Source organism: Anabrus simplex, chromosome 7 (assembly GCF_040414725.1).
Source record: "Anabrus simplex isolate iqAnaSimp1 chromosome 7, ASM4041472v1, whole genome shotgun sequence".
In the NCBI taxonomy this organism is placed as follows: domain Eukaryota; kingdom Metazoa; phylum Arthropoda; class Insecta; order Orthoptera; family Tettigoniidae; genus Anabrus; species Anabrus simplex.
In genome coordinates, this window is record NC_090271.1 from 152,409,806 (window position 1) to 152,481,894 (window position 72,089).

Sequence of the window (72,089 nt, forward strand, 5' to 3'; positions counted from 1 at the left end):
ACTATTTTCAGTTCTGTGTGTTTTTATGTTTTGGTGAATTATTATATTTTATTTTTATTTTAAAGTGTTTCATTTTATCAGATAGTTTACCAACAGAATTTTGAAATCCTCTGCTTTTTTTTTTCGGGCTTCAATATATCTTAATAAATACAGTAATTCACAAGATTGGGCACGTAAATTGAGCATGTAAATCAGTCTTTCCACTGGCATGCGAAAATGAAAACCTACAACCTGTTTTCCAGTCAGTGACCGGGTCAGGGATGGAATGAATGAAGCCCCTATCTTGCGGCGAGGATAGGAATTGTGCCGGCTGGTGAAGCCTGTCGCACTCCTCTGGGGCAATGATTAATCTAATGACTGACAGATGAAATTAAATGATAGTGGAGAGTGTTGCTGGAATTAAAGATGACAGAGAAAACCGGAGTATCTGGAGAAAACCTGTTCCGCCTCCGCTTTGTCCAGCACATGGAGTGACCGGGATTGGAACCACGGAATCCAGCGGTGAGAGGCCGACGCGCTGCCGCCTGAGCTACGGAGGCTCCCACTGGCATGTATTGAACATTATTTCAGGAATAATTGCTTACATATTTAATACAATACGGTTCTATCCCAAACATTAAAAAAACAAGAGAGATAAGAGTTGAAAATTTTCAACAGGATAACGAAGCTTCTGTTGTGTAAATAATAATAATAATAATAATAATAATAATAATAATAATAATAATAATAATAATAATAATAATAATAATAATAATAATAATAATAATAAACAACTACCGCATCCTGGAAATTGTAAACATATCTTTGTATATTTCTTAAAAAAGCATAGTGTTTCGTCCCAAAGTCAACTAAAGAGATTTCCTTCTGCACTCTGCATTTCCCTTTTTTTATTTTTTATTTTTTAACGTCTGCCAATTTTAATATTCAAAACGTGTTCTTTCTTGTATACTTTTTAGAGATATCTGCAAATCTTTTGAAATTTCTCGGCTCCATACCTCTTAAACAATTCATATTTGGATAGCTACTGGATGAATGTAGTAAAGTACAATCTAAGAAACTATAAATAATGTTATTTCCTTTACGTCCCACTAACTACATTTGTATAGTTTTCGAAGAATATAAATAATTGATTCTTGAAATATTGATTCTTCTTCCTGAAACACTTGGTCAAATACTTCTACCCTTGAGACGCTCTGCGTAAGTGGTTTTCATACGCAGCTTTCGATTCTATAATTAACTTTTTTTCGCAGTTGTGTTACTAATCTCTACTCGTGAGCAGGATAGAAAGAACTAGTGAAGCAAGTTGGATCACTTTAGTCACGGATGTGTTCAAATTGAACATTAGTACCGGTTTTGTTTTTATCATTTTTACCGCCGGACGTTAGTTGATAATTACACTTAACAACCTGTCAAAGTAGTAATTTCCATCACATGTATAGAATAATGCTTGCTACGCATTTCTTATGAGTAATTGATGTTAGTAAGCCCAAGTTTCAATAATAGAGTATCAGCTAACTTGAAAGGGTTAATCGATGTTTTACTCGCGCACTATGTAACGGCACATCAAGAGGTCCAGGCCCGCGTCACCTACCGAGTTCCGAAGAATGCATCGTTACGACTCCTTACACACTCGTGTGATCATGCGGTTGTTAACCAGAAGTCGACATGGAAGACAATTAATTCCGGTTTTTATTTGTCCAAGGCAACGCGCTCGCTTCTAGCGCTTTCCTGTCCCATCGTCGCCATAAGACCTATCTGTGTCGCTACGACGTAAGGGAATTTGTAAAAAAAAAAAATTGTAATTAATCCATCCCTGCACATTCTGTGCAAATTGTACTAAGAATGTAAAAATGGGAGGGAAAATTCTATGCAACACAGAATCATTGCTTGGCCCAGGACTCAGACCAGGACCTACGAATAAGCTGAAGTACACCCATCAAATTTCCTTGATTACGTTAGCTTGTGTTCTGCGGATATGGGACTGAGTTGAGGAGCACAGATTTCTTCTTCGTTAGTACTGTCGCCTTTTCTTTTCCTGGCCTTTTTCCATTTTCCTGGGGTCGGTACTCTGTGTGGATTTAGCCCTGTTTTATGGCCTGATGCCTTTCTTAACACCATTCCTTCGTGAAGGGAAGATTCACTATTGCTTGTCTGTGTGGTAGATTTTAAGTGTGATGTATTGTTATTAAATGAAGACGTATATTAAGATAAACACAAACACTCAGATCCCGAGCTAGAAGAATTGGCTATTGTAAATAAAAAATCTGTGTTAAAAAAATTAATTCCATCCTCTGGTCCATGGAGTTTGGACAGCCAAAGTAGGGGACTGCCTGTAGGGTTGAAGTACAGTGGGGACTTCCGAGGGCCCTGGGACCGCTACGGTAGCTGTGAAGGCCCTTCAGGAACTCTGAAAAGTGGTGGCAAAATGGGGCTCTGGTTAAGACGCAGCAGGTCGTTATGCTACTTAGGTTCCAAAATGGGTTAAAAAAAAAGTAAATAAATTCAATGTAAATTTTAATCTTCTACAGTTGCAGAGTATTATTTGAAGTAATTCCACATACTGTTTATGAGTTGACTATGTTTGTAAGTATAGGAGATATTATAAATAGAATTTTGTAAACAATATAAATTTATTAAGGATGATCTGTTTGTTTAATAGAAAAGAAATTGTTAGCATAAATTGTATATTATTGTATTCTAGAAAAAAAATATCTTCTCTTGTTAATTTAAAATTTAGTGCTTGACAATAATGTATTTTAGTGTACCATTTGCCACCGAGGTAGACACCTCATTTGCAAATAAAGAGATTTTGATTTGATTTGATTTGATTTGATTTAATTTGATTTGATTTGATTTGATTTTTTGATTTGATTTGATTTGAATTCACTTGTCAAAGTTAAAATCCCCGACCGCAGCCGGGAATCAAACCCGAAGCTTTTGAACCGGATGCCAGTACGCTGACTACTCATCCAAAGTGCAGGCTAGTATCGTCACCTATATTGACAATGAACGAATCTCTCATTAGAATCCCGAACAATATATTCATGTTCTATTGCGGCCAATGCACTTTCTCCATAAATTGCAATCTATATGCTCATCACATTCTCACAACAATGTGCATACACTCTCACTTCGTGAAGAGGCACATTTCTTTTCCTTACATCAGATTTTAAACGCACCCAGACCAGCTCGATAGGGTTCATATTACAGTGATCGCAATACTTCGTGGCCAAATTATTGCAACGCTGAGCTACTGCTGCTGAATCACTACTATTTAAGAATGAGACAAATGAACGCTGCTTACCGGTGCTACTGCGCTAATACAGTATTGCCACTTGCTGTTACCAAGGGCCTGCTGATCGTTAACGTGCGTATAGTAAGTGAAGCTCGTTATTACAGGATGTAACAAAAATGTACGGCACAAATTGCAGTACACATTCCTCACACGTAGACGAATAAATTATGTTATATGAACATGGGTCCGGAAACGCTTTGTTTCCATGTTACACCCAATTTTCTTCAACTCATTAATCATGGTAAACATCCACACTTGGTCACGTCTGGTAACGGCGCCATTATCGTAGGTGCACTGCCAGTGTTTTGTTTTACATGTCCCTGTTGCCATGCGACTTTCGTCATTGCTTGTTTACAAGTAACATCAACTGTTCCAGTGATCAGTACGACCTTGACAAGAATGTATCAAAGCTCATGGAGGGCATATTGAACATCTCCAGTGAGAAAGAGTTGCATGTGGTATGCTGATACGTTCTGTTCTTGTGTATTTCCCATGATTAATGAGTTGGAGACAAGGTGGTGTAACATGGAAACAAAGCGTTTCTGGACCCATGTTCATATAATAAATTTCTTCATCTATGCATAAGGAATGTGTCCTGCAATTTGTGCCGTACATTTTTGTTACATCCTGTATATAGTCTTGTTTGTTGCTTGTTGTTTAAAGTGTTTAAAGGGGCCTGACATCTAGGTCATCGGGCATTTCTTTTTTTTTTTTTTTTTTTTTACGTCGCACCGAAAATATTTCTTACTGTGGTGGCTAGTTCTATACACAAAGAACCTTTGGGGACTTCGATATCTCAAAACCTCTTTTTCTGACTCCCACCTGCCTCCCCAAATGAAAGTCCGTGTTCAGTATCAGCTTGAAATCATGAAACTCTGTTAGCCACAGACCACGACCACTTAACAGAGAACGACGTAGACAGCAAGTGAGTGAATGGGAGAAAGACAAGTAAGTCGTTCATTCGCAAGGCAGAATGTTTCTTGACTGCCTCACAATGTCGTCCGTAACCATTCTGGATGCTTTAATACTTCGACATTCACTGTTATAATTCCTTTCTCGGACGTAAGCATGAGACAAACTTACAGTAGCACAGATATTGAAGTTGTTTCTCAATAATGGTGTGAAGAACTTCCACAACATAGATATTTGAAGTGTTGTTCCAATTCCTGAATATTATGGTTAATAGTAATAATAATGATAATAATAATAATAATAATAATAATAATAATAATAATAATAATAATAATAATAATAATTTTTCGCGATCGGCGTTACTACTTCCTCAACCAAGTTATTTTATTGTTAAAGAGCAGTTTAGGTAGGTATATTTTGCATGGAACTCCTTCTCATAAAGCAGATTGTGATCTCCTTTCAATCTTCAGGCCATAATTTAAATACATGCATTAGACACAATTAAAACTCGGAACCCTGAATGAGGGGCAGGAGGGGCTACACTATGAGCCTATAAATTATTTAATATTACTGGTGGTGATTGTTGTTTTAATGGTAGGTCTGTTTACATATTCATTATGAGCTGTTATGTCTTTCAGCGTTCAGTATATAACTTACCACTCGGCTACGGCTGTATTCGGCTGTCCTAGCCGCTCACACTCACTCACTCTGCCGAGTGTGGGGCGGTTACGGCCAGGCGAGCTCCATTAAATTCTTCACCTGGCTGAACGTCCCTCAGCATAGCGGAGAGTCGCGAGAAGTTGAACTCCAGCTTTACAGGAATGCGTGCTTGCTTAAGGGGCAGCGTATGAATTGGAGGGAACGAAGAGAGTACCTGTAGGTCAATTTAAATGCACATGCAGTACAGAATGTCAAATTAAATGTAGGCCAATAGAGCATCAAAATATTAAATTAAGGGAAATATCACTTTTAGCTGAAAGAGCATAACCGCCAAACATTACTTGTACGTTTTACAGGGGTCCGGAATAAAATGCGGTTGCTATTATTTTCCCCACAGTTTCTCATTTATTTATATAATGTATTTATTTCATGTACTCATTCATACATGTATCTAATATAATTGTCGCTGATACAGATAAAAACTGCATTTATGTTCCAAAACCTACTTAGTTTCTGGGCATATCTCGTTCATGATATTTACATCAGACCTTGTTTTGGGTGATGTTCTGTTGACAACATTTTTTTTCCTAGTGGCTTAACGTCGCACCGACACAGATATGTCTTACGGCTACGATGGGATAGGACAGGCCTAGGAGTTGGAAGCGGCCGTGGCCTTAATTAAGGTACAGCCCCAGCATTTGCCTGGTGTAAAAATGGGAAACCACGGAAAACCATCTTCAGAGCTGCCGACAGTGGGATTCGAACTCACTATCTCCCGGATGCAAGCTCACAGCCGCACGCTCCTAACCGCACGGCCAACTCACTCGGTGTCTGTTGACAACTGTTCTTGAAAATAATGTTATTAAATCGCACCTTTGTTATAACATTGATACTTCACCTAAGTCTGCAAGTGGCCATGCAGCGAGGAACTTTCGAGACTGTTTGTTACCGTAAACCGGGGTTCCTTACACCTTAGGGGTGGCATTTGAGAGAATCGAATCGGTTTATTCTGCGCTTTGGCATACATATACATTATTTTAGTCCCTTGAGTGCCACAAAAATGTTTTCCAAAGATCGTGCCAAGTAACTCCGGTTTACGGTACTAGACCTATGATTTGCCGTACTCCTTCACGCGGCCATTTGGGCGTGCAATCGTCATCCAAGTTACATCGTCTACCTTCGGAAACGTTCGCTCCAAGTCTTTGCTGTCGCTTTCCAACATCTTGTGTTGCCACAGCGAACTGCAACGCACGCGATTGTGCATTTGGGCTCTGGTGAACGCCCTTGGAAATCGTAACGCCGATATCGACATATATGTTGCCTATCTCAACGAAGGACTTAATCAACTGCCCAGGCCCTACGATGATGATATTATCGTCATCCTCATCGCCGAATGATTAATTTTTTCAAAAGTAAGTTATTTTATAACAACCGACAAGCATAGTTCTGTTATAGGGTGACCAGATTCTCACAAGTAAAATGTAGAACACAAAAGATGACAGTATTATAATCAACCCGAACCAACATTCCCTCACCGGGCGAGTTGGCTGTGCGGTTAGAGGCGCGCGGCTGTAGGCTTGCATCCGGGAGATAGTGGGTCCGAATCCCACTGTCGGCAGCCCTGAAGATGGTTTTCCGTGGTTTCCCATTTTCACACCAGGGAAATGCTGGCTGGGGCTGTACCTTAATTCAGGTCACGGCTGCTTCCTTCCAACTCCTAGGCCTTTCCTATCATATCATCACCATAAGACCTATCTGTGTCGGTGCGATGTAAAGCCACTAGCAAATTATTATTATTATTATTATTATTATTATTATTATTATTATTATTATTATTATTTCGTATGGCTTTTGTTAGCCAGGTGAAGCCCTTGTAAGGCAGACAATTTGCCGAGGTGGTGGCCTCGAAGACCGAAGATAAAGACGCTGACCACTCAGCTACGGAGCCGGAAGGAATGACACTGATCATGCTGCAGTGGCATGAAATGCAAAACACTCTTTCGCTGCTGTCGGTTTGAGTTCTTTAGGTCCGTAATCCTTATTTCTGGAAAATACAGAATTGTGGCACAAGATGCAGCAGAAGTGTCAGATGATTTGTGTTTCAGACATTCCAACGTTGTCTGTCGAGAACTCAGCTGTACATTTTTGACAGTGAACGTCACTGTCCCTTTTCCGTCTCATATGAAGTGGATGGAGAGACTGCAATTCTAGATTATAGGCACATTTTCTCCGAGGTTGCATTTCTTTAGTGAAAGAAAGCCGCACGGAACAGTATAAGTACAGTACTCGCATTATATAAAATAATATACTGGTTTCCTTTTTGCAATTAATTTCCACTTCACATTGTACAGTTAACCAACCTTGCTTATGCAACTGTCGACTATCAGTTTTCAGTTATGCATTGCCTGCCTAACGCATATTTATTCTCCGTAACAATCGAAAAATATACATCACAAAATTAGAATAATATTTACAATTTTAAACACAAGAGAAATCAAGCTTAAACTGAAATCATGTTTTACGTTTAATGTAAGGAAAAGAGTAAAGAAACAAGAAGAAAATACATATTTGAACTTTAAGGTAGATAGTACATTTTGGAGGTCATATATTAAAGGCGTCCGCCTCTGTGGTGTAGTGGTTAGTGTGATTAGCTGCCACCCCCGGAGGTCCGGGTTCGATTCCCGGCTCTGCCACGAAATTTAAAAAGTGGTACGAGGGCGGGAACGGGGTCAACTCAGCCTCGGGAGGTCAACTGAGTAGAGGTGGGTTCGATTCCAACCTCAGCCATTCTGGAAGTGGTTTTCCGTGGTTTCCCACTTCTCCTCCAGGGAAATGCCGGGATGGCACCTAACTTAAGGCCACGGCCGCTTCCTTCCCTCTTGTCTATCCCTTCCAATCTTCCCATCCCCCCGCAAGGCTTCTGTTCAGCATAGCAGGTGAGGCCGCCTGGGCGAGTTACTGGTCATCCTCCCCAGTTGTATCCCGACCCAGAGTCTGAAGCTCCAGGACACTGCCCTTGAGACGATAGAGGTGGGATCCCTCGCTGAGTCCGAGGGAAAAACTGACCCTGGAGGGTAAGCAGATTAAGAATGAAGAAAGATATATTAAAGGCGAAAACAACTTTTTTTCGTCTTCGCATTCTGCAGGAGAGTTCATTAAAAATAAATATTGTATTACGGAAATCAGAAAGCATGGTCCCCCTATCCTATCATTCTGTTAGTCCCATTATAGTTCACGAAAACTTAGCGTTGCTTTTCGTGATGTAAACCAGTTGTCAACTGTCAGGCTGGTTTTTATTTTTTTTATTTTTATTTTTTTATTTCAGTTGTCATGATTAGACAGCGTTGAGTGTCATTAAATTGAATTCCACTTGATCCTTCTTAACGCTGTGAAAGTGGCATTTGTGACCCAGTTTGTCCACTTAAGAGCCCTCTTATGGCGTCAATAGGAAGCTCAACCACCCTATTGTCTCCAGATGACCCAACCAATTAGTGTCGTCAGCCAATGCAGTAGCTCCAAGCCGTCTGGGGAATGATTTATCGCTGACAGACGATAAGAAACGGGTCTCTCTGAATTTTATGTTGAGGCACGCTACTAGGCCACGCGAGATAACAGCCGCCCTGTCAAACCGTCCAATTATGATCACGGTCATATTTACAACTCTCATATCGAGAGTGATTTAAAGTTTCTGTCAGTTGTTGCATTTCCTATCACGAAGTAAAAAATAGAGTATCACGAAGACCACAGCATCGTTCTTTTACTCCCTCCAACAGACGTTCAGGGTTTGTCAACTAACATGTTCACCCCAAACGATTTTTGAAACTTTAAGAGTACATTTACGGTACTGTTAGAAATTACAAAAAGGGCCCCGCTGAATAACACGTAGTAGTTTTCCAGGGAACCAATAGCTGCCGAAGTAACGGTACCAACATTCCTTTTATATCGATGCATAAACGAAACGATGACGGAACGTTTATTTGATTTTATTACAGACTGCCTGTAGCTATTTCTTGATGGATACAGTATTTTCTTATCTGTCTCTTGGCTCAGGCCAAAACAAAATATATCTTCCCCTGTAGTTCCAGTTACAGTATGGCTGTGAGAGTAGGAAGTTGCTGAAGTATCCATGGCGCTGAGTAGTGACATGTGGAGCATGCTAGTGTGTCTAGATATTATGCAGGGTCAGTCGTGTTGTAATAGCACTTTCTACCCCAGTAAAAATGAAAAAAACAATGGCAAACTACGGTATCATACTCTTCGTCATACCTTGCACACCTCGTTTCCGCACCATCATCGGTTTTTGTGGTTTTCCAAAAATCAGATAACCTTTGGTGGTGCTTTTTGAGAATCCAACCAGCCTCTGGGCTGAAGACTTAACAGACACGATCACGAAGAAAAATTCCTTTCATATTATGATAGTTTAAAAATAGTACCCCTTAGAATCCTACTTACGGAGGTATTGGAGATTTTAAATCATTAATGACATTATACTCTGTTTTCGGAGACAGTGGGACGAACACACGGCTTTCACAGCGACGAGGAAGAACTTTGTATGTCAACGGATCATGTTTCATATCTAGCGTGTGCGGTCTTGGCCATTTTAACACGGCAGTTCACATCTAATAAATTAAATACGGTCAAATACCCTCAATTCTCTAGAAAAGTAGTATGACGTAAAACAGTAGCATTATTATAAATAAAAAATAAATAAATACCGAGTTTATTATGATTTCAACAATCAATCCTGTGGCACATACACACCATTCAGTGTCTTGTCCTACTAAGACGATCGCTGCCTATCCAAATGGCCTACACCGAGCTCGATAGTTGTAGTCGCTTAAGTGCGGCCAGTATCCAGTATTCAGGAGATAGTGGGTTCGAGCCCCACTGTCGGCAGCCCTGAAGATGGTTTTCCGTGGTTTCTCATTTTCACACCAGGCAAATGCTGGGGCTGTACCTTAAATAAGGCCACAGCAGCTTCCTTTCCATTTCTATCCCTTTCCTGTCCCATCGTCACCATAAGACCTAACTGTGTTAGTGCGAAGACCTAACTGAGTTAGTGCGACGTAAAGCAACTTGCAAAAAAAAAAAATGGCCTACACGTATTTCAGCGTTGCATAATCATCGCGATGGCTGCCTTAGCCGCATACCTTGGGTATCCAAAACGTTGCTAACCGTATCTGACAAGTCGCAGCTGCCTTCGCGAGGCTGAGTAAGACGCGTTCCAGCGGTCCACCCAGGATGAAAATCTTTCCCAATCTTTCTCAAATAATCCACTAGTTTCATAATTTGCCTATTGCCTCTCCTACGGAATGGTCTGTTGCTTTAAGACTACAGAAACTAAACCTTTGGTGTCGTGTATACTTCGTTTTCTTTCATCCAGTATTTACAGTAAAATAGCAGTCTAAATCTCGCGATTATATATCAGGGTCCTCCATGCCATGTACCTGAATTCGAACGTTGTATTCTCGAATAGGCCGAACCTTTACAGTTTGACTCTAAACAGGCTAAACTACAGTACTAGAACTGTACAAAGAGGGAACTAGTCCGTGGCAGGGGAAAAACTCGAAAAGAAAAGTGAGATAGAATGAGAAACAAAACAATACAGAATTCCCTGCATAAATCTATAATTAAACTCTGAACTATCAAACTCCGGCCAAACATGTTTGTAACTTTCTGGTGCTACTGTGCAGTTGCTCTTGTTATCTTAATACGCTACAGCAAGCTTCTCCCCACTTCCACTAGGCAGGCCAGAATATAAAAATCCCTCACAGTTCACAGGGACGAAGAGAGGGATAGAAAATTGAAAATACTTCCCACCCCCCTTTCTCATCCCCCTCCCCCTCCTCTCTCCATTTACGAAGCTGGACCTGCTCGAATATTGATGCTTGGGCGTACAGGGTGCGCTACTAACTACTACTCGTGTCTGGCCGGACTCTTTCAAAGCGTTGGCCCATTATGTTATGATTATAGGAACCACAAAGAAGAGAAAACGTCGACAGTGGAAACCTACTTTGTTTGTCACTATCTGTGGTACAGTATGTAGGCTCTAATATACGAGTCAAATTATTTCAAAGCGTTTTTTTTAATCTGGCTGTACGTCGCACTGACACATATAGGTCTTATGGCGACGATGGGATATGAAAGGGCTAGGAGTTGGAAGGAAGCGACCGTGGCCTTAATTGAGGTACAGCACCGGAATTTCCTTAGTGCGAAAATGGGAAACCACGGAAAAACATCCTCAGGGCTGCCGCTAGTGGGGTTCGAACCCACTATCTCCCGAATGCAAGCTGAGTGACTCAAACCGCGTAGCCACTTGCTCGGTTCAAAGTGGTTAAACTTTGCACTAACTCAGATATGCTTTCGACGACGATAGGACGGGAAAGCGTGGTAGAAGCGACCGTGACCTCAATGGTGTGTAAATTGGAAACCATGGAAAACAATCTTCCAGGCTGCCGATGGTGGGGGGTTCGAATCACCATCTCCGAAATGCAGTTTGACTCAAACAGGCTAAGCTACAGTAGTGAAACTGAACAGAAAGAAAACTAGTCCGTGGCAGAAAGAAAAACAACTCGAAAAGGAAAGCTGCAGTTAGAGAGAGATCAATGTTGCTTCAATTATGAGCTTAAAATAACATGGTCAACAGTTTCGTGTACTTGAAGTCCATTTGATAACGTTGTCTGGTCGTAATGGCAGCTATAATGGGTACATTTTCAATCAGTTGGGGCTGGGAGTCAGAAGGTAGTGGTTCCGGTCTACAAGATTGGTATCATAATAATAATGTTATTTGTTTTACGTCCCACTAACTACATTTTTTAAGGTCTTCGGAGACGCCAAGGTGCCGGAATTTAGTCCCGCAGGAGTTCTTTTACGTGCCAGTAAATCTACCGACACGGGGCTGTCGTATTTGAGCACCTTCAAATACCACCGGACTGAGCCAGGATCGAACCTGCCAAGTTGGGGTTAGAAAGCCAGCGCCCTAACCGTCTGAGCTACTCAGCCCGGCTCAAGATTGGTATCATCCAGGCATTCGCCCGGAGTTGGAAGTAAAAAATCATCGGCCACTTCTAGGGTGGTTGAGAGTCGGCTTGCAACCCTTTTAAAAAAACAAGAAAAAATAGTCCTTTAATCGATAACCTTTGTATGTTCACACAAAAAGTAGGATGCTCTGTACATGAAGAACTGAATAATAATGATGATGATCATCATCGTCGTAACAGTTCGGCTTCAGCTACCTTGTGGCTGACATTTTAATTCGAATGAAACCCTAAACAAGCGACAAAGTAACATGCTACGTATGAATCATTAGCTCTTGACTTAAAGTAGTCATTCTGATAGTTTGGTATTCGCTCAACCTTACCCGTAAGTACACTGTGACAACGTTGTAAAATGTAAAACCTTTAATATCGAATACGTGACTGCTCCTTAGAGGACCGAGCTCGAAAGCTGCTGTCGCTTAAGTAATCGGGAGGTAGTGGGTTCGAATCCCACTCTCGGTAGCCCTGAACATGGTTTTTCGTGGTTTCCCATTTTCACACCAGGCAAATGCTGGGGCTGTACCTTAATTAAGGCCACGTCCGCTTCCTTCCCATTCCTAGGCCTTTCCTATCCCATCGTCGCCATAAGACCTATCTGGGTCGGTGCGACGTAAAGCAAATAGCTTCTTAGAGGCAACATCCATTCGAATAGGTTGGCCCACGGCTGGTGAACGAAGAACGTTTGAAGACGTTTCATTTTGTCGAGAACACAGCAGATTTCGAAAATAACCACACTCCTGAATTTTCACTGTAATATTTGGTATACAAAACAGTTTATTTCCATTTAAAAATCAAAGTAGCGGTATCTCAGCAGATACTGACACGTTGGTAAAGTGCTGTAAATTCGTTTATGAGCCCTTTGGTGAGCAGTAATGGAAGTGAAAACAGATTTTCGATCATCTTAACGGTTTACGAGCTATTTGAGTTACAGTGTTTGAGGTGAACAGATTCTCCCAGTTCAGCACATCGAAAATAACACACACAAAAATGAAAAGGCTTTTAGTGCCGAGAGTGTCCGAGGACAAATTCAGCTCGCCAGGTGCAGGTCTTTTGATTTGACTCCCGTAGGCGACCTGTGCGTCGTGATGAGGATGAAATGATGATGAAGACGACACATACACCCAGCCCCCGTGTCAGCAAAATTAACCAATTACGGTTAAAATTTCCGACCCTGCCTGGAATCGAACCCGGGCCCCAGTGACCAAAGACCAGTACTCTAACCGTTTAGCCATGGAGCCGGACGGAAATAACACAGTAACAACTCAAAGAAACTTAATTTTACATGACAGAGTTCTGAAAGTTTTGTACTGATCCCGTACCCGTCGCTAACAGCTTATGTTGGTGAGGAAGGCGTTATTTCTTCAGCTGGTACTATTTCTCCTCTCCTCTCCTCTCCTCTCCTCTCCGGAATTCAATTGTTATCGCTAATCATTCTCTGACGAGAAGAATGCCCATAAAGGCCACTTTAAATGATCCGAGTGAGTACAATAATTATTCAAGGAATTTAATAATCCAATCACAAAAGCTAAATCAAAACCTCTTCGAATTCAACGACCTGTATCCAAACTTCATTGTACCACGTTTCAATCCAGTCCGAGGCTCAGGAAGTAGGTCTACAATATGTGGCGCTGCGAATGCAAAGAGCGAACTCAACAAATGCACGATTCGAGGATTTATTTTTTATTTTTTTCTTAAATTCGCTTAACGTCGCACCGGCACAGTCAGGTCTTATAGCGACGATGGGACAGGAAAGGGCTAAGAGTCTCAAGGAAGCGATCGTGGCGTTGATTAAGGCACAGTCCCAACATTTGCCTGGTGTGAAAATGGTAAACCACGGAAAGGAAACTCTTTTGAAATTATGTACCTTTCCTCAGGTAAAAATATTTGTTCAGAGAACATGCATTTTGATATTTTTTTAACACAGGATATCTAAAACCAAACCAAACCCCATGGCAAAACAGCCCCGAAAAGCCATGGCCCACCAAGCGACTGCCGCTCAGCCCGAAGGCCTACAGATTACGAGGTATCGACGGATCCTCTCGGCCGTTATTCTTGGCTTTCTAGACCGGGGCCGCTATCTCACCGTCAGTTAGCTCCTCAGTTGTAATCACGTAGGCTGAGTAGACCGCGAACCAGCCCTCAGATGCAAGTAAAAATCCCTGGCCTGCCCCGGAATCGAACCCAGGGCCTCCGGATATTATGAAGAGCAAATTAGGAAGCTACAACATAGATTTTCCCTGATCATTTCCTATTACAAAAAATCAAATGATGTTACTTTGTTTGTGTCGTCGTCACTGTTGTCATTCTCTTTTTTTTAATTTTTATTTTTTACGTTACCTGATAGGCGTTGATAATAACAGCAAAATACTTTCTCCACGGTTAAGGGACATAGAGCAGTAACTCTCGTATATCTTTTAGTTTTGCATGAGGTATGGCGATTTGACAGTTGTAAAAACTTTTGATGGTCATTTTCATTTGCAAGATATAATTTTTCAGGGTCGCAATTTTTTACCTTTCCTTTTTGAAGTGATTTTATTCCAAAATCATTAGCGCACATTGGCTTGAAGTGGATGCACTCGGAAGTACATAGACGCTTACTTGAATAAAATGGAAACCTGTTGAATTCGCCGTTCGGAATCGCAGCCCCATCGCTAAAAATCTTTGCTCGGCTTTCCTCCAGTACTTATTGTCAAAAAATAAAAAAAATGTGAATTCAGTTAAGTTGACTCAAATTTCTGTTCTCCGTGTTTTATAATTTAAAAACTGAATTAGAAAAATACTAGTCACATTTTAAGTTCACTCCTTAAATTCGCAGCACCTTTTATCATCTACTCTCACCTCTGTGCGCCCCGTCCTTCACCACGTTATTTTTAAAAATCCCTATGTTTATATCAAATGCCTAGGGAATTATTATTATTATTATTATTATTATTATTATTATTATTATTATTATTATTATTATTGTTATTCCGTTTTTTTCACACCTGTGGGGGTCACGGGTGCGAACTGTGTGACAAGTGGATATGGCTAAGTTTTGCGGCCGGGTGCCCTTCCTGACACCAACTCTATGTGGAGGGATGTAATCAATATTGCGTGTTTTCGTGGTGGCTGGTAGTGTGGTGTGTTGTCTGAATATGAAGAGGAGAGTGTTGGGACAAACACAAACACCCAATCGCTGAGCCAGAAGAATTAATCTGACGCGATTAAAATCGCCAAGCCGGCCAGAAATCGAACTCGGGACCATCTGAACCGAAGGCCTGAACACTGGTCATTCAGCGAAGGATTCATAACCTAGAGAATACAAAAAATAATAGTTCACGTAGCTAAAATCGAACAAAACACGCTCGTGTGAAATATGTCGCCTTTTTCTTCAGTTTTGGACTTGGCCATTCATCCTTCCTATTAATGAAAATTCCACACGAAGTCGTCGGAATTCGGAACTGGCACATTCCGGTTAAATATCCACTGGCTATACCACTGCCCTAGCGCCCTCCACCACTATTTGTGAAAAATTACATTACGGCGCTTCAGCGTCTCCGAAAACCGAAAAGGTAGTTAGTGGGTCATAAAGCCAATTATTATTATTATTATTATTATTATTATTATTATTATTATTATTATTATTATTATTATTATGGGAGGAGTTTTTCAATAATGATAAGCGCGTGGCGTCAATAAGTACATCTGACATTATACAATTTGCCAAAACTAAAATTGAGTCGATCCCACATAAACGTGGGAAGTTGCCAGTGGGAAAAGAATGGTTTATATCCCACTACAGGTATGTTGTGAAGTAGCTTTAGTAGATAAATAATATTATCATTGACTTTACAGTGTATACATTTTCTCATTTAAGGTTTTTGAGATCGTATTCGTCAGTTTCGGGAACTAACTCCTTGAATAAATCCTGACTGATAACCTCTGCTTTTACTGTCAATTCTTGTGTGTTTGTGTTAAGAGTTGTGTAGGAAACTAATGTGTCCTTAACCCGTAGCTTGCATGGTGAAAAAATATTACGTTGCTTACACCCATGGGTCCAAGGGACCCAAGTGTAAGTAATTTTTTCTACCACATATTGTATCAGGTTTGGAAACTTTTCTGAAATTGCACGAGATTTAACTGCTCATTTTGAATGAAAATATATATTTAACTCACAGTTCCTCTTGTACAATATTCTTCATATGGATTTATTTAAAAGAATTAAAATTCCAAAAACACTTATTTTTAATATCCTATAACCATACTCAAATTTTGCTTTTATATTATTAATAGTTATATGGTGCTGTCATAAAGAATAGATGTACATATTTATAGAAGTATTTTCTCAAAATAGTCACATTTGCACAGATTTGCAATGGGGAAAAATGTCTGTATCAGTCTGTTCTAATAAAGTTCAAGCAAAGAGTTATAGGATCAAACCTTCAAAGAAGGAAAAAAATTACTCTTTTAATCACCATAAGAAAGCTTTAAGCCTTTATAATTCAGCACACTTCAAACAAATGACAATTCCACAAGACCCGCACAGTGGAAATCGACACTTAAGACATGCACGACAAGCCTTCCTCCTCCTCACTTTCACTAGTAACTTACTTGAATTTTATTATGTTCGCTAATTTCAAACTCACTTTCTGCGTCCGATATATCACTTAAATCTTTTTCTAACAAAGTAAAGGAGAGTACATGGAGGGTAAGCGCAGTGCGGCCAACATGTGAAAAATTACTTACAAAAGAAAACACTCATGGGTCCCAGGGATCCAACCGTGTAAGTTACGGGATAAGACTGAAACAAACCGAGAAACATGTCAAGAGTGGCCAGCAGAGAGATTCAAACACATTTGTTTGTATCGAATCCCTGAGTACTAGCCACATTAGCTGCCATACTAGTGGATAATTGGCAGATTTCGCTAGACGGAAATCTCCAAGCGGTACTTCTTACAGGAAACTCAATTTCACATAATACCGCTAGATGGTGGCAGTGTGCTTTGGTAAGGTTACACAGCGAAAAAAGAAATGGGTTAATCAGTTGAATATGATTTCAAATAAAAAATTTACATAAGTTTATCTCACTCCTTTTTCATTACATCACGCTTTAATTATCCGAACATGTTAACTTCTGACCCCTGGTATAATGATTCGTATGTAAGCGATCTGTCTCGTTCTATTCATTTTGATTTATGTCTCTAAATAAATGAAAACACAAATCTTCAAGGTCAACAAGGTCCGTAATCATGATCTAAGGATAGTTTATTATTTTATTCCATGACATATGTTGTATGTAATGTCTATCTTCAGTAATTCTTTCGCATATTTCACGCATACCGCTATTTCTAGTGACCTTTCACTAACATGTGCACCTAGGTTCAGGGCCGCCGCACCCTTCCCTGAGTATTCTGACCTACAGTCATCTCTCCAAGAAATAGCTGTTTATTGCACATGAAGAATCCACTCCAACCATTCACCTTATTCAAGCACGCTAAGAAATGTTTCATTGAAATACCCTGAAATACAAAAGTGAGCTCATGCGTTTGTGATAGATAAGCACGAAATGAGGAGATGTGCATCATCCAGAGGTCAAAATTTCCGCGCCGGCCGAGTTTAGTTTTCCACTGGGCGTACAGGGAGAGCATGATATTTTCTTTCTTCCTTTCTTTCTTTCTTTCTTTCTTTCTTTCTTAATCCATTTACCCTCCAGGGTTGGTTTTCCCTCGGATGAAACGAGGGATCCCACCTCTACCGCCTCAAGGGTAGTGTCCTGGAGCGTGAGACTTTGGATCGGGGAATACAACTGGGGAGGATGACTAGTTCCTCGACCAGGCGGCCTCACCTGCTGTACTGAACAGGGGCCTTGTGGGGGGATGGGAAGATTAGGAGGGATAGACAAGGAGGAAGGAAGGAAGCAGCCGTGGCCTTACGTTAGGTACCATCCCGGCATTTACCTGGAGGTGAAGTGAGAAACGACGGAAAACTACTTCGAGGATGGCTGAGGAGGGAATCGAACCCCCTCTACCTCCTGAGGCTGAGTGGATCCCGTTCCAGCCCTCGTACCACTTTTCAAATTTCGTGGCAGAGTCGGGAATCGAACTCGGGCCTCCGGAGGTCGCAGCTAATCACACTAACCACTACACTACAGAGGCGGACTCAAAATATTTTAAAAACACATTTTATGGTCATGCCGTCACAATCAAAAACGAAAAAAAATTCTTGTTGTTACACATTCCTACTCATGCAAGTACTCTATGTTCATTTAAAAAAATATTCTCAGCCCCAACAACATTATTAATCTACTTTGAATTATTAAAGCCCAGGTAACTAAGAATTTCACGGCTGTTTGGAATGTGCCATCTTGCAGTTCTTCACTCTCACTCCCCACAAATATTAGGATTATTATTATTATCGTATGGAATTTACAAGCACAATGTGCAAAAATATACAATGAACATACTATAAGTTAAAATAGAGAAATAATTAAACTAGAATGTCCAGCTTCGACAACCAGTCCAATGCACTTGGTGGCAATTCCTGGAGAGGCTGTAAACCGTCCTTAAACGCTGACAGTGAACAGCTCTCAACAACATGAAGCATGTCTGCTGCTGAGTACCACACTCACGCGCAGCACTTGCACTTTTTCATAATATATTGGCACCTGCCGTGGCCTGTTCTGAAACGGTTAAGTTTTGACCACTCATGTCGAGGAAGATAGAAACCTGGCATTTTCTTCGAAAGGTCTTTAATCAGAAAGGCATTGGTGGGTGGACATTGTTCCCATCGCTGTCTCCATTCTGCTGTTACACTGAATTTTTCATGGGAATGTAGATCAGTCCAGAGTGGATTCCGGGATATTACTCATCACAGGTGGATGTCGTTAGGCATTGAGCAAGAGTGAGTTCCTGTGGGCTAAGGTATTTTTGAGCAATTGTACTTTCGCTGCTTTTCTCTTCAGGTCTGGAGGAGCAATGTTTGCTAAAATAGGCAGCCACTGATTTGGAGTGGACCTCACTGTACCAGTAACAACTCTCATGGTTTCATTGAGCTGTAAGTCAATCTTGCTCGAATGTACGCTGTTTTCCCACACACGAGCGCGTGTTTGCACCTGCTCCCCAGTTGCTGCCCGCTAGTTTATGCAACAGATTTACTCTTTTACTTAGCTTCTCTGACAGATTCAGGCAGTGCTGTTTCAACGACAAGGATCGATCCAGTGTGACACCCAGATATTTTGAGAAGAAGTTGTGGGAGACTTCTGCTCCGTTAAAAATCACATTTAGCTTCCGATTAGCTTCCGATTAGCTTCCATGTTATGAAAGTGGAATGCTGTTACTTCCGTTTTACTAGGATTTGGCTGGAGTCTCCGTTTGTGGAAATAGTCTCTCATGATAGTTAGTTCCTCTGTAAGTACATCCTCACAGTGTGCCAAAACCGTACTTTTGAATAATTAAAGCTAGATCGTCTGCAAAATGTATCTTCTTTGAAGTTGTTCTTGGCAGGCCATGGATGTAAAGGTTGAATAGAATGGGAGATAATACTGACCCTTGAGGTAAACCATTATTTAGAGATCTCCACCTACTTATGCGCTACCCGTATAGTGCTGACTCGTTATAACGCTGCTTTATTTATTTTTAATGCTACGAGTAACGTTTATGTTATCACTAAGGCCCGGGTATTTATGTACTATCAAAGTATGACATATATACATAAAATATAGCAAATATCAGAGATATGTAATTAAATATGTAATATTCATAAAATATGTAGTAGTACTAACGCAATAAATTTAAAAAATGTTCGTAAATTCCTTTTATGACATGGTTATGATATGAGAGGGAGCTTTCGTGGCTCAGGAGGCAGCGCGCCGGCCTCTCACTGCTGGGTTCGGTGGTTCAAATCCCCGTCACTCCACGTGAGATTTGTGCTGGACAAAGTGGAGAAGATACAGGATTTTCTCTGGCTACTCCTGTTTTTCTTGTCATCCTTCATTCCAACAACATTCTCAAATATCATTCCATTTCATTTGTCAGTCATTAATCATTGCCCCGGAGTATCTTCGCCGCTAGCTGGGGTTTCAGTCATTCCATTCCTGACCCGTCAATATAGTATTATCAGCGATTCAAAAAATATCATAAAATGCAATGTAGTTTTTAACTTCTGTTAGAGGCTGTAAGTTTCTTTTTTACTTTGTGCTACCTAATAACGTTTCTGTATACTTTTTAATTCTTATAAATACAATTGTAATGATTTAAAATACAGCACGTGAAAAGTGTAATACACTTAAAAGCGAGAATCAGAGAAAGAAGACACATTGTAAATTACTCCCAACCACAGCAATGTTGAACGATGATTGTAACCTAACTGCAGCACAACTGCCCTCATTAATATCAGAACCGGCACACCCCTTCTTAGCACCAAACTTGACAAGTAATTCATATTACTGTATTGTTGTAGTTCAGGTCTCTTTTTAATTATAATCAACTGAAGGTCCAATGATTTTTTTCTTCCAAGACGTGTCATTGGTTCAGATACATTGAGACTCGTGTAGAAGGTTAATTCCGTGATCTATTAATGAGAACCATTCTAATGAAAAAGGTACACATTCAGCTTTATGGCACATCTAAATAGCTTATAAATACTAATTATGTGATGATATGTACAAAAAAAAATTCAAAACATGAAAACGTGTGTTTATGATATTTTGCGTAGTCGAGATCTGGAACAATGGCATATACTTCAAAATTCGAAAGACGAACGAAATAAAATTCGCATAGGGTTTGCGATGTTGCGTTCACAAGTGAAACAATGACAGCAAATTTTTAAAAAAAATGTTAATTAGTAGGAGCTGTATAAAAGTTCTTACTTTAAAACGAATAGTAGGGTCTTACATTTCAGTTCTGATTAAATGTAGATCGCAGCCATAAGCTAAACCAGCTACAGAAAATGTATATTCATGATGCAGCACCAACAAAAATGCGAAACCAGTGGATTTCATCTTCTGTTAGAAACTGTAGTATCAAAGCCTGGTTTACATACACGTTGCAACAGAAACAAATGTTGCAGTAAGTAAAACATGTTATTAGTGAACGACGTATTAGCCTGTAGTTTAGTCATAATGCTACTGGCCCAAGAAGCATGTGCCGTCGGCTAACACATTACCTGCATTGTTCTCCTTCCTTGAAGTTGTTTACCTTTGATAAGTTTGTCAGGCATTGTATTTTGTTTTCGTACGCAGGCTTAGTCCTCATGAAGTCTCGCAGTACTCGGAAGGAGAATAGACTCCTCGATATTTCATAAGGTTATAAATATTTCTTCAAAGAAACTGTCTCTTCTGCTCCCTTCCTCTCTGAGTGACCTCTTCTTCTCTTCTATATAACTTTCCGCAAATCTTTGAATTCCATAATCCTTCTCATACTCTCGTAGACTCTCCAGTGTTCGACCACTCATATCCTATAAGACTTTTACGAGTAAAGGTACAGCACGTCTCTATTAGACATAGCGAGAGTTCATGCTGAAAATTACATCTAGCCATTCGTGTTATCTCACAGTTATTCTTTATTTGTCACAAGTATGACTCTTCTATCCGTCAGCCTGGATTCTGAGCTTGTCCATATTTAAAAATTGATACTGCAGGAGAAAAGCTTATGAATCCTACAAAAAATTGGAATAAAAATATTGTTAGGTTTCATCCCGAAGGCTGGTGGGATCCTCAACAGTTCTACCATCAGCTGTCATAGATGGCCTAGGCATCACTGAAGAGGCGTACTAGGGAAATGAGGAGTGAGGTGGTTTCCCGTTGCTTTCCTCACTGAGCTAGAAGTTATTACAGTACAATCAGTTTGCCAAGCCCACTGAAATGCATGCACCAACCGACGCTATGAGCAACATTTTCACACCATTCATAACAGGGACTGGCTGCATAAGGAACGGTATTACTAGCATCGCTCATACCTCAGTCACTTTCATATTGTCTTACCCAAGGGTAACACTGAGACAGATCAATGAAAGTAACAAAATTGCTCTAGCCCATACCAGAAGACATAGCGCACTGTAATCACTAGGACTCGCCAGCAAAGGCATTAAAAATATTATCAGAGAAAATCCTATAACATAAATCGTACAGTCTGCAGTAACAAAAATCTAAGCAAACAAATATTTTATGGACATTTTGTACATAAAATACAATAAAATGAATAACTAAAAGGACAACCGCGTAATATATTAGTCAGGTATTGACGCAACGGCGCTTTATTTTATATACATCGTTTTCGTGAATCTCTAAGTTAATAATTCAGTCCAAAAGAGAATTCTGGGGGAGGCACAGCAGTGAGCTTGCATTCAGAAGATAGTGGGTTCGAACTCCGCTCTCGACAGCCCTGAGGAGAGGGAGTTTCCCGTGGTTTCCTATTTTCAAACCAGACAAATGCTGTACCTTAATTAAGGCCACGGCTGCTTCCTTCCCACTCCTAGCCCTTTTCTATCCCATCGTCGCCATAAGACCTATCTGTGTCCGTCACCTCACGAAACTGGGAAGATTTTGTATGTTTCTAGACTTCTCTTTGTGTCATGGAGTATTTCGATAGTTCAAGAAATGTTATGCAATTAAAATAAAAGAGTTTGTATTTGTCCATTTGCTCTCGCGTCAGACAACGTCTTGTGTGTAAGCTGGCCAAAGTTGTAGGAAATAATTGGTCCATTCTGCACAGTGTGTTAAAGTGTGTACTTCTAGAGCTTCCTTGGAGATCAACCTAAGTGATTTCGTCATTAGTTAGTTTTTTAGAGGATCGAGTGAGGTGTATTCAGTGAAAGCTATATGAGAAGCTGATTGTTCTTCACTCAGTGTTGTTATAATCAATGAAGGAGGTGAGATATGTCTTTCTGATAGTTGTCTGTTATTCGGATCGACTGTTACAACTTGCGTTCAATATCCATGACGCACAGTAGATTTCCGGGTGCAAATATTCAATAGCCGATTCACTATTTTCATTACCGATAGAGCACTATCCAATTCTATGGCTATCTTTGACACAAGAATCTACTTGAAGTTAAGTGCAAGCCAATGGTCGCTAACGCGTTGTTCCTTACTGGGCAGAGGATCGTCCACTTTAACATTAATGTAAATATTTATTTATTTATTTATTTATTTATTTATTTATTTATTTATTTATTTATTTATTTATTTATTTATTTATTTATTTATTTATTTATTTATTTATTTATTTATTTATTTATTTATTTATTTATTTATTTATTTGCGTCCATAACAGGGAGACTTTCCGAATTACAACAGTTGGTGACAGAATAATCTCTTCTACATAATATTCGAAAAATAAAACTATAATAATTATTGGCGTGTGGTCCCCGAACAGGCCTGGTGCAGGTCTTCCGAGTTGATGCTGTATGGATGGGGTCCTACCTATGTTGAATTCTAATGATAAAGATGGCACAAACACGCAGCCGGCGAACCATCGGAATTAACCAATGAAGGTTAAAGTCCCCTACCCGGTGTGGAATCGAACCCGGGACCTCGTAAATCAAAGGCCTGCACGCCAACCTATCCATACAGCCGGAAATAATAATAATAATAATAATAATAATAATAATAATAATAATAATAATAATAATAATAATAATAATAATAATAATAATATATTTAGGAAATGGAACTACAAAGTCATGCTCAATAAGTTATATTGTTATTGTAAATTCATGTCGCATTCTTATTTGAATTTTTATGAAGTGTTTTCATGGCAGCAATAATGTTAAGAATGGTGAGTGCAAGCACAAGTTTATCTTTCTGCCATTAAAGTAAATGTTGTCAAGACTGTGGATTATATATTACCCCGTTAACAGATTTGTATACGAATACCTGTTGGGCTATAGCTCTACGATCTGCTGTCCGACTCGTTGGCTGAACGGTCAGCGTACTGGCCTTCGGTTCAGAGGGTCCTGGGTTCGATTCCCGGCCTGGTCGGGTATTTTAACCTTAATTGGTTAATTCCAATGGCACGGGGGCTGGGTGTATGTGTTGTCTTAATCATCATTTCATCCTCATCATGACGCGCGGGTCGCCTACGGGCGTCAACTAGAAAGACCTACACCTGGCGAGCCGAACCCGTCCTGGGATATCTCGGCACTAAAAGCCATGCGACATTTCATTTCTACGATCTGCTGATGATGTGTGGTAAAATTTAAATTAACTGACATTTTAAAGAAATTCTTTGCATACATGACAGGACGCTTGTATTTTTCATTATGGAAATACCTTCGAAATTTATTTTGTATCTTTTTATTAATCGAATGCAAAACATGAGGGTTCGTGACTACGGATGCATATTTCAGTTTGCTCCTGGTTAAGGAATTGGGGAAATATTTATAAGAATGCATATAATGAAGTTCCCGTGTAGGCTATTCCTAATTTGTGTGATTCATTATTTGTTAATTGTTTATGTGTTTGACACTCAGCGTGATATGTATGTACGGTACGTATATTCATTACATTTAAAGAGCCAAAAATGATCTATAATGTGTTTTCAGGTAACGCTTACTTTTAGAATAGGGTTCTCAAATAATCGGGTATATCTTTAAGTTGATAATTTCAATGACGACATCCGATTTGTGCCAGCAGATGTATTTCCATTTGAAAAACTTTTTTCCTTATTGGAGATTTTTTCCTTCCTCCTGACCAAGGAATATTATTTCAAGGATTCTACATTCACCTTGAATAACTTGAACTGTTTTCTAAATTATGTATTCTTTACGTCGTACCGACACATAGATCTAATGGTGACGATGGGATAGGAGTGGGGAAGGAAGCGGCCGTGGGCTTAATTAAGGTAAGCCCCAGCATTTGCCGAGTGAGAAAATGGGAACCCACGGAAAACCATCTTCAGGGCTGCCGACATTGGGGTACGAACCCACTGTCTCCCAAATGCAAGCTGATACCTACGTGACCCAAACCACGCAGCCACTCGCTCGGTCAACTCGAACTGGTCATCGGCCATGCTCAGGTCAAATTTTATATATTTGTATTATCGTCTATTGTCGCATCGTAAAGCCGTCCATAATAAATTCCATGTTTTTGTACGTATGTGAAGTCTGCCATACAATGTGTGTTATGATGGCCGCAGGGCATTTCTTCTTATGGTTATTCTTTTCCCAATTAACTGGAGCCGGCCCTTTGTTTGAATTTAGCCCAGTTTTACGAGCGGGTAATTTTCCAGACTCCAACCATATAACCCCTCCATGGCACAACAGCCGTTGAAGGGCCTTGGTCTACCAAGCGACCGCTGCTCAGTCTGAAGGCCTGCAGATTACCAGCTGTCGTGTGGTCAGCACAACGATTCCTCTCGGCCGTTACTCTTGGCTTTCTAGACCGGGCCGCTGTCTCACCGTCAGATAGCTCCTCAATTCGAGTGGACCTCGAACCACCCCTCAGGTCCAGGTAAAAATCCCTGACCTGGCCGGGAATCGAACTCGGGGCCGCCGGGTAAGAGGCAGGCACGCTACCCTTACACCACGGGGCCGACTTTCCAACCATATAAGGAGGGATATATTTTTTTTGCTAGGGGCTTTACGTCGCACCGACACAGATAGGTCTTATGGCGACGATGGGATAGGAAAGGCCTAGGAGTTGGAAGGAAGCAGCCGTGGCCTTAATTAAGGTACAACCCCAGCATTTGCCTGGTGTGAAAATGGGAAACCACGGGGATATATTTACTATTACGTGTTTCTTTGGTGGTTTGTAGTGTGGTGTGTTGTATGTAAATGAAGGTATGCATCAAGATAAGCACAAATACCCAGCCCCGAGCTAAAGGAATAAGCCACACGCTGTTAAAATCCGCAGCCCGGTCGGGAATCGAACCTGGGGTCTTTTTAACCGAAGCCTACTACATTGTCCATTCAACCAAAGATCGGACAGTGCCATGGCGGTTTGCGTACCTATAATAATTTATGATTTGAATCTGAGCTTCAGAAAATAAAATAAACCACCAGTTATCACCAAATACAAAGTATAGCATTAAATGAGGGTGTAGTGCTAATTGCAAATAGTGTATTTTGGAGACATACGGTATAATTCGTTCCGAAGAGGCTTGCTGGCTGAAGGACGAAAATTGTGTACTTAATTTTGCATTTTGTGTAGACTAATACAAACTCTCGAAATTCACCGACATCTAGACGCAAAATATGCGTGCATCTTTTGTCAACTCCTGTCGTAAAGGTTACCGCTAGCACACGCCATAAAGCATTCCACTCATTCGTTAAGGAAATAAAACTTGTACATATTGCTGCCAACAAACGAGCTTTGTGTTGTTGTTCAACGATCTATCTTCATTTGAAATTCAAATTGTAGCTTTCAAGGTCTTGTGGAAAGAAATTGCCAGGTACGTAAGGGGTTAATGGACCATTTGGACGATGGCACGATGTAATGATTACACAAATGAGATCGCAGCGTGCATGATGCATGTCCACAAATGGCTGTCTCCTTCCTTTGTTGTTTAGCTATTCTGGAGCTCTTCACTTGAGAGCAATAAAATCTCCAAGAGGATAAAGTTTGAATAGAGTCTTGTTTCTTGCTTGCTTATTGTAAAATGGTTAGTCCGTTGCGTAGCAGAGAAAAACATGTTTTCTCATATTCTCGTAAAAATAGTATACTTGACCTGATTCCGGCAAAGTTCGGGGCCGGGTGAAGAAGTTCCAACCTGTGTCAGCGTGTATTAATGTGTCGGATGGCGAGGTATATCGTAATCCTCCGGTCGATGACAAATGAATCATTATTTTTTTCTCATTCTCTTCCTCCTCCGTTCATCCCTAGTCCTGGTTAAGTGGGGCGGCTCTTTTAGTCCTTCGCTTCCAGTAGATCCTCATTTGAACCCTAGCAGAACCAGCTCTGGAATGTTCCAAGTCCTTCATAATTATAGCTCTCCATCTTATTTTTGGTTCTCCCTGTAGTGCTAGTCACCCTGTAATGCCACCCTATCAACTCGGTGAGCTATACTCCTCTGGCCCTCTTTCAATATCACCAAACCATGTGAGTCGGTGTTCTTTCAATTTTCCTGACATCGGTGTTACTCCCAGAGATTGGCAGCCGGAATGAGTGGCTCAGAGGCGTGGCCTTCTGACTCCAACTTGGCAGGTTCGAACCTGGCTCACTCCGGTGGTATTTGAAGGTGCTTAAATAAGTCAGCCTCGTGTCGGTAGATTTACTGGCACGTAAAAGAACTTGTGCGGGACTAAAGTCTGGCACGTCGACGTCTCCGAAAACCGTAAAAGTGAGACGTATATCCAATAACATTATTATTTATTATAAAATGGACTTTAAAAAATCTGTGTAGCCTATGCTTCGCTTCTACTTTGCCCCATACAAATTTTGTACGAAGTAGATCATATTTGAACCCTAGGAGCAACGATGAAGAACTGATGTCATAGTTCTCATACCGTCAGAGACAAGGAAGGGTTCCGGTATGGACGTATAGTATTAATGATCAAAAGCTGGTCAATTGAGAGCGAAATGCCTTCGGAGCCAGTTTGCTCCCCGCTCTTGAGGAAGGAGAGCAGCTTAGCGAGCAAGTAGGGGAAGAAGTAGGGGAAGTGTATGACGTAGAATGTACTGAAGGCCAGTGACGCAAATACAATACGGCCACGGTATGCAACCCGCCTGACTGCTGCTCTCTTGTCACGTGACAAACACCCGTCCCGAGCGGAGCAAGTAACACCGGCTCCCTAGAGCAACTACGTGATGACGTATGATTTTTAAATTTTTTTTTGCTAGGGGCTTTACGTCGCACCGACACAGATAGGTCTTATGGCGACGATGGGATAGGAAAGGCCTATGAGTTGGAAGGAAGCGGCCGTGGGGGTGTGAAAATGGGAAACCACGGAAAGCCATCCTCAGGGCTGCTGACAGTGGGATTCGAACTCACTATCTCCCGGGTGCAACCTCACAGCCGCGTGATATTACTATTAGTCTTATTCTTCTTTCTTCGTTATGCCCATTCATAGAGCGCGTTTGAACTTGTTAGTTGGTTTGATGGTTTGTGCCTTCTTATCCTCCCAAAATCTCTTCATGAATGCACTGTGTTGCATCTTGCGTTCTGTCGACCACTTCCTACCAGTTGTCTTTTTTGGTTTCTCCATAAATTTATGATTGGCTTTTATTCTAAAAGCTCCACGATTTTCCATGATGTCGTCTGTGATATTTATTTCTTGGAGGTCCGCCTTAGTTTCTTCTAGCCATTTGATTTTGACCTTCTTTGAGTTGATTACTTTGAATAATCTTTTAGTTAGTCTGTCGCTGTTCATTCTGTAGATATGGCCATAGAAATTAAGGCGCCTTTTCCGTACGGCATCAGTAAACCTGTCGGTGAAGGAGTAGAGGTCCGCTGTTCTCCTCTTAATCCACATTCCATTTTCTCTCGTAGGACCATAAATTTTCCTCAGAATTTTCCGCTCCTGCTTTTCAATTTCTGTAATTTTAGAGTGACCACCTAAGCATATGGTTTCTGAGGCATATAAAGCTTCGGGCAATACAACTGTCTTGTAGTGTCGTAATTTTGCATTACGCGATATGAGACTCTTGTTGTAGTAATTCCACGTCAGTCTGTATGCCTTATGTAGTTTGGTGTTTCTTTCTACATTGGCACTACTATCTAATCCTGATGGTAGTATAATTTCTCCAAGGTATTTGAAGGAGGGCACCTGTGAAATTGTGCCGTTTTCCATCTCTAGCGGAGTTCTTTTGCTATTTTGACGTAGATTTTCCATGTACTTGGTTTTCTCGTAGGATATCTGGAGGCCTGCCTTTGATGCTATATTGTGTAGTCTCTGTATGGCATACCTTGTTTCATCCTTGGTCTTAGTAATGATTACGAGATCATCAGCAAATGCTAAACATTTCACATTGACCTTGCTTCCCAAATTTCCGATGTTCACACCCTTGATATCCTTTTCCCACTCTCTAATAACTTTGTATAGAACTAAGTTAAACAGAATAGGGGAGATGCTGTCACCTTAACGAACGCCCGTACATATTTCAAAAGGCTCAGAGATTTCTCCAAGGAATTTCACTTTAGAGGTCGTATTTGTGAGGGTCTGCTGGATAAGTGCTCTGGTCTTCTTGTCCACTCTGAGTTCTTCTAGTATCAAATACTGTCTGTCTGTCTGTCTGTCCACAGAGTCATACGCCTTCTTAAAATCCACAAAGGTGACGATCGTGCTGGTACTTCGGCGAATCCTTAATATCGTCTTCAAGTTCCATATTTGTTCTGCACATGATCGACCTTTCCTGAAACCCGCTTGGTACTCGCCAATCAGGTGATCTGTCTGTTTTTCTAACCGGTTCAAGAGAGCTTTGGAAAGAATTTTGTATGCGATTGGCAGTAGAGATATGCCTCTATAGTTGTTTGGATCTGCCTTGTCACCTTTCTTGTGCAATGGGTGTATTAATGCATACTTCCAATTCTGTGGAATCATTTCCGTTTCCCATATTTCTACTAGGATTGCATGAATTTTGCTTACAAGATCATCTCCAAGTTTACACATCTCCGCAGTGATGCCGTCCTCTCCAGGAGCTTTATTATTTTTAAGCGATCGTATGATCTCTGCTGTTTCCTGTATTGTCGGTGGCTGTGAATCGGGGTTGGGCATGGGCTTTTCAAAGTTCAGTCTTTCCTCTGGAGGATCACAGTTGAGGAGGTCTCGGAAGTAGTCAGCTAGAATGGTGCAGTTCTCTTTGGTGTTCGTTTCTAATGTTCCATTTGTTCGACGGAAACATAAAGATGGTGGTTGATAACTAAATAAATTCTCACGGAAGGTCTTGTAGAAATTCCTGGAGTTGTTTCTAAGGAAATCTTGTTCGATTTCTATGAGTCTATTTTGGTCATAGGCTCGTTTCTCCCTGCGGATTATTTTTGAGGAGATTTTCTGAACTTTTAGGAATGTCTCCCATCTCTTAGTTGTTTGATGTCCATTCCACTGATTCCATGCTTTCATCCGTTCATCAATGGCTTTATCACAGGTCGTGTTCCACCAGCTATGTTTGCGTTTCCTTGGAGGCTGTCCTAATTTCATGGCTGATGTCTGAAGTGTTTTACGAAGGCCTGGCCAGTCCTTGGGGTCCTGCTCTCGTATGCCTTGTAGAAAGGTCGTGGCGTTCTGTCGAAGACATTCTGGATCAACTCAGAGATCATTTGTGTTTAGGTCTGCATCTGTTGGGTTGGAATCTCACTTTGATTTGTGTTAGGTAGTGGTCCGAGTCGACAACTCCCTTCCGTACTCTAACATTTTGGATCTCACACATATTCTTTCTGGAGATTGCGACGTGATCGATCTGAAATCGCCCAATAACGGGTTTGGTGATCTCCACGTTTTCTTCTTATGTGGGGGTCTCGCAAAATGCGTAGACAAAGACAAAGGTTTTACAGAAGTCTATAAGACGTTCTCCGTTCTTATTCGTTCTCCAATGTGCCGAGTGATGACCAACAATCCATTTGTGTTTCCTCTCTCTGCCAACCTGTGCGTTAAAATCACCTACTAAGATTTTCACGTGATGCTTTGGAATCTTGCTAGTGGTTTCTTCTAAGAGTTCCCAGAAGGCTTCCACTTTCTCTGGGTTTTTCTTATTGTCAGTGTTTGTGGGAGCGTGGGCATTGACCAAGGAGTAAGCTTTATTGCCAGATTTCACAGTAAGTACTGAGATTCTTTCAGATGGGGATGTAAAGTCAAGTACAGAACTGATGATAGTTTTTCGTACCGCAAAAGCAGTTCCAAGTTGTGTTAAGTTCCCATGGATTCTTATGGCAGGTCTACCCTTAAATATCCTGTACTCTTCAGAGTCAAAATGGTTTTCATCCTGGTAGCGCGTTTCCTGGAGTGCTATGATTTGAATATCGAACTTATCCAGGGTGTCTGTTAGCTGTTTAAGCTTGCCTGTTTTCAGTAGGGTGTTGACATTAATTGTACCTTAAAAGGTCTTTTTCTTGGGACGAAGAGATTTTGAGAAGCTCCGACTCTTCTCTGCATGATGCTCCCGATCCCCCAGAATCCGATGATCGGGAGAAACCGGACTAGGTGTGTCCAGAGCCTGGGGTAGTTGCTGTGATAACGTGTTATCCATCATGCCAATGTTGCAAGTTGAAGATACATGCAGGGGGTGATCATATTGGTATGATCACAAGGTTACAACTCGATGCTTAAGATCGAGAGGTGCCTCTTGATGTCTTCCGGCTAAATTATCATTTACGATTAATTAGGAGTCCGTGCTTAGAACTTCGATTGTAAGCCGAAGAGCCAGTTCTTCCGCTCTCTCAGCCGTTGGGAAATATCCTCTTCCGCCGTCGAGACCGTTGACTGCAGTCCTTTTTGCCTCAGTTGATCCGCGGGTGCTTATTTGGCTTGGCCTTATTCACACCTGTCCTGCATATCTACAGGAACATCCCCTATCAGCCATATGGGACGCGCCGTGTCGGGGTTGAGGCCCCCCACCCCAGTGTCTTCCGAGGAGTTATGTCTAGCGCTTACTCAACCCCCACGAATTATTATTATTATTATTATTATTATTATTATTATTATTATTATTATTATTATTATTATTATTATTATTATTATTATTATTATTATTAAGCTCATGGCATTGTGCACAAAAAATTGACACACTATTCACATATAAATACTGGATATGAAGCGAACCATTAAAACGATCAACTTAACCCAAGGGATTTCATAGGCATATGTCCAGTTTGTCAAGCCACTGTATGACTTGTGGAAATGTTCTTGTGAATTCCTGCAGTGATCCAGAGTAAGCTCGCGTCAGACGTTGCGTTTCGATGTGGTACATAACTTGATTCGCTGTACCGCAGTCACAGTTGAGAAAGTTATCATATCCCACTTACAAAGCAACGAACCTCATCGTTTGTGGTTCAGATTCTGTTCAGGGCAATGTTAAATGTCTGCCACTCCTTCAGAGCTGTGCTACTCAGATTTCCGATAATGACACTTTTTGCTGCCTAAAGGAAGCCAGTTCGGGGTCAATAAATCTGGCTCCTAAGGTAGCTAAAAAAAGTTATATTTTGGGGGATGAACATATTTAATATAATGGCTTGAAAGCTTCATTAAAATTTTAATTTATTTTTCTAATCAGAATAATAGCTGTATTTAAAAGTTCCAGGTGAATAATTAGTAAAAGGAAAGAGCCTTATATGACCTTGGATTATATCAACCCCAGTGTATGATTTACCTGGACGCAAGGCAGCTGTAAAAAGAATAATGATACTCGTAGGTAGCCACGTTTACATTCCTGACTTAAGACAGAGCCTGCATCACACAGGTTGTATGGCAGGGTCGATTTTGAGAGGATCTTTGCCCACCCCATCCGAAGCTATTAACCAATCAACGGCTCGAGGTAGAACTAGAGCAAGAACAAACAACTGGGGCCCGAGTTGTACTCCCTGGGGCGCCCTCTCACCAACTTCATTACGGTATTAGTGTGACTCGGCTCCCTGCCCTATCATCTGTATCTTCACGCCCAAAAAAACACTTGTTCATTACTCACAGCTCAACACGGCCGTTACTAGACAAAAACCTGTCCATTGTCCGACCACACAAACAGCTGACAAGTTTGCTCATCAGGAAGGAAACGCGCTTTGTAAGAGGGAGGCGTATGAAGGATTTTAATATCTTGTCGTGTATGATACAAGAAACTTTTGCAATGAAAATATCCTCGTGCGGACATGAGTGATAAAAATCACCGAATCCAAGACATATGGCGTTGATTATTATGTAAATATGAGCTTTCTCTTCAGTAGCTATTTTCAGTGCGTAGCATCAGTATATTTGGACCTCCGAGGAAGTTTGACCTAAGATGGAACTTTTTAAATACTCGGTTTCCTTGCTATCTAATTGGTCAAACGAGCAAGACAGTTGGTTTATGACCAGGTATTAAGAAGATTGTTCCTTGTGTGGTTAGTACCCGTAAAAAATCATGTTTAAAAGTGAAGTATGTTTCTGGACGGAAACGAAACATTAAACGAAAAATCTAATGCAGTTATTTCCCATCCCTGAGTAAGTGATTCAAGATAAATTAAATAATAGCCAGCGAGTTCTAACAGACTGCCTTGTTTGTCAACTGATAGCATAAACTGACTTAAGAAATCTCAATTCATAGTGTAATTATAATCTTATCTTCAGCTTGGCCATAGAAACGGAGGATAAAGGAATGGTTTGTTCCCTACAGGAATTATGCTCTGCTGAGAGCACAATTATACTGTCCCTTAATAAATGGAATAGATAATATAATGAGGGAAGTCACTCCACATTGCTACTTACAAAATAATCGGCCTGTCTGTCTGTTCACTCAGAATTGGTTTCTAACAGACTGCATTAAATTATCTCCGGACACATCTTTCATCCTGTGTCTAGATTTAGAACCACAAAGTTATTCCGGATTTAATCATTGATGAACGTCTTTCTTGGAGGGAGTATGTGCCAGAGCTATGTAGAAAAATCGCACCAATTATTAGACGCTCCACAGACTTCAATAAAAATTGGTCAAAGACTATTAGAATCAATCTTCCATGCCTTGATTCAAATCATGAAACGTATATGATACATATCTGGGCATGTTGTAACAAAGACTTATTTAATAACGTAGAAATCTTGCATAAAAGAGCACTAAAAGTACTCTTTAGGCTACGTACCTATATTGTCTCCTATTGTAAAATTGTATAAGCACTGTCACATGGTATCATTCAAAACACTGCGTAGAAAAGGCATCAGTAATTATGATTTATAAGATAAAAAATAAACAGGCACGATGTAATTCAACATGTGCAGATATCCATAAGTATAATATAAAAGCTAGTAGCAAAATGCATATTACAGGCATGAATATTGTTAGATTTGAAAATAAATCCTTGTGGTACTATTCTTAAATGTGTATAATGCACTTCCTGATCACCTTAAAATGGCTCCTTCGCTATCTGTGTTTAAAAGTAAACTTACTCAGACTCAGCGTTACCTGTCTGTTTAACATGTACTATGCAAGTCTATGCCTTACCCCTGTTTCTTGATACGGGATCGAGAATGAACTGATATGAAATTTATGGCACGTTTTACGACCGGATTCCCTTCCTGACGCCAATCTCAGTTGAGGAGCTAATTAAGATGGAATGAATGATGGTGAATGAAACTGGGTAAGCGGGTAGAAGGAATCGACAGTGGCCTATGAACAGGAACTGTCGCGGTATTTGCATGGAAGTGAAAGTAAGAAACCCCAGAAAACCATTCTCACAACAGCCGACGGTGCGTTTCGAACCCACTCGTCTTCCGAATGCAGAGGTTGGCTTCATAGCCGTAGTGCATTAACATGCGAGGCCACGCCGCTCGGTGTTTATAGTTGTCACTTTTGATGCCTTATTTGAAAATAGCAGACAGTAAGTGTAAGCGGTATTGTTTTAGTTGTAGGCCTAAAATGGATGTCCCTTTTCGTGCCTTATCTCGTGACTAATAAAATGTTATAATCCCAGATCAAACATTTTGTAGCCTACTTGAAAACCTGTGCTATAATTCCTTTAAAACTTAAAAGCAATACGTTTTCGTATACAAGTTAAATTTCGAGATCTCTAGTTCATGTATTAGGCCACATTAGGCCTATGTCATAGCAGCCAATAGGAGCAGACCATACTTGCAAGTAGTTACAACCCCGAGCCGCTGGATAGCGTTAGTGGCGCTGCCTCGTCGAAAAGTTCTGCATTTTCAATAGCTTTTTCGCTATTATCATTGTAACCTATCAGTTATCAGTGTCATCAACCAATCATCTTTAGCATACATACATAGGCTACATTGTGCAACACTTCCACAATCCTTTATTTCCTACTAATTTTGGGGTTGCATTTAATTCTACACTTCTTACCTGAAAATTAATTATTAACACTGAACCTAATCGTCGTAGTCTTCTCTTCTCTTCTTACTCTCCATGGTTGAGTCCATTATTCCTTGGTACCCACCATGAACCAGCGGAGCCAATTTAAACGTACCGCTTCATCCGCAGAGTTCATTCCTAACTTAGCCTTTACCTCCGCATTTACAGTACCCGTCTGTCATTCTTCCCACCTGTTTGTGCAAGATTTCATCCTCATTACCTTGTTATCAGTTACCTCCAACTTATGAATACGATATCCTGAGTCTACCCAGCTTTCATTCCCGCAGAGTAAGGTCAATCTTTTGTTTTTTACGTCGCGCGTCACAGATAGGGCTTATGACGACGATGGGATAGGAAGGGACTAGGAGTGAGAAGGAAGCGACCCTGGCCATAATTAAGATACAGTTCCAGCATTTGCTTGGAGTGAAAATTAGAAACAACCATCATCAGGGCTGCCGACAGTGGGGTCTGAACCCACTATCTCGCAGATGTACGCTGTCAGCTGCGTGATCCAAACCACATAGCCATTTGCTCGATAAGTCAGTCTGTAAGGAGACCGACGTAGTTTCTTCCTAAAACTGGCTTCCTTCTTACAGAATACTGTTGATCGCAAGTGAAAACTCACTGTGTTAGCTCTGTTACACTTTGATTCAATTTCACTAACTGCAGTATACTACAATCGCAGGAGAATGCACATCGCAATAACTTAAAATGATCCATCTGTTCTAGTTTTGTACTCCCGACCTGATGTTCAGTCCTCTTAAATTTCTTTTCTGTTGACATCACAAAAGTCTTGGAAATGCTCCTCTTTTCAAGTACCACAATATTAGATTTCTGGTTTGAGCACAGCGTGCCATTAAACTGAAGTCGTCGGCATAAGCCAGGCTGCTTTCTACATTACCACCCAGCTGAATCTTCCATGCCATTTTATACCTTTCAGTAAATGATCCATATAAATTAATCTAATTATATTGTGCATCTATTCCCAATACACTGCCTGACAAAAAAGTTAAGCACCCAGAAGGGGTGGTTGAAAGTGAATGAAACTACATATGCTGAACTGATTACAATATGGGATAACAGAGACAAGGCCGCTGGCAGTTACAGGTGGAATGTTGGCGATAGGTCAGCAGAGCGTTGCTCACCCCTCCGCCCCCTCCCTGCCAAAGTGCATGCTCTTTTGCGGTTCGGAATGGTGTCAAACAGCCTTTGGATCTTCTCCAGAAGCATGTTCGTCCACAGTTGTTGCGGCTGTCCCTCCAAATCCCGCAGGTTCGTACTGGGACGGAGTCCCCTTCCAGTGTCACCCCACACGTGTTCAATGATGGAGAGGTCCGGGGATCTTGCTGGCCACGAAGGACCTCAACATGCTCTAGGCAGTCCATACACACAGTGCTGTGTGTGGACGTGCATTATCTTTTGGAACACTGTCCCAGGGCGCTGTGCCACGAGCGGTAGGACATGCGGACACAGAATTTATGTGACATATCGCTGTGCCGTCAAAGTCTGCCGAAGCGCTATTAGAGGTAACCTGAACGGACATCGTATGGCTCCCCAGACCATGATACCAGCGATTACGCCTGTGTGTATTTCCACAACAAGCGCAGGATCTGCCGTCTGCCCTCGACGCCACCAAACTCGCACACGATGGTCATAGAAGGTTATGGAGAAGCGGGACTCATCACTGAACATGATGCGACGCCAGTCGTCCTCTGTCCATGTGTCCCGGGCAAGGCACCACTCCAAACGCAGGCGTTGGTGTTCTGGTGTCAGTGGCAACCGGCGCATGGCGGTAGGACCACAATCGGGCGGATGCGAGTCGTCAAGATACAGTGCGGGAACTTATAGGATGTTGTAGAGTTTCCAGTATATGTTCGCGGATGGCGGCTGCCGAAGTTATGGAATCCCGCAATGATTGGCGCACCATACGACGGTCCTCCCTCATGGTGGTGTTTCTTCGTCGACCCGAACCTGCACGACATGATTGAGTGCCCTCATGTACCCATTGAGTCCAACATCAGGCCACTGTGACATCTGAATGGCTCACATGCATCAAATGCTGTCAATTGGTGGATAAGCTGCGAGGCATCGGAGGTGCTTCATACTGTACGTAGTCCTCTCTGCACGTCTTGCTTAACAGTCTGACTCACAGCAGTGGACTGGTAACAACTTAACAACAACAGGACGGAACCATCACCAATGTACTCTGGTGGGCGTTCTACACATTACAGATCCTTGTAAATCTAATCATTTACTCACACATCAGTGGTATGCATGTATACCGAAATGGGATAATATTGGACCACTCCTTCTGGGTGCTTAACATTTTTTTGTCAGGCAGTGTATATAGAACGGTTTATATAGCTCAAGACTAAAGTCACGTATGTCTGATGATCTCAAAGTAGCCCAACTGTATACATTCAAAAATAACTCAGCCTACTGTACATACGTTTTTCCCTGCGAGCTAATGTTTAGACATGAAAAATTATAATATGACGACTGGACTACGATTTGTACTACAATTTGTTTTCTGGCTAAATTATTTTCGAGGGTCAGAAGAGAGCTATTCTTCTTCTTCTTTTCCTACCGCTTTCCTCGCGCCTGTGGGGTCGCGGGTGTGAACTGTGTCGTACATGTGGATTTTGCCCTGTTTTACGGCCAGATGCCCTTCCGGACGCCAACCCTATATGGAGGTATGTAATCACTATTGCGTGTTTCTGTAGTGCTTGGTAGTGTAGTGTGCTGTGTCAATATGAAGAGGAGAGTGTTGGGACGAACCCAAACACCCAGTCCCCGAGCCAGAAGAATTAATCAGAAGCGATTAAAATCCCCGACCCGGCCGGGAATCGAACCCGGGACACTCTGAACCGAAGGCTAGTACACTGACCATTCAGCCAACGAGTCGGGCAAGAGGGCCATTATATTGAATAATAGAATTCGTCATCAAAACAGGTGCACTCATCAGAACAAACAATTGGTTACTGCTTTTAGAGAAACCACAACTGGGCAGCCACCCTCTTAACTCTAATCAGGAAGGAAAAAGGAAAAGGTGCAACACTTCGAAGAATGAAGGTATCTGCAATAGAAAGAGGAAGGGCCACGACGGGCGTAGAAATGAAAAACTCCCTAGGTCATGTAAACTGAATACCGTCGGGACAGAAAGAGAACAAGATTTGCCAAAGGAGATCGGACGGGAGGGTGATAGTGAGGAGCTTGACGCAAGTAAGTAGAAGCAATGCTAGGCTCAGCTAGGGTAAAAGTTGTTGCCAACCCACACTCCCAAGTTTGAGAGCTCCCCGTCTTCCTTCTAGTCGCCTTTTCCGACAGGCACAGGATGTCTGTCTGTTAGGTCATCAGCCCAGAGGCTGGTTGGATCCTCAAGTAGCACCACCAGAGGCTATGCAGATATAGGGAAAATGCAAAAGCCAATGGCAGAGCCCAAATGAGGCGTGCTAGGCAAGATCAGGAGTGAGGTAGTTTGCCATTGCTTTCCTCACTGGACTAGAAGGTGCTACTGCAGCACGACTGATCCTATGAGCAACACCTTTCATAACACTCAGACACTAGTTGTGCTCCAAATGTCATTACTCAGCACCACCCATACACCAGCAGCTTCCATATTGTCACAGCCATGCATGAGACTGGGACTTCGGTGGAAGCTACACTTTGCTCTGGCCTGTGGCAAGTGACGGATACAACAATACTGCATCCATCAAGAAATGGCAATAGGCGGAGGCACAGGATACTGTGGATGTATTCTACACCCCACACATCCACCCACTCGAAGGGGGTGGGGGATAAACAATTCTGGTTTGTTTCGTTTTTCTCTAAAAGGAGACATTCTCTTTCTTCGTAACAATTTTTTTCATGCAAATAAGTAGAAACAGAAGATTTCCTTCTACTATTAATTCCACTTCGGAAAGATTATAATGATGCCTGAACGATGGCAGACCAGGTAGCTGGAAATTTATCTGTGACATCCTGCTCTAAAGTTGGTGTCCACACTTTATAAGGCTTGTTACACGTCAAACACAGCCAAGTGGATCGATTATTTCCTAAAGGTCGACCTTCTGAGTGCATGTTTGTTTTTCGTCTTGAGAAGAATCAAGTCAATTACTGGAACAGATTGGTCCGGCTGCTCTTGTGAACCCGGAGATAGATGTCACTCGGTACAAAGAGTACACTCGAGCTGCATAAAAATGGAGTACTGATTTGAAAGAGCAGTTCTGAAATGGATATTGAAAGTCTTTGGCAGCAACAAGGTGGGTTTTAAGTTCAATTGAATTTCGACGCCTTAAACCTGGAATATCGGAAGGTTTATGGAGGTATCAAAAATTTCGCATTATAGAGATGATCTTTTTTTAAACAATTCATCTTAATAACGTGAGAGGTATTTGTTTATTAACAAAATAATGAAGTGGAGGCCCGTGGTAAATTTATGTTCAAGTTATTTAAACATCAGCTCTGGAAGAAAGTAACTTCTGAAAAAGAATCTGTGATCCATAGAGCGATCGACGACAGCTTACGTAATCGCAAAGAAAAAGGTAAGCAATATTGTGGATTCAGATCCTGTGATCGCCTCTTCGTAAACAAATGATGGCCCAGTGGGCTAGGAAGTCTGCCTCTTACCTGGAGGTCCCGGGTTCGTTTCTCGGACAGGTCAGATATATGTATCTGTTTCTGTGGATTGGTTCGAGGTCCACTAAACCTACTTGAGAAGAGTACAGGAGCTATCTGATAGTGAGATAGCGGCCCCGGTCTAGAAAGAATAAAGGCAGAGAGGATTCGTCACGCTCACCATCCGTCATCTCAAAATCTGTAGGCCCTCGGGTTGAGCAGCGATTGCTTGTAAACAAATATTTACAACATTCAGAAACAATTGAGATAAACTAAACATGCCTCCTTGTTAAGCCCAGAATTTTAGAATATGTATTTTACTTGGTCCTAAGATTCAGTAATAATGTTATTTGCTTTACGTCCCACTAACTACATTTACGGTTTTCGGAGACGCCGAGGTGCCGGAATTTTGTCACACGGGAGTTCTTTTACTGCCAATACATCTACAGGCACGAGGTTGACGTATTTGAGCACCTTCAAATACCAGCGGACTGAGCCAGGATCGAACCTGCCAAGTTGGGGTCAGAAGGCCAGCGCCTCCACCGTCTGAGCCACTCAGCCCAGCTGGTCCTGAGATTCACTCAGTGTGTACCAAAAATGAGTACCAGATTAATTTCAGGGCCCACGGGTAGACAAGCGTAGCATTTCCTCCTTCTTTGACTCTTAACCCTATGCGTTTGAGTCTGTTGGTCTCTTACGCAACCTATTCTTCTTCTCCTTCCTGTGTCTCACTTGCCTCAGCCACTGAATCTGTATTCATTTTCATTGTGTATACCCTTCTACAATCGTTCTACCTGTTCCTATAACACACATTATCGTTACGTAAATGTCGGAGACGAGTTGATCAAGGAAGGTCGGACGGCAAAGATGAAAGCGAGAAACCTGGCACAAGGGGAAGCAATACCTGATTCAGCTAGCATCACTCATGAGAAAAGAGGCACTGACGGCTTCCCTTTCAGACGCCTCTTACAACAAGCAGGACATACTGCAGATATATTGAGGTGCTGTTCGGATATCTATCTATCTATCTATCTATCTATCTATCTATCTATCTATCTATCTATCTATCTATCTATCTATCTATCTATCACTACTGATCCGCATTTAGGGCAGTCACCCAGGTGGCAGATTTCCTATCTGTTGTTTTCCTAGACTTTTCTTAAATGATTGCAAATAAATTGGAAATTTATTGCACATCTGCCTTGGTAAATTATTCCAATCCCTAACTCCCCTTCCTATAAATGAATATTTGCCCCAATTTGTCTTGAATTCCAATGTTATCTTCGTATTGTAATATTTCCTAATTTTAAAGACACCAGTCAAACTTATTCGTCTACTAATGTCATTCCACGCCATCTCTCTACTGGCAGCTCGGAACATACCCTTTAGTCGAGCAGCTCGTCTCCTTTCTCCCGAATCTTCCCAGCCCAAACTTTGCAACATTTTTGTAACGCTACTCTTTTGTCGGAAATCACCCAGAACAAATCGAGCTGCTTTTCTTTAGATTTTTTCCAGTTCTCGAATCAAGTAATCCTGGTGAGGGAACCATACTCTATTTCGGGTCTTACCAGAGACTTATATATCCTCCCCTTTACATCCTTACTACAACCCCTAAACACACTCATAACTATGTGCAGAGATCTGTACCCTTTATTTACAATCCCATTTATGTGATTACCCCAATGAAGATCTTCCCATATATTAACACCTAGGTACTTACAACCATTCCAGTAAGTAACTTTCACCCCATCAACACAGTAATTAAAACTAAGAGGACTTTTCCTATTTTTGAAACTCACAACCTGACTTTTAACCCCGTTTATCATCATATCATCATACCATTGCGTACTGTCCATCTCACAACATTATTGAGGTCATTTTGAAGTTGCTCACAATCCTGTAACTTATTTATTACACTACACAAAATAACATCATCCAAAAAAAACTCTATCGCCCCTAACCACAGCGAGTATTTGAGAATGTCCTGTTGCTTTCATCTTATGATATTTCTAAATTAGTAAGAAAATTCCACTTATATTGTTTCTACAGCGCTTGAATTAATTTTGTATAGCATTTTTCATCGACTTTTTTTTATAAATTATCTACATGTAAGTTTGCTAATTAGTGTTTTTATTCGCCTGTATGTCATTTTCATAAACAGATACGATATATTGCGTAGTTTAATCTTGTTAAGAAAATAAGAATGTAATGTCCTGTCCTTTCATTCGATGTTATCGTAATTCTGAGAGAGTTGAAAGTGCGGTGTTTATCACGGTGACGTAATGCTCACAGCGCCATCTACTCAGTTATGAACTATCTTATTATTTATTCTTTCCCCAGACTACAATAAATAATTATTCCTGTTTCAGTGAGTAAATAATATGTAGTGTTAATGCAATCTGACAAAGAAATACACATTATTTCCGTACAAGAGACTATACTAGACTTAACTAAAGTTGGCGTCTGACAGGTAAGGTTGGAGGGAGGAGCACTGCACGTGCCATTTCACGATGTTGCCACATTCCAGCATTCCTTTCTACATGCTCGTACCCCTCGCTTCCGGCTCACTTGTGCCCTCCTTCATTCTGACCGCTGTGATCTGTTGTAGACTACCTGGCCAGGCGGTGTCGTCCCATTTGCGAACACTGTTATACAAACAATCAGGTTCTTATCAGTGACAGTGACAGGTTTGGCAACTCCCAGCAAGACGAGCTGCCCTGAAGTTTTATCTCCATGGCAACCGCAGTCGCCCCACCCTCGTTTCCATGGCAACCACACAGCCACTCCCTTTATCCCGCCTCGGCAGGCAGTAAACGGACCTCCCTCTAAGAAATGTCACACACCAACTCTTATTATTAGCAGTATACAAATTGGTGACCCTGACGTCATGTCCATGTAGATTTACGGCAAAGTCTTCAATGTGGGGAACTGAGGAACTGTCCGAGCATTCAGTTGTCGATAATCACCGCAGGGTCTCCGTTGGCTGTTTTTCTTAGGAACTGTATGGAGTGGCGATGACCAGCAACAGGTGCATGTTCGACATGTCCCTTGGGCAGCATAAATTCCAACTCTCGTTTGGCAATGTCAGGCGGCAGTCGTCGTGGTCTTGATCGTATTGGGGGACCAGGAATGGTAACAATATGAGGTACTGTAGAGTGCAGACCTGATGTAGCATTTGAAACTCGGCGTGTTGTTTCTGGGAACTCGTTAAGTAACTGATGGTATGGCGAATCACAAACTATAGTTAGAATTGACGAGCAGGTAACACAACGAATATACCCACCACCACCTTTTTGGTCGAAAAATCCTGTGCTTTGGTTCGCCCAACTCGAAAGCCAATTTACTCTCGCAAAAGTAATCTCAGACGAAGTATAGCCATGTACTAGCCAGCTTGACTGAGAAGTTGGCCTACAGAGGTGCAAGACGTTTTATCATCAGCGCCAGTTACCGATAAGTATGATGCTCTTAAACGGTCATTAATTGAATGTTTGTCGCAATCGGAGGTGAGAAGTCTAGTAAAACTGCTTCGAACCGAGGAACTTTGAGACCGCACTCCATCACAATTACTCCGCAGCCTGTAAACATTAGCCGGTTCTACAATGGCAGAAGATATGCTCAAAAGCATCTGGGTATCCTGCTTGCCTTCTGATGTACAGACAATTCTTACAGTGTCAGAAGGTAACCTTGATACATTAACGAAGATTGCCGACAGGCTAATCGAACCGTATCCCTCGACAGCTACTAACTCAATAATAGCATAAACTACCGAGAATGCAACTATTGCGTCATTACAAACTCAAATTAGTGAACTGACAAAGTTAGTTACGCAATGTCGTCTAAATATTCCCGCGCCACCCGTTCACCTTCGCAAACACTTCCAGCGACATCATCGAGGCATCAGACTTTGTGAATGATCTGCGAAGTCGATTCAGACACTGCGTCCCACCTAACCGCGTCTTCATTGTGCACGACAGACTTTTGTTTTTCGTGAACCGGACACTTGTTCACACGTGTTTGTACGTCATGATGCAGTCCGTAGGCTGTTACAATCTCCATAAGATGGCCTCTTCAAAGTTCTAAGTCGTTCTGCAAAAACCTACGACACTGAAATCCGCGGTGCGAGAATAACTGTTTCCATTGATCGACTGATACCAGTCTTCATCGCAGACACATTTATTCTACGGCACCGAGCACGTCAACAATTCCTGTTATACCACAAGAAAAAAACGAAAGATCCTACAGCTCACACGACATCACCTCCAACTGTGACAACCCGCTGTGGAAGACGTGTTCATTTTAATAAGTATAGTTGAACACTCGTGGGGGAGTAATGTGGTGTTTATCACGTTGACGTAATGCTCACAGCGCCATCCGGCGCCGTCTACTCAATTATGAGCTATCTTGTTATTTATTATTTTTCTGGACTGTATGTGTGTATATATGTATGTATGTATGTTGGATATTCAGCCCGAAGGCTGGTGTGATTCTCTGAAGCTCCGCCAACAGCTGTCATAAATAGCCTAGGCGTCACTGAAGAGGCGTACTAGGGAAATGAGGAGTGAGGTAGTTTCCCGTTGCTTTCCTCACCGAGCCAGCTGTTGCTATTACATATCAGTCTGCCAAGCCCACTGAAATGCATGCAACAACCGACCCTATGAGTGATATTTTCATACCATTCATTACAGGGACCGATTGCGTAAGGAATGGTATTACTAGCATCACTCATACCTCAGTCACTTTCATATTGTCAAAGCCAAGGATGAGACTGAGACGTCAACGAAAGTAACAAATTTGATATAGCCCATACCAGAAGACATAGTGCACTGTAAACACTGCATCTCGCCAGCAAAGGCATTTTTTCTGGACTACAGTATTAATGCAAACGGACAAAGAAAGAAATGCCCATTATTGTATAATACACGCTGCGGAGACTATATTCATACATTTTTTTAAAGTTCTGCCTGTCATTCGGTTTGGATTGAATAAAACCAAAAGTGCTCATTCATTTTTCATGAAACTTGCCAGTATTAAAATAGACACATGTAGAATTTCTCTGAATTTGACTTCATCTGAATTCGTTTAGTAGGAACTGAGAAATAACATTCTTAACTTCGAGCATACCACCTCTGAGCCAGAGAAAAGCGAACAATGAGTTCAGCAACTTTCCTCGCAGATAGGGTGACCAACGTGCCGCATTTTAACATCTTTCGTAAATGTCCCGCAATTGTCGTTTTCTCTCTGGACGCATTTTCATCTTACTGGCCATCGTCACGAATGTTCACAATACGCAACTGTCCTGCCATCTAGCTTCAGCTAAACAAAGCGTAACCGTTGCCACAGTATGAGCTTTGAAAGTGCAAAGAAGCAGGTTACAGTATCTTTGGAGAAGTGCTCCGGATCTGCTGAATGACAAAGACATTTTACTTGTGTTAGAAATGCCGATAAATACAGTTTCAAGCAAGATAAATGATACAATAGTTTTACTTATGTTGAAGTTTTCAGTATTTCTATACTTAGTGGTTATAACTGGAGATTGGAATTTAGAACAAGTGCTGATGCTTGTTTGCTTGTTGATTAAATTTGTCTAACATCTAGGCCATCGGCCTAAAAAGTGCTGTTAGAAAGTATTTCATGTAAATGATAAAACTAAAAAGTGCCACGAATATGCAATTTTCCTCTATTTTCATTTTTTTACTTGTGATAATATTCAGACTACAAAATGTTCAATATTTATTTTTTTATTTTAGAATTTGTTGACTTTTATATGTTTTCGTTGAGATGAATGGTCTTCAACCCACAGACTAGAAAATAAATTGTATAATAACGATGAATGGAATGTATTTTTCTGTAGTATTACTTCAGTATGAGTAGGATATTCTTGGTCAAACAAAAAGAGGGGAACTGGCAACACAATGCTTTGAGAACGTTAACAATTTTGTCGTTTTAAAATTAGATCTAAGAATGTAGTTATCCCTCAAAATTGTGGAATGTCTCCCTTTTTTTAACTGTCAAGTTCCTCATTCCCCTGCTCTTGGGCGACCGGTACAGTACCTCGCCTACGACAGCTGTTGCTTTCTTGCTAGCGGCTGTGTACGGCATGCGGTATTCTCTTGCCTTCTGCTCGCTGCGTAAAATCCAAAGCCATCCGAAGTACCTTATTCTAGCGCCGCATATGTTATTTTGAGACGTTAGTTTTACTAGTGTACGACCTAGAGGCGCCGGTCCTAAAATGTATTCCTGATGATGGTGTAAAGCGTTTTGGTATTGGCTGATTGTTTCTCTACACTTCTACTCTTCTTTCTGAAAATTCACACCAGGCAACTGCTGGTGCTGTACATAATTAAGGCTACGGCCGCTTATTTCCCACTACTAGCCTTTCCCTATCCCATCGCCGCCATAAGACCTATCTGTGTCGGTGCGACGTAAAGCCACTCGTAAAAAGACATTCAACACATATCAACAAATCAGTAGAAACTAACATGTTCTAACTTTACTGAACCAATTTTGATACAGCTTCCATTGTTTATCAGTTCTATAAATTGTCACAAAATTTATTTACACGCATGTGAAGACGCGATCAAAAGCTAGTATTTGAATATTCGTAGTACACAAAATAAATAAAGGTCTGTCATGTGGATCTGGTTAATTGTGTTCATTAGGCAGATAACTAGGCGCTAACTTCTTTGCATCTCGCTTAATTTCTGTAAGTATAGGAAGACAGGAATTCAGACTCTCAAAACGCCTGACATCACTAAAGAGAAGATGAAAACGTTGGATTGTAAACTGTTGCCCCCTTCAATCTTAATGAGTCCTATTTAGCAGGAAAACAGAATTCTTTCTTTCATATTACAGTGATGGAAACGAAGATGGACAAATCCTCTCACCCAAGACACATTCATCACATCCTCAGTCAAGGGACTGGACTCAGTTCGTCTAATTAAATTTTCTGTTGCAAACGTTGAAACATAAGAAGCAATTAGGACGGGTGAGCTGGTCATTAATCTCCGTCCGGTCGGTGTCCCCGGAGACAAACGTCACAGTCTCACGTTGCTCTAATTAGTGACTTACTCTCACGTAGCAAATGTGGTGGCTACTTTGATTTAATGGGTTCATGTGTTTGCCACTCGCACAGAACTTTGGGCCGTTTATATAAATGTTACTCTATGGTGCGTTCGGTAGAGTTTTCTTATGCCTTAGAAAAAGTAGAGTGATTTTTGAACGAAGACCTGAGCAAGATACTCTCCATTGTTCCAAGAGCAAACATAATATAACTCTTTATCATTTTCAAATCAGAAGTTCCGCATTTTGTTTTATACAAAATAAAAATGTATAAAGTGTAAATAAAATTGTACATCAATTTTAAATTGACATAGGTTAATACTGAACACCGAAAAATATACAGTTTATAGGCCTATTGATTCACTGAAACACATTTCAACATCTACACTGTTGGGGCACACGAAGTACATTACAGTGGTGCATGGATAAATTCTGCATGGCATCCAAAGGGTGCTCAAACTGTTCAGTTTATGTTTTCAGAGCTGGGCTGAGTAGCTCAGACGGTAGAACGCTGCTGGCCTTCTGAAGTCAACTTGACAAGTTCGGTGGTATTTGAAGGTGCTCAAATTCGTCAGCCTCGTGTTTGTAGATTTAAGAACACGTGAAAGATTTTTTGCAAAGCAAAATTCCGGGACCTCAGCGTCACCGAAAACTGTAAAAATAGTTAGCGAGTCGTAAAATCGTTGGTATTATTATTATTATTATTATTATTATTATTATTATTATTATTATTATTATTATTATTCCAGTAGAAAAATCAAAAATAAAGAAAAAGCATATATAAAGTTTCATTTGAAAAATCTTTACTTTCGTACTTAAAACGCATTGTAGTTTAAATTTCGCAATTTTTCCCGTGTTCAAAGCGCATTAAAATTGTCTTACAGGTCGCGATAAATGAAAATACAAGTACAAGCCTTTATAAACATTTAGTTAAATATCGTTATTGCGAAAAACCACCACCCGTAAATAAGTCTGAATATTTTAAGAACTTTGTTCTGGAACAGTAACAAGTGAGCTGAAATAACACTACACTATACCGTCAAATAAATATCTTCCTTCCTTCCTTCCTTCCTTCCTTCCTTCCTTCCTTCCTTCCTTCCTTCCTTCCTTTCTTCAGCTCCTTAACATGAGCCTTCTTCAACATGCAATGTGGTTGAACATACCATCTTGGAGGAGGGAGTCATTTCCAAATTGAATTTTCCCCGAAATCCTGCGACAGGGATGACGAGTTTGGATTCACGACCTTGAAACTATGATGCGAAGCTACCGCCACGTAACGCGGGAAGTACCTGTCTTTATTTTGTTGTGTGTTCTAACACGAACAACACGCACTGCCTCAGCATCGAAACGTATTCGTCAACTTACATCATGGCAAAGTCAAGCGCTCTACCACTGTCGTTTCGTAATAAAACGTGAAAAGGACGGGGCGTTATAAACATTTAGTTAAATATCGTTATTGCGAAAAACCACCACCCGTAAATAAGTCTGAATATTTTAAGAACTTTGTTCTGGAACAGTAACAAGTGAGCTGAAATAACACTACACTATACCGTTAAATAAATATCTTCCTTCCTTCCTTCCTTCCTTCCTTCCTTCCTTCCTTCCTTCCTTCCTTCCTTCCTTCCTTCCTTCCTTCAGCTCCTTAGCATGAGCCTTCTTCAACATGCGATGTGGTTGAACACACCATCTTGGAGGTGTATGTGTATGTGTTATTGACATTAGAACACATAGTGAAAAATGGCCAGGTAGTGCGCGCGATACCCGACTGTCGCTTCAAGGTCATGAATCCAACCTTGTCATCCTTATCCAACGAGGGCGTCCAACCTGAAGAAACTGTAACTGTGTAAGAAATATCCCTTGTAGATCCTGTGTAGGTATCCCTTGTTCCAGCTATCTGCGGTTTGTGTTTTTTTTTTTGTTTTTTTTTTTTTTGCCGCAGTCTGAATACTTTGCTCAGCTCTGTCGTCTCCTGTGGCTCTGATCCAGCCAGTAATGTCTTTATCTTCAAATCCTTTGGCATATACAGCTCATTAATAGCCTTGTGAAACTACTGCTGCCTAGCTAAATAGCCTGAAGATACTGGAGTGTTATGTGGCCAATTGTGATAACATCCTTAGCTTGGTTAACATGATCAGCTGCATTTCATATTAGACAACTCACGATGATGAGTGGAATCTTTGCCTGCACTCAGTCCTGTTTTAAAGTTTTTGGGCATTCCAATGTCCCAAGCCCTGAACATGTAGTAAGAATATACCATCAAAGACAACGAAAGCTCAGCTAATAGTGAGACACGAGTAGAAGCATGTGGGGATGGTTTGTTTATTTATCGTATGGCTTTTAGTGCCAGGAGTGTTCGAGGACATGTTCGGCTTGTATGATGCAGGTCTATTTGACGCTCATGGGCGGAGTCTGAATGCGAGATGATGATGAGGTAGCAAGAAGATGAAACCGGGTGTCGGCCACTCCTGTCAACACTAAGGGGTTTGCTCAAGGGGTATCAAGACACTATAGTTACTCCTTCTTAGTGTTATTCCCGCGCTGCGACAGGGTCCACTTACGAAGGCCGTACCAGCTCTATATCGATAAATTAGCCGTATTCAACGTTCCTATTTTTCCTAATCAATGAGGTAGAGTTCTGAAATTTTTAGTCATTTTAGACATATTAACGTTTAAAATAGTTGAAAAATCTGATTGACATCTAGAACATTCTTAAAGAAAAGCTAAAATTTGGTGAAGACATAAACATTGCTTTATTTTCCAGATTGCCATTGGTTTGCTGGTTTTACAGGTTCTCTTTGTGCTGAAGTATTATAAACTGCTAAAAACGTTTCAGAACTCTGGGATTTATGGTTTTAAAAATGTAAGAAAATCGTGTTCACGTTGGAAGCTGTTAAAACCGACAGCAAACTTAAAATATACACTACATATTTAAAACAACACCACAACCAGCCGGCTGTCGTTTGCCTTTGATAGTGTAGTAGCCAACCTACAGACTGTAGAATTCTCTAGCAACGGGTGCAAATCTCATCCTTATTAGTGGAACCGTTCCAAAGATCCAAAGATATTTAGTTTTAAGCGTGGGATGTCAAAAAGTTTGAATAAAGATTTATTTTAAACAATTTAAGTGAAACAGTATAAATCTATTACCGTATCAAATTGTTATTTTAATCAAGTCAAAATAATTTGTGAGCTATTTAACAGAAAAAAGTAATAATCTTCACCTTTATAACCTGGAATTATCCCAAGTACTTCTGGGGTCGTTTATTTTTTGTGTTGGAAACGGGATGTCCGTTCTTATATCACGTTTTTTTCAGGAAAAAGCAGGATTCGAACATCGGCGATCGGGATGGATGACCAGTAGCTAGTCGAACTACGCATATAATTGCAAATTCTCACGTTATCGTCATGACTCGGGTACAGGTACATAATTATGTTACTTGAACCCCGGTTAAGGAACATATCCTTCTCTAGGAACATGTATGTTGGGTATTCAGCCCGAAGGCTGATTTGATCCTCTGCAGCTCCGCCAACAGCTGTCATAAATAGCCTAGGCGTCACTGAAGAGGCATACCAGGGAAATGAGGAGTGAGGTAGTTTCCTGTTGCTTTCCTCACCGAACCAGCAGATGCTATTACATATCAGTCTGCCAAGCCCATTGAAATGCGTGCACCAACCGACCCTATGAGCGATAGTTTCACACCATTCATAACAGGGACTGGCTGCATAAGGAATGGTATTACTAGCATCACTCATACCTCAGTCACTTTCGTATTGTCAAAGCCAAGGATGAGACTGAGACAGGTCAATGAAAGTAACAAATTTGATATAGCCCATACCAGAAGACATAGTGCACTGTAAACACTACATCTCGCCAGCAAAGGTATTCTAGGAACATATTGAACCATCCTGTTCATTGGGACAATTGTATTAATTTTAGTAGTGGATATTAGTATCACACCAGGCCACCCACGAAGCCATTGTCTTACAGTATATGTCTTAAAGGAGTCCAGAAGAAGCGTTCTTGTGTGAAGTGAGCGCGAGCGTCATTATGAGAAATCTCCAGAAACTCATTAAAAGGAGTTATGTCCCAAGCCAAGCCTCTTGATGAAGATTGGGGACGCTTCCCAGATCCCGGCAAAACTTATATTAGGAGGGAAGAAAGAATTGAATTAATATCTTTGGTTACGGAAGAGTTGCATTGGATTTGAGACAAGAATTGCAACCTGTATAATTTCAGCTTTATTTGGATATTCATTAGGGCTGCATTCATTAATGCATTCGTTAATTAGAGCTCATGATGTACTGAGTGCGGGAAAAAACTTCGCGGGCGCGATCAAGCGGCGTGATGACGCTATTCGGGATTATAAAATAAGGCCGCCTGGCATATCAGGCTCATTCTTGGACCAGAAGGCCGCTTGAACGAGTCGTCATACTGCGTGTTGATACTGAGAACAACGCTTTGTCTTCGAGCTGCACAGACTACTGGTACTGCTATATCTGCGAGGAATTACCCCAGCATCAAGTCAGAACGAGTGTTTGACATCATCATTGCAAGGAAGCCACAACCAGGAGCTGAAGCCAACACGACAACGGGCATCGATCCAGGAACGTTGGGAGCACCTGATCAGCGCGACGTCGAAGGGGACACCTTCCAACTACAGAGGGAGCTGTACGAAGACGCCACCCAAGAAAGAATGTCTCCAAGTGGTCAACAGTATCTGATGCCAGCGCCGCAGTCTATCATGATGTGGTAGATTCAGTGGTCCACAGGGAGGGCCGCTCCGTAATGTCATCGATAACATAAGGTCAGAGCTTTCCAATTCTGTTTCAAGCATGTCATTTAAATTTAGATAGGAATATGGGGGCCGTCAGTCAACAGATTAGTTATGGTAGGAAAATTTTCCTTGTAATTTAGAGCTAGGCCTCAAGCTCGAACCCCGTACGTTAAGGTAGATGATATTTGTAGATTCCTTGTTAGCGTGTGTATTTTATTTCGATGGTATTATTTTACGTATGTGTGATTTTATGGGTCTGATCGAACTCCTTTTGGTCATAGGAGGTTAGTCTTACAGACAGGTACTTTTTATTGTATCGCATTTAGGCATTTGTTTCTGCAGACGTAGATGTGTATAGTTGTGACCAAGACGTAACCAGTAATTCACCCAGATTCACTAATAGAGCGAGCGAGTCCGAATATTTGAGAGATATGAGCCCATGAGAGGCAGAAGTAAGATTGGCGATTGATATGAGAGAGCCCAGCGCAGTTGAGAGTATGTACTGGAGATGCCTAGTATGGCCATGTGACTATCGCTTAATGATTGGTGTTTTTGTAGCACCAAGGTTGAGCCCATGAGAGGCGAAAGTAAGATTTGCGATACTGCTGGTGATATTGAGACGAGGGCAGATAGCCCAGGTGTATTTAAAAGAATGCTTTTAGCAGCAGATTATGTGAGGTGTTTCTTTTGAAAGGCGAGATTTTTAGCCTGCCGCCCCAGATGAGCTCATAAATTAGGGGGACTGCCGCGAGTGAAGTGGTGAGGGTGAAGGTCGTTGAGCTTGACGTCACAGGCTTGAGAATTCGTTTTTGTCGTCTGCAGTTTGTCAAGTGTGCGAAGGAGGAGGAGGACCGTGATGTTTGAAAGCAGGAATAGATCTTTTTTATGTCCTATTTGTTTTACGTAAAATTTTAACACTGGTCCGTTTGATACTGACACCCGTGTATATGTTGATTGTGTCCTTTTTATATGGTTTGCATAGGTATCTTTGACGCCTTACTCGTCATGGGACTAGGGTTCGTGACCGAGTCAGGTCATTGTACATTTTGTGGTGATTTTTGTTTGCACCGGGGTTCGACGGTACGAGGCATAGTAAATTTTATGGGAGTCATTCAGTTATGTGTATTTCTGCAGATATCCGTTTCTAGAGTTCGTTACTTACACTATTGTAACATGCTTGTTACAGAACAGCGGTTCGTGAAGGCAGTGAACTGGTTGTCATCGGCTCAGCGTTATGTTACCCTATCATATTGAAAGCTCTTTCATTTGTAAATAATTCAATTTTGTGTAATAAATCCCTATTTGTTAAACTTTGAATGCAGCGATGTTTTCTGTTAGATATTTTAATTTATTCTAATTTAGCGAATTCTTACCTGAGTAGGCACATGTCCTAGTGTTTTATCTTTATGTTGCCCCGTTATCCCCCTGTTATCCCTGAGAAGAGCGCTTATCCGGCTGAGTGAAGAGGACTGTGTTCAGGTAAGACTATGTGCACCAGCTCACGTCTGTGAGAGTTCTTTCACTACTGTACTCTGGGTTCGAGACCGGCTTTCGCCTGGCCGGAACTTTAGAGTCCAGTAGGGCACAATATAACATGGTTTAACAAGCAGCTCACCTCCAATGGGGGTATGCCTAAGAAGAGGTGCACCACCTCGGGATGAGGACACGAATTTTTTTACATAGTTCAACTGTACGTAGTAAAAGCCGATGATTTGTAAAATACATACTTTGTAATGTTGAGTTCTCAGCCTGAAGGCTGGTTAGATCCTCAGCAACCCAACAGCTCCATCACCAGCTGTCATAGATGGCTTAGGTGTTACTAAAGAGAAGCAGGGGAAGGAGGAATGGAATAATTTCGCGTTGCTTCCCTCACGGAGCCAGAAGTTGCTACTACACAAGTCTGCCAAGCTCACTGAAAGGAACGCACCTGCCGACCCTATGACCGACATTTTGACACCATTCATAACAGGCACTGGCTGCATAAGGGATGGTGTTACTAACATACCTCAGTCACTTTCGTGATGTCAAAGTTAAGGGTGAGACCGAGACAGGTCAATGGAAGTAACAAATTTGCTCTAGCCCACATCAGAAGACTGTGCACTGCAAACACTATGTCTCGCCAGCAAAGTCATCATACTTTATAAGACTAACTCTAATTGCTCTTCCTTATCTGAGGAATTAAGCAAGGAAACATCTGTGCAGCACGAGTCCTTGAACGATGTCACCCTTTACGATCCAAAAGAAAGCAAACAAGTATGACCAATCAGAGGAATAGACCATGATTGACCGTGTGTATTGCGACACAGATGTAAACAGAGAAATCTGTCCAAAGTTTTCAATAAGCTCGCCGCCCATGCCCTCCGGGTCAAGTGATGTCATTCGGTTGTCACTCAGATTATCTCGTGTCATTTGGATCCCCAACCAGGAGCTATTTTTAGGCCCATCTCCTTCAGGCGTGTTAAGATCATGTTACAATATGAGCACGACCAGATGAGATTTACTGAACAGATTTCCAACCACTTCTCGCTCAGAGAATGTGAAATAAAAATCAATCGGTCGACGCAATTTATACTGCAGTACACTAGCTTTTACCTGCGGCTCCGCCCGCGTCAACCAGGTTTTTCGAATCCAGATGATCATATCCTTTTGAGTTTCATAAAAAAAAAAAAAACACGAGCGAGTTGGCCGTGCTGTTGTGGTCGCTTAGGTGTGAGTTTGCACTCTGGAGATGGTGGGTTCGAATCCCACCGTCAGCAGACTTGATGGTTTTGCGTGGTTTTTCATTTTCACACTAGGCAGTACCTTAATTAAGGTCACGGCCACTACCTTCTGCATCCTAGCCCTTTTCCATCCTTGTGTTGCCCATTACCTTATTAGATGTGTTAGTGCTACGTTAAACCACAAGCATAAGAAAATCTCTTAAGTGGAATACGAAGCTGAACTAATTGTAACTATTGCAGCGATTCGCAAATTAATTAGGTTCACATGCGCGAAGACGTGGAAAATGTAGTTATTTAGGTGAGCTTCTTGATACACATGTGGTCTCGCGGACGTCTTCGCAGAATTTCGTATAGCCTACCCCATAATTGTTGTACACACTGTGTGAGTATACTTTTAACGGTTTAGGTTGCGTCAGGACGAACCAGCGGTGTGCTCTTCTAACGCAGGGTTATTGTAAGCGAACTTTTAATAATAATAATAATAATAATAATAATAATAATAATAATAATAATAATAATAATAATAATAATAATAATAATAATAATGTTATTGTCTTTACGTCCCACTAACTACTTTTACGGTTTTCGGAGACGCGGAGGTGCCGGAGTTTAGTCCCACAGGAGTTCCTATACGTGCCAGTAAATCTACCGACACGAGGCTGAGGTATTTGAGCACCTTAACCGAACTGAGCCAGGATCGAACCTGCCAAGTTGGGGTCAGAAGGCCAGCGTCCCAACCGTCTGAGTCACTTTTAAAGATAAGTATGTGGTTCCGCATTGCCGAATTATGAACTTTCTGCCCAGAGTTTTTTTTAAACTTTACGTCACATCGACACAGATAGGTTTTTAGGCGACGATGGGATAGAAAAGGGCTAGGAGTGGGAAGGAAGTGACAGTTTCCTTAATTAAGGTACGGGGTGCCTGGTGTGAAAATGGAAAACAACGGAAAACCATCTTCAGGGCTGCCGATACTGGGGTTCGAACCCATTATCTTCTGAATGCAAGCTGATATCTATGTGACCCAAACAGGACAGCCACTTGTTCGGTGCCCAGAGTTTGATCTTTCTAAGCACAGCTACGTGTTTCCAAAGTTCATGTGATGTAGAAGCTGATTATTTGCATGGAAATAAGTGCATGTTATAGTGGTTATGAGGGAAAAAAATTCGTTTCTCCGTTGACTGTAGTGATCTGGGCAATGTTAGATATTTCGTTTTATAATCAATCGTTCCATTGTATTTAATTATCTTCGTTCTGGCCTTTTTCCTAATGTATTATGTAAATTCGAAAAACAACTGTATTCTTTCCCTTTCTCCAAACGAGCAGGAATCACCCAATAATAAATTTCTTAATCTCAGGTCTTGCAATCGCTGCCGGATCTTTCTGCTGTTACCAACAGCGTAATCATGTTCAAACACCCGGGTCCCGTGTGAGATCTCCGAAATTAAGCAACAATGGACATGGTCACCACTTGGATGGGTAGCCCACGTGCTGTCGGCCTGTGTAAGAGCGGAAGAGAACTAGCCGCCTTACTGCAAGTAAACTCTGGTTCAGGATACCAGATATGCGGAGAGTCCTGACCCTAGCTAGGGGCAGTCACTAGGTTGCCAATGTCCAGGTTTGGATTAGGCATTTATTTATTTATTTATTTATTTATTTATTTATTTATTTATTTATTTATTTATTTATTTATTTATTTATTTATTTATTTATTTATTTATTTATTTATTTATTTATTTATTTATTTATTTATTTATTTATTTATTTATTTATTTATTTATTTATTTATTTATTTATTTATTTATTTATTTATTTATTTATTTATTTATTTATTTATTTATTTATTTATTTATTTATTTATTTATTTATTTATTTATTTATTTATTTATTTATTTATTTATTTATTTATTTATTTATTTATTTATTTATTTATTTATTTATTTATTTATTTATTTATTTATTTATTTATTTATTTATTTATTTATTTATTTATTTATTTATTTATTTATTTATTTATTTATTTATTTATTTATTTATTTATTTATTTATTTATTTATTTATTTATTTATTTATTTATTTATTTATTTATTTATTTATTTATTTATTTATTTATTTATTTATTTATTTATTTATTTATTTATTTATTTATTTATTTATTTATTTATTTATTTATTTATTTATTTATTTATTTATTTATTTATTTATTTATTTATTTATTTATTTATTTATTTATTTATTTATTTATTTATTTATTTATTTATTTATTTATTTATTTATTTATTTATTTATTTATTTATTTATTTATTTATTTATTTATTTATTTATTTATTTATTTATTTATTTATTTATTTATTTATTTATTTATTTATTTATTTATTTATTTTAGAATTGGGGCTACAAGTAATGGTGTCTGTTTGTCGTGTTGGTGATGCAAGGTTACAAAGTCCTGACACATGATCCCTACACACAGGGCGTGGCAGTGTTGTAGGGATAGACACTACAGATACTTGATCGTGCTCGTTAATCACTCTAGAATCGTTCAGTCTCGCATCTGCGCAGTGTGATCTGAGGGGTGCTTAAAATAATTAGGAAACCTGAGAGGAGAGTATTCCTTTGGGAGGATAAATACATTAGTAAATGACGTGGAGTTTCGTGCTACCTTTAGTGGGGAATGTGTGGCCACAATATTGCTTCAAGTTCTTAACAATGTCTCATGATTCATTCCCTCGTGATATTCAGAATTGTGATTCAACTACATTTTATATATCCTATATTTCCCTCGTGGCATTAAATTTAAGGGTGTCTGAACTCATTGTTATAATTAAGGACACATAGACGTGATAAGTAATTGAATTTTCATATTTTAATGTTAAACTTATTTGGATAGAATAACCTTTCATGAATCCTAAAACATATTGTTACGAATAAAACATTGATTGTTTTATTGGACTAATTCAATTTAGGATAGCCCAGTTAGTACACACCCAATTCAATTTGAAAATGAATGACAGCAATTCATTAATCGTTAGCTATTTACAAAGTCTCTAATATTCACAGAATGTCTTCAGCTGAGCAGTCTTTACCTGAAACGGGCAGTCCCTCCATAATCTTGATTGACAGAGCTCGCCTTTCATTTCGCACCAGAATCTTAACACACAAGCTCCAATGTAGACAGGTTTGAACACACGGGCATTGGCTGTCACACAGCACGACGACGATACACTTGGCTTGACTCCAGACAAGGCCGATAACTCTCACAAACCATTCACGTGACTGCCCCACAAACTGAACTACTCAACGCGTATTACTCAACAGTAAGCTCCCTCTGTGGATGAGTGGTAGAGTGTCGGCCTTTTAATCCCAAGACGGCGGGTTGAAACACGGCAGAGGAAGTCGGATTTGTAAGAGCGGAAAAGTGTCCATTCGACACTCCATGCCGTATGATGTCGGCTTGCAAGAGATCTTTTGTGACATATTTTGTGTTCACCTAACAAAATTCATTAAAATCAGCCAAAGACTCCCAGGAGAGATTCGGTTTACTCTGCCATCTAGCAGGCCTAGAGCAAAACGTAACTTCGAAATTCACAAGCAGGCGTCAAATTGAAGTGCTTGCACACGGTATCTGAATCCATATTATTATTATTATTATTATTATTATTATTATTATTATTATTATTATTATTATTATTATTATTCGACAGTAACATAGTAGCACCAATTCAGTTACTCTCCAATACTTCTCACGACGACTCGCACTCAACACTCACTCTGTTCCAGCAACTTTACAGTGACCATCTGGTCGCCGCGAACCTAGTTTTACATGCCTGGTGATGAAGCACTAGAATCTTCGCTGTGCGTCCGTAGTAGGAACATTCTAGTTTCCCCTTCTAGGAAATCCACGGAGACACCAGTGGAGAAGCAAAATACAGGGAAAGCCCCTTACATGCCCTGAGGCCGACTAGACGATCTCCGGCCTGACTTACTCATTCCTTCCAGAAAATACCGAAGGGGGATAAAGCAGGGCTGATAGTCGCATGGGCACGTAATAATATAATATAATATAATATAATATAATATAATATAATATAATATAATATAATATAATATAATATAATATAATATAATGCACTCCCCCTCAGCTGTCAGCATTTCTGAAAGTGGTATTTTTAAGTCTTTGGGTACACTTATCTTAGAAACTATAAGAGCCAGAGCATTCAATCAATCAATGCCTGAAACCTACAAGGAAAACAAAAACTATATTTTGTCCTAAAATATAAATACATAGTATGGCACTAACCAACCCAAATTTTTGAGAGGAAAATATTTTTGAGAATCCAATTTGTAAGTATTGTTTTAGGTACTGTTGATATTAACTTGCAAAAACATAATTATGACTCGTGAAATAATATCTTCCGTGAAAATTATTCCTGAACTTGCGGCAGAAATGTTAATGTATATTCTTACTTGTTGATTAACTAAGGGACACTGAAAATATTGATAATAATATGTTTGTATTTTGCTCTAGTTTATGTCGAAAAGTAAGCCTAGGTCTAGGAAAAACAGTTTCTTAGATACGAACCTACAAAGTCGACCTGAACATATTCAGGTTTTGCGTCGAGCTGCCCTTAAACCACGATTTCTTAACCACTATTTACTTTAAAATAAGCGATTTAGTAGATTTTACTAAGACGCTAATAAATTGAAATTAATGATTTGGGCTATTCACCTCTGTGGTGTAGTGTTCAGCGTGATTAGCTGCCACGAAACTTGCAAAGTGGTACGAGGGCTGGAACGGGGTCTACTCAGCCTCGGGAGGTCAACTGAGTAGAGGTGGGTTCGATTCCCACCTCAGCCATCCTGGAGGTGGTTTTCCTTGATTTCCCACTTCTCCAGGCAAATGCCGGGATGGTACCTAACTTAAGGCCACGGGCGCTTCCTTCCCTCTTCCTTGTCTATCCCTTCCAATCTTCCCATCCCCCCCCGCTAGGCCCCTGTTCAGGATAGCAGGTGAGGCCGCCTGGACGAGGTACTGGTCATCCTCCCCAGTTGTATCCCCGACCCAGAGTCTGAAGCTCCAGGACACTGCTCTTGAGGCGTTAGAGGTGGGATCCCTCGCTGAGTCCGAGGGAAAAACCAACCCTGGTGGGTAAACAGATTAAGAAAAAAATTTGGACTATTAATTATTTATAACATTGGTCTCTATTTAGTTAAACAATAACCATCTCAACAAGACTTCAGAGTGCTGAAATTCGGCTTAATCCCTTGTCCTTCTGTTCCCAAGGAGGCGGGTTTGATTCTGACTCAGTGATATCGATGGCATTTTAGGAGTTGGCCTATTTCAGTGCGACAATTACGTATCTCGGTTTCCAATAAGGTAAATAACTTCTGCGGGACAAATTTTCGATACCACGACGTCTTTTATAATCTGTAACAATACTGAAAGCACGATAAACAGTTATGTTTACCAACTTCAGGGTGGTGGTGGTGGTGGTGGTGGTTATTGTCGTTATTGACGAATCCTTTTAGACGCTTCAAATCTTTTGTCAAAATTTCAGATCGAATCTCAGCACATCCTAGTACCGCTCAGTCTCCTGTTACGGCATTGAAAATATTTGTGAATTTGTATATGATTGCCTTGTAATTATTTTGCCGCTACTTGTAATATAATATTTTGTCAATTTTGGGCTAGTTTCTGAGTGACTGCGTTGTAATTATATTACGCTACATGTGAAGGCATATTTTAAGTAATTTTCCACAAATTTCGCATTAGTTCCTATGCGATTACTTTTAATAAACATGTTACATTCGTCGTATGCCATTTTTCGTCAATCTTTTTGTCTCTTTGATGCATGCCTACAGTTTTATACTTCTTTCGTTATCATGAAGTTCCCTTTTATGAAGTTTCTTGTAACTTAATATTTTTCATGTAAGTTATTAGTTTGCTTTGTTTTTTATTGTTATGTAATTTGTTTTAATTTAATGTCGTTCGTTTATTACTGTAACTACAGTAAGCATTGCCATCAGGATATCTCCCAAATGCAGTAGATTTGGCGAACTCATAGTAATAACATTTATTGCCATTGAAGACTGCTGAAATGCACTGCCTCTTTGTCAAAAAATTCAGGGACTAGAACCAGTTTCCAAAATTCCACAACTCCAACGTCCTGAAAACTGATGACCTTGGGACAAATGTCATCGTCACACTTAACTGATGGTATCTAAATTGCGGAACTTATAACATTTCATTTCTTCCCTTTTTAAATATTAATATTAGTATGCCCTTTTAATATCATGTTTTCACATCAGGCAAATGCTGGGACTGTGCCTAAATTAAGGCCATGGCCGCTTCCTTCCCACTCCTAGCCCTTTTCTGTCCTATCGTCGCCATAAGACCTATGTTTGTTGGTGTGACGTAAAGACAAATGAAAAAAAGTTCTTTCCTTGATCTTATTTAGCGATAAACTTTATAATAATTTTACACGCTAACATATAAATTACGTTCTTTGCTCTGGTGTGAAGCCGATGTACGATATTTTAAGTTGAACAAGTGAATTTTCCCCCACAAAATGAAATACTTTTCCTAAATAAAATAAAAATGCTGCCTGTTACTATTTCTTGATGGATGCAGTATTGTGGTTCATGGTGTGGGTTGCTGTAGTCACGTCCTAGTTCGTGAACCATGGAGGTATGGGAAGTGCAGAGTAATAACATACGGAGCTAAACTAGTGCGTCTAGATGTTATGAAATATGCTACTTACAGGGGTGGTTATGTTGAAATAGCACTTTCTGGCTCAATAAGGAAAGCAATTCCAAACTACCTCGCTTCTCGTGTTGCCTAAGAGGCGTACGCTTCATTATAACGTCGCACCTCTATAACCGCGCAACTTTTTGGTGCGCTATTTGAGGAATTAAACAGCCTGCGAGCTGCAGACGAATAGACAAACAAATATTATTTATTTATATGAAGAATTAGTGGCAGTTGTTAAGTCCATCTTTCACTAAGGTCGTTAGGTTTTGATCATTTTAGTTACTTGTTAGCACTTCATTCTGGGTGAATGTATCGAAGTGCAGCTGGGTAGACATTTTCCCAGATTTTTCTGCTTTCCGTGTCTCTTTCGTCCGAGTAGTGTCCCATAATCTGGATTTGACTTCGTCCTGGAGGAAAGTCCAATGTTAGGCTTCACCTGGCGCCAAACACCTATGCTCTGATATAAGCTTGAACTTCATCCCTTGGAACTGAAATCAGGTTTAATAGATCATTACCAGGGCTAGAATGTTGCTGACATCTTTTAATTGGTTCACAACTTGTGCAGAAATCCTGATCATAGTTCCCATATTGTAGAAATGTTAATTTATTAGCTCATTCTTTTGTCATTTTGTATTGTTAGGTGATTTTCTAAAATTATAGGCCATTATTTGTTCATTTTATGAAATTCATTAGAATAATTTGTACTTTTTGAGTAATTTTACTTACATGTTTGAGGATATTGAAGCATTTACGCATGTGGTATTGGATATTATAGCAACTTTAAGTGAGGATCAATAAGGAGACTTGAGAATCTTTACAACGCTTTGTCCATCTGGGAACTAAAGAAACTTTGTTCACCACTTCTTGGAAATGTCCACATTCCAGGAAAGATACCTCCAATATTGGAGAAGTGTTCCTCGTGAACAGTCGAGATTTTCTTCTGAAGATGTGTAGCAAAGTTCTCTGCGAAACGTTAAGAATTTCACCTCGACACGGCAAAACACCAAAAGCTTATTTATGTAACATAAATATAGGCTTTACCAACTCGATTAGTAAAGTGATTGTAAAATTTCATTTAAAATTTGTATATATATATATATATTTTTTAGTTTCTGGATCGTCTTATTGGATTTTTGCCGTCATTTTTTACTTCATTTTTTTAAACATTTCATGTCATCAAAATCCTGATCCTGATCATTACATAATGAAAGCCCTTCTCAACAACCAGATTAAATTATTCTACATTTCTGTCTGATCTATCGATTATTTTCTTGAGTCCTTGCACGTATTTATTGTATCTTGTAATAGTATGTCTTCAGTGCTATCAGTTAGGAATCGGTGAAAGTTGTCGGCGTGCTATTGAAGTGGAGAACTATTCATGGTATTATTTACATTTTGTCCGCGATAACGAGAGTCCAGATGGGCGAGCAAGGTCGTGACGTCATCTTTCAATGAAGATAATTGCTCCATTGCGTGCTCGGACCTCGTGTAGTGATCCATTAAATATGGAAAACTTGGAATACTCGACTGATCTAATCATCCTTTAATTCACTAACAGAAGTGGATTTCTGCTTGACTAAAGCTTGGTAACGCAGTCGCCATATAACTGTAAACCTTCTCATCTGTAGAATTTATTCAGACATTAAGTATGTTTAATTTATACTTATAATATTTTTAACACCTATTCAATACATTATTTTTGCAATGCATATATTTACATTACATTACATATGCATTGAAAAGGAATGTATTGAATAGGTGGAAAAAATGTATAAGAATAAATTACATGTAATCTCAGTTCAATACGGATCAATCAAAAATGAAATTTATAACCCTTGATTAAGTATGTTACCTACAAAACATATTGTCAAAGAAAAGAAAACTATATAGGCCTACTGTCCCAATAAAGACATTTATCTATCTATCTATCTATCTACTTATCTATCTATCTATCTGTATGTATGTATGTATGTATGTATGTATGTATGTAAAGTCACATACTGCGAATAATATATAATTTCGATACATGCCAAACTCGTTAACTTCAGAATATTTCTGCATTGAATAAAAATGATTCGTGAATAACCAGTTTTTAAGCTTACATCTGAATGTATTAAATGAAATTTATATTCGATCTGATGGTAGTTTATTAAACACTTTAAACTGAACAATGAAATGGCTTGAACCTGTCTTTTGTAGCCCATAACGAGGAACATCGATTCTGCACTTGTTTTATACATTGTAAGCATGAGTTATGCGTTTAATTGTCTTAGTTTCTCCATATACCTTAAGTGCATTATAAATATGAGTTCATAGCAGTTGAGTAGTATATCTGTTCAAAACTGACATGAGTCACGACAGACAGCTTAACAGTAGGAGGCCTGCAGTCGGCAGTCATAGGAGATTTTGTTACAGTACGTAATGCTGCAGTTTCCCCACAGTAGAATTCCATATTGAAGAGTACTGTGAAAGAATACAAAGTATGCACGTATTTGTTAGACACACTACTGAGCAGTTGAATTAGAGAAAGACGCCATTCTGGAGAGATGGCATTGTGGTCGGCGTGGCAAATGTAATTGTACGGCATGGCACGTAACTGCTATGTTTTCAGACCTCATACTGACCATCATGATTGATAAGACACGAGAACTCAGTGCATTTGATCACGGTCAGATTGCCGGTGCAGGCTCTGGGGTTTCCACGGGCCACCGTGTCTATAGTGTACCGCTAGCACTTGAATTCTGGAAAACCACCGCCGCAAGAGTCTTCTGCCACGTTGTACAATGTGTTTATGACAGGGTTCAACATCGGCTATCTGGAATGGTAAGAGTTGATAGAACATACATAATGAATCACATCACTTGTTAATTAGGTGCTAGACAACAGTCATACCATCCAGAATCATCTCCTCGCAAAGGGGTACAGAAGCCACCATATCACTGATGTACCTCTGCTCACCGCACATCACAAGGACCAATATAGGCTCTGGACTATCGAAACATGGAAGCTCGCCTGGACAGATGAATCGAGGTACCAATCGCCCAATCGGTACAGGCCGATGGCAGTGTACGATTGCGTCGCCAAACACATGAGTCACTCTCTTTCGGAGGGGGTCTACAACTCAAGGCCGCAAGTGATGATCTCGTATGGAGACTGTTTCCGTAGAACATCTCCTAACGTCCCTGCCGGCGAACTGCTGTACACAGCAACATGCTGTCTAAACAAGTTCAGTCATTTGTTCGCCTCTAGTGCCCGACAGGAGACCTGTACCTATAGCACGAAATACATCGGTCCTTCACTCCCAAATTGCAATCCAAGGTAGTTTGTTGCAACCGATTGGTTCAATGAACACTCCCAAGGACATGTGAATGCTTGCCTGGACCCCAAGATCACTCGGTATCAGTTCTATTGAGCATATCTGGGATGATGTCGAGAGGAATGTACGTGTCCTGGACCTAGCCCCGACCAATTTTCGTGCATTATGGGAAGCTGTGCAGCAGTCGTGGATCACTATGGCTCCTCAACACTTCTGCTGTAGAGTTCATAGAGTTCATCGCCATAGTCATCAGAATGAAAGGGGGTGCTACGCCATGCTAGCCAGATATCTCTAATTCAATTGCTTACAGATGTATTTACTGAAAACTTACCTGATGATTCTCAAGAGATGCACTACTCTTGCTAGTTTATTTGAAATAAAACCTATGTGAATTTATTCATGTTCAACTTTGCCTCTAAATTAATTCCTAATAATTTGACCGGTTCATTAATTGGTTTTTATTTAAATTAAACACCAATATTTGAGTCTTTTTATCGTTTACCGAAAGCCTATTTGCAGAGAACCTTTCAACTGTCAGATTCACTGTTTTCCTGCTTATTGTTAGTACATTGAGCTTTTTGAAAATATTAGCCTCATTTAAAAATGTTGCATCTCCATAAAAAAGCGAATAGGCATTAGGCCCTATATTATAAGGTAAGTCATTTATTTGTACAAGAAACAGAAAAAAAGACTGAATGTTCTGTCGATCGAACTCCTCCCACTTCGATTACTCATGTAAGAAACTAGAATGTTAAGGTGTTCATTCACATGTTTAACCTGTGCTGATTGTTATTTATTTATTTATTTATTTATTTATTTATTTATTTATTTATTTATCAAACGCATCAAAAGTTCACAGAACAAGGTAGAACAATAGTTAGCAAAACTAGATGAAAATCTTTCCAATAATTTTACAGTATCTGAGAGCTGAAGACTCCTCGATCTGTTGATCACCAATTTTCTTCGTCCAGGTTAGACTGTGTCATTCTAAGAACATTACGTACAGGCTGCCGACGATTCGAATACATTACAGAACTGTTTCGACGATTGTAAATGCCCGAGGAGACTGATTACCTTGGATCGAGTAGGGAGACATCGGTTGCCTTGATGAAGAATACTGTAATGTATTAGAAACATCGGCATTCTATGCACAGAACAACTCTGTTCAACCTGGACGAAGATCGTAGTTACGTTGCAACATGTTTGAAGGAAATTAACTTCAATTAAATCAGGTAAAACACAAGCAAGTGGAAGTAATATTAAACACAGCTCAGTGTCCTGTTATCTCCATCACGGCTCTAGATATGAATTTCGTGGAGTTCGTAGTTCAGTAGTTGTCTAGGTTACGGTTACCTCTCGAATTCAATACGTGCCATTGCAAGATCTCAATTGAAATCTTGGCGACCTTTATGTTTGTTTGTCGTTCTGAAAAAGAAGCAGTCTCCAGTTGAGGACGTGAGACTTGTGTGTTTGTTAATAAACAGGACAGATCACGTGACTCATTAGCGCAGTTTTAATTACAGTCCTGAGAAGTGAAGTAAAGAGCCTCGGGCTGTGCTATGTTATTAGGCCCCGCCGAGGTCGCACAACAATAGATTAAATGGCACCTGATTCATGGCACACCTTTGTCGGATGTTCAGCCAATTAAAATCACGTTATAAAGTTACCTGGGCCTCTCAGCAGTATTGCCAACTTTACGGAATTTCAACGTAGACGGTGTGAAAAAATGGCTTTGACACATGACAGATGTTCTGTCGGTAATCATTACGAATTACGTCGCCTTTTGCTATGCTCAACAATGCGAGACCCTCCCTCAAAAATAGTCTTGGTGAATTCAATCCTTCCTCTGCGCTCCGGTCTTAATTTTGTGAAAAATGCTGTCGTGATCATACGTTGTAAACTAATTTTCTCAAGTAAATTGGCACGATGGCAGCATATCGCAGAATGGACTAACCCAGCATCTTATCTGCAGAACTATACAGACGATGATGATGTAGATGAATGATCATTTTAATCGATATAATTAAAAATGGTTACATTTATCGTATATTTTATATAGAAATACCAGGTAGGGGCAGGGTTGGTTTATTTATTTATTTATTTATTTATTTATTTATTTATTTATTTATTTATTTATTTATTTATTTGATAGGTTTTTGGGAGTAGGTATGACAGGGAAACAAATTATTTCTTGGCTACACTGACTCACAGTTATCAACAGTCCTCGGAACGTTGCAAATGAACGCTCTGTATCCCCTAGAGCTTGAGACATGCTGAATTGAAAACGAGGCTGTAGAAGATGGATAGAAGTTTGATTGCCCTTGAAATATATTGTACAGCATAACAGAAGACCGTTGCGGCGGTGGTTTTCGCCGAATCGCCGTGCTCACGATACACTCATAGTCTAATATACTGTATATATTAGACTGTGATACATTCTAGTCACGGTGGTCCGTGAAAACCCCAGAGCCAGCACTACTTTGGATATGGAATATTCCATACGTTTGGCACCGGCAATCCTACCGTGATCAAATGCACTGAACTCCCGTGTCTTATCCATCCTGCGCTCAGTTGCTAAATTTATACTTAAAGTAATCTTGTAAAGTCTATTTTAATGTAGTATAGTGTAGTGCAGGATGACGTAGCGAAGGTTTTTCCAGAAGTCAGTACAACTTATACGCACATGATTGAACTGTGTTTATGATGAGTCTCAAGTTCTCTGAGGCAGAGTTATATTATTATGCTCAACATCGATAGGAAATGTGAACGTACCATATTTACATTCCATTCTAATCTTATTACTCTATTGCATCGCTGCCGTCCCACGGTATTTCACCATTTCAGGTCTAGTTCTATGCCTGCTAATGTATGAGATTATAGTTTATTAATAATTCTTTCCGCTTCTTCGAATGTAATTTCCTGCCATCATTGTTCTCCTCTCTGTGAAGACTCCGTGGCTCAGGCGGCAGCACGCCGGCCTCTCACCGCTGGAAACCGTGGTTCAAATCCCGGACACTCCATGTGAGATTTGTGCTGGACAAAGAGGAGGTGGGACAGGTTTTTTTTTTCGTTACTCCGGTTTTCCCTGTCATCTTTCATTCCAGCAACACTCTCTAACATTTCATTTCACCTGTCAGTCATTTATCATTGTCCCAGAGAAGTGCGACAGGCTTTGGCAGCCGGCACATTTACTCTCCTCGCCGCTAGATGTGGGCTTCATTAATTCCGTTCCTGACCCGACCGAATGACTGGGAAAAGGCTGTGGATTTTTTATTTTTATTGTTCTTCCTATGATCTTCATTGTTAGGGACTTCATTAGAAGCATTTCCTTCACTTTGGAAAGGTTTTCAAAAATATTCTTCCACTTGTCTAGTGATTCCATGATATCTACAATCATATCACCTGATTTTTTCATAAACACTAGGTATTAATTTCTCTTTTCCTAATCTTTCCGAGATTCGTTATATTACAGTCTAGTAGGATTTTCTTGCCACCTTTCCAAGCATTTGAAGGTTATTACTGAAATCTGCCTATTATTATTATTATTATTATTATTATTATTATTATTATTATTATTATTATTATTATTATTATTACTGTATTTATGTCACTTGAAAGAAGGATGTGCTATATTGGTTATCCATTTATTACATTAAAATAAATTTGTGAGCTTGGCATAATGTTCTATTACGTTGCAAAACAGTGCTACAGTAGTTCGAGCGTAATCCATAGCTGTAATTTTTCGCGTCCTTTCTGTATAGAAATGAGTGGAATCATCCTGCTCTGTAAAGTCTCTTGGATAGAATTCAACACTTTCATGTAGGACTTTACAATGTCCTCTCACCCCAGGATAGGTCTGTTCCTTACCGCGCAGAAGTACGTCTCGCTCTCCTTATTGAGGAACGCACGCATGTCCCACAGTTGTGAAAGAGACGACATACTGTATTCCCAGTTTGCAGCTGGATACAAGAAGCTCAGTATTATTTCGAATTTAAAATCTTCTGTGAATATGTAGACGATCCAGAAAATTAAGGCCTAACACCTACACAATATGCCAGCATCTGTTTTGAGACTGTAGTGCCGGTACTTTCGTTGCTGTTTCCATTATACAGTCTTGGTTAACCCTAGAGATGTGCTTACGCATGGAAACTGTCATAAACTGAGCATAATTAATGTAAACTACGTAGACTATGTAAACTAACGATCGAGATGATTACTTGTTTGGGACACGTAACATTCAGTTTGCATTCGGGAGATAGTGGGTTCGAATCCCACTGTCTACAGCCTTGAAGATGGTTTATCGTGATTTCCCATTTTCACACCAGGTAGATACTAGGACTGTGCCTTAATTAAGGTCACAGTTTCTTCCTTCTCAATCCTATCCCGTCGTGGCCTGTCTGTCGGTGTGACGTAATACTAAAACAAAAGAGACTGAAACTGCAAACTGAACGTAATTTATAACCAATTCTTCTTTCATTATCCTTCCTATTCTTTTCAGATATATGTGGTATCTCATCGTATGTTCGTCGCCGGCCTGAGTAGCTCAGATTGCTGAGTACTGGCCTTCTGAGCCCAAGTTGGCGGGTTCGATCCTGACTCAGTCCAGGGATATATGACGGTGTTCAAATACGCCAGCCTCGTGTCGGTAGATATACCGTCATGTAAATTAAATGGTGTATGACGTTTAGTGCCGGGAGTGTCCGAGGACATCTTCGGCTCGCCAGGTGCAGGTCTTTTGATTTGATGCACGTTAGGCGACCAGCGCGTCATGGTGGTGATGATGATGAAATGATACACGGAATTAGCCAATGATGGTTAAAATTCCCGACCCTATCGGGAATCGAACAAAGATCCCTGTGACCAAAAGCCTTCACTCTAACCGTTTAGCCATGGAGCCGAACACAGTCACGTAAAAGAACTCCGTGATAAAAAATGATTAGACAGTTCGTTGTGGGGGTGGATCTAATAATAATATATTGGAACGATTGTAGACGTGAGAGTCAAGTAGTTCCCGGACGTTAGACAGAGTCTAGTTCTAATACAATATGAGCCGATCACCTTTGATGTTAGGCCCCTTAAGACAACAAGCATCTAATTCAATGAAAGGCTCTTTCCAGCACGCCCAAGTAGGCTCAGTAGGAATGTGATCCATCGACTGAACATGATCTTACTCGTCAAACATTTGTATAGTGTTTTACAGTAGGCTTTGTGCAGAGGTGAATTATGCAGCTGGAAGTGAGCGTGTGACAGGATGAATTATATTCTTCGTCAGCAACTATGTTCCGGTACGGTAGGCTGTTCAGACGTTAATCTATGGGAATTCAGGAACTAGTCGCTTGCTAAGAAAATATCGCTTATGTTGTTATACTACCTCCACCAGCTGCGCAGTATTGATTGTCGCCTGACATTTCGTGTCCATCGCCAAAATCGATGCGTGCCAATCTCATGATGCGACAGGAACTATAATCCTTCCGCCGATGCAACATTTCTTCCAACTTTCCACTGTCCATTTGCTGATGTTGAAATTCTCAACAGAAGACAATCTCCGCTGCGGCTGTTGGCTGGTAGATTCCATTTAGAGCAAGGTGTGACTGTCTAGTGGTTTTTACGATATATTTTTCTACCTGACAAATTCAATTTCTTTAGACTGCGGGATTGAGCCCCATATGTTTGATAGCACAGTTACAGCCATCTTCCTCCGTCGCCTCTCATCAACAACATATTTTCTTCGTCGGGAGTACTGATGACTTTTCAGTTTGTTCGTTTCATCATGAACACAGCCTTTAAAATCTGTGATACTGTACTTGATAAGTTCAGAATAATTTGATTATTATGTGTTATATTAAGTTGATGAATAAAAACACAAAGAATATAGCCTACCTCTACCTCACTAACCTTGTGTATTTGAATCCGTAACAGGACCTATCTGTAAGACAACCTTCCTGGAATCCATAAATATAAAAATAAGTAGTCTTCAGAAAGTAGCTCTCTCCGTGGATCAGTGGCATAGTGTTGTCATGTGGATCCTTAAGATCGCGGGGTCGTATCTGCCGTAGATAATCAGTATTTTGAAGTTCGGAAAAATGCTCAGGAGTTCGCGTCGAAGGACGTTGGAAGGTAAAATATTTCTGACGGTTCATTTGAAGTTTACCTACTGCTCTGTTTTAATTAGCGTTCAATTTCTCTGCTGACTGATAAGAGTAAAGTGGAACGTCGAAATTGACGCACAGATAGACTTACTGGCGACACGTTAGATGACACACTAGATTATTATTATTATTATTTTATTATTATTATCGTTAAAAGTAAACCTAGATATGAAATTACTGTCTAGAGCGTATCATTGCTTTATACTACTCTAACTTCATTCTGTTTAATGTTCCAAATTGGCAAGCTGCGGACCAGATAGTCTGTATTTAATCCTGAATCATGTTATATAATATCCAATGCAGTAATTTATCTTCACCTTACATTTTCTATCACTGCATATATAAGTTCATATTCCACATTATTTTATAGTCATATGTCTGCACCATAACCACTATAATCGTATCCGACGATTTATTTCCACAGAATGAGATCTAGAAAGGAATTGTGTGCCTAACACTGACTTTAGAAATTCAGTCGTAGTGGTAGTGCCGCCTTAGTTGTACGTAATTACGAGGGCGAGTCAAATGAATTGTAGGTATATAAGTATAATAAAAATTCGAAATTTCGTGCAAGGTTCTGTCCATTGGCAGCACTGTTACACTTTAACGAATATCTTATAGGTGGCAGCATGGTTCACACTAGCAAGGGAAAAAAGTGTGCTAGAGCCCTGATGGCCTATCGAGCGACCTTTTTCCAGAACGAAGACCTGCAGATTACAAGTGACGCATGGTCATCGCAACGAATTCTCTCGGTCGTTGGTGGTGGTGGTGATTATTGTTTTAAGAGGAAGTACAACTAGGCAATCGTCTTCTATATAACACTAATCAGAGAGAAAAATGGAAGGGGTCCGACACTTCAAAAATAAATGTATCGGCCAAAGAAAGACTAGGGCCACGAAGGGCGTGAATATGAAGGACTCCATAGACCTCGTAAACCTAATACCACCGGAGTCGCAAAAGAACAAGCGTTGACCAAGGGAGATCGGATAGGGTAGGTGAAAGTGAGGAGCCTGCCACAAGTCATTATTAGCTTTCTAGACCGCAACTGCTATCTTACCGTCAGATAGCCCTTTATACTGTTCTCGCTTCAGCTGAGTGGACCTCGAACCAGCCGTCAGGTCCTGGTAGAAAACCCTAGTATGGCCTGGAACCAAACTCGGGACCTCCATGTAATAGGTCACAAAAGTACTCGTATAACAATGGCCGCCCCACTTGAGACATGAACGAAAGAAGAACAGCTGTTTATTATTCAGTTTTTAATTAGTAAAGGTGTGAAACCTATTGAAATTCATCGACGAATGGCGATTCAGTACGGTAATGCATGTTTGTCACGGCAGCATAATGACAATGTTCGGCCTTATACTGCTCGTGCAACAGGTGCGACCATCTAAGCCCTGCATTCTGAAAGCTCCACATCCACCGTATTTACCAGACTTCGCCCCTAATGATTACTGCTGGTTTGAGCCACTCAAGGAGGCACTGGGTAGCTCCCAAGCTGAGTGGTTCAGACGGTCGAGGCGCTGGCCTTCTGACCCCCAACTGCTATCTTACCGTCAGATAGCTCTTTAAACTGTTCTCGCTTCAGCTGAGTGGATCTCGAGCCAGCCCTCAGGTCCTGGTAGAAAACCCTAGTATGGCCTGGAACTGAATCCGGGACCTGGCTCGGTCCAGTGATATTTGACGGTGCTCAAATACGTCAGCCTCGTGTCGATAGATTTACTTTACTGGCACATGAAAGAACTCCTGCGAGACTAAATTCCGACACCTCAGCGTCTCCGAAAACCTTAAAAGCAGTTACTGTGAGGTAAAAGGCAAATAACTGATTATTACCAGTGGCTGCGCAGAGAACCAAAGCATTTCTTTTCTAAAGGTATTAAAGCACTTTGTAAGCTCTGAACGACTTTAAT